The sequence below is a fragment of the Homalodisca vitripennis genome, unplaced genomic scaffold (genome assembly GCF_021130785.1).
Source record: "Homalodisca vitripennis isolate AUS2020 unplaced genomic scaffold, UT_GWSS_2.1 ScUCBcl_1152;HRSCAF=4423, whole genome shotgun sequence".
NCBI classification, from domain to species: Eukaryota; Metazoa; Arthropoda; class Insecta; order Hemiptera; family Cicadellidae; genus Homalodisca; species Homalodisca vitripennis.
The window spans coordinates 42,725-114,813 of NW_025777317.1; the positions used below are offsets into that span (position 1 = coordinate 42,725).

The following is a 72,089-nucleotide window of genomic DNA, read 5'->3' on the forward strand; positions in this document are numbered from 1 at the left end:
GATGACAGTCTCTCCTGAGACATTGAAGAACGCAAGTAGGTTTTTATTAATTTAAGCTTACTAAAGCTTCTTTCACAACTGGCAACAGATATGGGAATAGTTAGAAGGATTCGAAGTGCAATCCATAAGTTTGTGTATAGGTCCTTTCTGTCTGTCTTCTTAATCACTTTTAAAACTTGTAATGGGGTTGCCTTAGCAAGGCTTACTTCATTCACAATAGTTTTGACATGAAGGAGTTCCTGATAAAGTTCTTTTCCGCTTATGTCAGAGGTTTGCCCAAACGATAGGCGTTTCTGTAAATTTTCACAACATTCCTTCAAATCTTCTGCGTGAGGGAGTTGTTTAAGGTCGTATTTCAAGTTGTGGTTTGAAAACTGAATCAACCTTTCTTTTAGGGAATCCTGCATAATGTCCAATAGTGGGTAGAAAACGTTTCTTTTAAATTCTTCTGGGGTTGCTTTGTAGTCACTTTTACTATCATAATCAAAAAGCTTATTTTTTGTTCTTTGGCGTTTTTCTTTAAACAATGGTTCCACGTCAATTTCACTACAAATCTCTTTGGCTTTTGAAACTGAGTCATTTAAACCGTCTTTACGAAAATCATCTATGAACTGTAAAGTTTTCTGCAGCAGATTTGATGTTAAAGCAATATCACTGCTTTTGCCTTGTAAGGTTTTACTTATCAAGTTTACCTCAAACAAAACATCGTGCCAAACAATAAGGCAAACCAGCAATGAAAAGTCTTCCATGTGAATTTGGAGGGACTTAGCTTCAGATGAGATTGTAGGGTCATTGACAGTTTCACTCAGTTCTACAAGAGCGTCAAGGACGTCTTTGTACTGGTATCGAACGGCAGATACAGAACTTATTCGAGCCTCCCATCTTGTTTCACAAACCTTTTTCAAAGTTAAACCTTTAACATTCCCTTTTAACGTTCCCTTCTTAAGCTTGTCACTGGTTTCCTCCTTCAGTATTTCAGCAGTCTCCTCTACCTCAGTTAAAATTAGGTCTTGTTCACATTCATGGTCGAAGTCCTGGGTATTTGAAGTAGCGAGTAAAGATGAAGTAGGTTGTTGGGTAGTGCCCTCAGCTATTGTGAAGAATTTTGTCAACTTGGGTACTTTACTTAAAAGATCACTGTGAGCTAATTCACTCTCTTTTGTTAATTTTCGTCTCTGAGCACCTGATAGTTTTTTAGACATTTTAATAAAATAATCTGAAATAAAATGAAACTTCTTTAAAAAATTATGCTTGTTTACTTAAAATGAAATTAAAAAATAATGTTTAAATCTGTTGGTCTACATATTGCGTAGTTTTTATTCCTACGCTACGACATGCAAGCTAGAGTGCACATAGTACCTTGGTCGAAACAACATTTACATAATTATTACCAATACATATGACAACCAACATATTTAACTACCACATGTCTGTAGCTTTTGTATATGTAGGTACTAATCAGCGACCACTAATACAATACGAAGCTCACCTCTCACGTACACATTCGCTTAATTTCACAGCTCTAAGTCTCTACAAACACTAAACACACAAGAGTTGTTAGCAACCTAACCTATACGGTGTAGACGCAACGACAGTGACAGTTGGAGTTGCGAGTGCGGTGTTGCCAAATGGTCTGTTGTTTTTGCCGCGCGGTGTTGCCAAACTTAACTTACTAAAAATAAACAGTATTTTTAAGTATATGGTTCAAACCAAGTTCTTTTTAACAAATATTAAGGCACCGGAATGGGGGTTTGTATGTATATAGTAGAATATCGTTGAAATTTTGTTTTATAAATTTAATATTGACTATGAGTAAGGCACCTCCTAGCCGCGACGCGGCGCCCCCTTGGCCGCAGCGCCCGGGGCGATTGCCCCGTTCGCCCCCCCCCCTTCGGACGGCCCTGAGTTGTAGGGTTAAGAAATTTACAATTAAGTCTCAAAATCACTGATAAGAACCTTTCTTTAATACTTGGTATTTGTTTTATAATAAAAACTTTTGTATCACTAAACCACTTATTTTGTCACCAAAATATATTTGGCAACATTATTACATCGAATTAAAACAATGATGTTCAAGCCAGTGGTGATGGAAAATGTTTTATTTTCAATAACAAACGATTCCTAATGATTGAAAATCACGTGATAATCAGCTGGGAAAAAACAAAGCTATTACTGAAATTAGCAAAGCATTGTGAATTCATGCTATATGAATCATGGTGATAGTGTTGAAGTATGTAAATGCAAGTGGGATTAATATTATAATGCCAACTGCCAGTTCGATAGTTATATAGCGTGGTTACCAATGCCTAGTCAATTGTTACCTCATACTAAGTTGTTACCATAAAGCTACATCACAACACTGTGAGTCAACAACAAACGTTAACTTACCGACATTCGAAGAGAAGGGGCTTCAGGACATCTCTAACGTCATCTGCTTCCACATCTATCTCGATGTGGGGTGGAGGGGGAGTAGGGCCAGGGGCCCCATGGTTGTTCTCTGTACCGCTAACACACACAGAGCAGACGGGCAGGCAGAGGTTAATACAGACATACATCATTCACATGACACTTAGTTGGGTACCAGAAATGCTGCTGCTGTTTCTTATCTGAAAATTATCTCGTCACAGAGTCAAAAAAGATTTATAGTATAGTAACACTACAATACGGTAACAAAAATTTAATGTCTGCAAAAGATTCCACTAATATCTTTCTAAAGCAGCTATTTCTCATTAATTCATTTTTAATTATATACCTTGGTGATGAAAACAAATTCTAGATTATATAAATTTTTCAATAAAATGAACCACAGTATAGTCCGGATGGAAGCAACAGTTGTTTTTATAGATCTTATCTAAAGTTTTTCTATGTAAAAAGCTTGGTTTATAGGTCATGTATAAATATCTATTTTTTAAAAGATTTTGTATCACAATTTTTTGGGATAATGATAAGTGGTATGAAAGATGTAAAGAATACTAATTGAATTGTGTTGTAATTGGAGGTTGTTATTGTGTGTTATGTACCGGCCACCTAAAGCAGGTTATATGTGTGAATTTTATCAATTAGTAGGAAATTTGTTACCCTCTTATGATAATGTTATTTTGATAGGAGATTTCAATATTGATTTGAAGACTGATAGATCTTTTTCAGAAAGAGAACAAATGTTAAACTTTGTACAGAAGACAACCACCATCATCGCCTGACAATAATCATGTTGACATGAACATTCTGCAATTAAATCAATTTGGTATCCATTCAAGTAGTTATACAGGGTGTACATAAAGTCCTGTACGGGTATAATATTTTCTGAACGATAACAGATAAAGAAACAAGATTTGGTACATCAATACTACACCTAAAAATCTACTTTTTGAAGGAACTATCAGTTTTCTGTAATATCATGGGGACGTCCCGCAAGGAGTCAGAAGGAAATCTTAAATAGGAGCATAGGTCAATATGGACATCATTTTAAAGGGCTTATCTAGCAGAGTTTAATGCCGCAAACCGCACTCAAAAAGATTGATCCAGTACAAAATGGCGGCTGTTCAAAGATTTTACTTGGTTACATTTTATTAGTAGCCATAACCCCAGTAAAGCAAAACTGCAACCAAACGAATACTGCAGCTAACTACTACATTATGCTTGTCAGTTGTACAGAAGTGAATTATGACATTAGTTATCCTCAAGGGTTACAGATTTGGTCCTAATATATTGATAACGGGGGAAAACCTGATAACAGTAACAATTAGAAATCTCTTATCTTTGGGTCGCAGTTAGGACTTTCCTATTAGCCAGTCTATTCATAGTAGGCTATTCTAGTTTTCTTGTTTTAGTAGTGCTGTCCATCCATTTTATCAGTGCGCTTTAGTACAAAAGAGTTTGTCGTATTGCTTGTAGTTCTCAACTACACTATGTCGCTTGACGAACGTGAACGTATAACACTTCTTATGATGGTTGGGGAAATAACAGACGATCATACGAGGAAGCATGCCATTTATTTAATGACTACTTTCACGAGAGGCAGCCAATTTCTAGAACAACTGTAGGGAGAACTGTTCAACACTTTATGAAAACAGGAAGTGTTTCCGATCGTCATAGTTCGCTGAGATTTCTAATTGTTACTGTTATCAGGTTTTTCCCCGTTATCAATATATTAGGACCAAATTTGTAACCCTTGAGGATAACTAATGTCATAATTCACTTCTGTACAACTGACAAGCATAATGTAGTAGTTAGCTGCAGTATTCGTTTGGTTGCAGTTTTGCTTTACTGGGGTTATGGCTACTAATAAAATGTAATCAAGTAAAATCTTTGAACAGCCGCCATTTTTGTACTGGATCAATCTTTTTGAGTGCGGTTTGCGGCATTAAACTCTGCTAGATAAGCCCTTTAAAATGATGTCCATATTGACCTATGCTCCTATTTAAGATTTCCTTCTGACTCCTTGCGGGACGTCCCCATGATATTACAGAAAACTGATAGTTCCTTCAAAAAGTAGATTTTTAGGTGTAGTATTGATGTACCAAATCTTGTTTCTTTATCTGTTATCGTTCAGAAAATATTATACCCGTGCAGGACTTTATGTACACCCTGTATAAGATAAATGTATTTGGTCCATTCCAATAAATTTAATATTGTAGAATTGCACAAATCCAGGTTTGAAAGGAATGCATTCCTTGGAATAGTAAATGACAAAGAAAACTACTTTTTGGAGGATTTGAAAGAGGCTGTGAATAGGATAAGATGTCTGAGCTGTGCAAAGTTAAGAGTGATTGTTCCACTATTATAATATGCCTTCATGCTATGTTGTTTTACCAATGAGGTAGTACTGTTGGCCACTTTGGACATCAAGAATACTTTTAATTCGGCAAGATGGATTGACATGCTGGAGGCATTTGAGAAACATTTCAGTATCCCATAGTATCTGCTCAGGATGGTGTAAAACTACCTGACAGATCTGCAGCTGGTCTTTATGACATCAGATGACAAACGCAGGTGGGAAGCCACAAACAGGGCTGCTCAGGGTTCCATCTATGGAATTTTGCGTTTTGCAGATGCCTCCGGAGGCATTCCTGGTGGGATATACAAATGAGATTGCTGCAGTCATTATTGCTCATAGCACAGAAGAGCACAGTTAGTGCTGAACACGGTAATGCGATGCGTGAGCTCATAGGCACGAGAACATGGGTTAACACTAGCGACTGAAAAGAACAACTCCGTGTGAGTTAGTTCTGCTCATAGGGAAAAGAATTCCTACAGCCATCCAACTCCAAGTTGGAAAAGTTTAAATACGTACAAAGCCTGCAGTGAAGTAGCTTGGTGTGTACCTGAATACCAAAGGAATTATTTCAGGAGCATATCCAGTACTTATCAGAAAAAGTTACCAAGATATCAGTAGCGTTGACCAGACTTATGGCAAATATCGGGGGCCCGACTGCAGGGTGAAGGAAACTCTTGACGTTGATTACTGACTCCATCGTACTCTATGGATATGAGGTTTGGGCTGATACTCTTATCACTAAAATGTTGTATCTTTTATATATGTGCTTAGCACAAAATACATTGGTAGTAGTAAAAGAATGTTACTGATGGCAACTGCTTGATCATCAAATGACTAGTATATTTTTCAAGAGGTATCAACTAGTAACAATAACAATAACTAGAGAGTAATAACAATAATTCAGGAATCGATTTTGGTGAACAGATTCACACAAAGTAAATACATTACTGTATTAGTTTAGCTGTTCACTGAGCATTACAGATTTAAGTTGACAGCAAATTATGAGTTGGGTAATGGTGGAAAGGACAATGAAGTAATATTCAAATTGGATGAGTCTGTAAATGAAAGAAACATTCAAGAAGGAGGACGGACTAAACATTCTAAAGCATTTACAGCAGCGATGACATGGGTTGGAAAGCAAAGTGTGAACACACCCACCCATTTGCTACAGAAGAGATTTTCTTATTGATGGAGAAAATACTTGGGCACAATCAGCAAAATTCACTAGTGAGTGTGACTCTCACCCACTAAAAACCCCACTGACCAAGGTATCTCATCCTCTCGGGACTACTTTTCATATTACTTCAAGAGTGTGCCTACAATATAAGGATACAGAGGGCTTCAAAGTATATAGTTTTAACATTTGCTTCCGTAGGGACGCAGTAGAGATGTGTAATATCATACACTGCTCTGCTTGACAGCCAAAGTGTTAACACTATACTACAGGTAGAGTAGTACTTGGATATAACACATTTGCTACCATAGTAGCAATTATATTAAATTACATTTCAAAGTCTTTTTGAAATGTAATTTAATATAATTTCTTTTTCTTGAATTAGAAATTCCAGTTTTAATTAATTGACTATACTAATAATATTTTTTATCGTCTAGACTTTATAACGGCAATACATTCACAGTTGTTATATAGTTAATATTTTGATAAATAGATATGGTTATTTTCTCCAAACATTATTACTATTATTTTCAAACTATAGTTTTTAATATTCAACAAATTTTCTACAAAATGTGACTCCAGATGAATAATTATTGCTTTTAAATACAGTTTAGGGCTATATTAATAAGCAAAAAATAGTTTTTTATATTGAAGATGTCCACTAGCCTTGCTATGTGTTTATTTAGAATATCTGAAATTTGAAAAATATCAATTAATCTACATTGTTGGCGCTTTATTGTATTGGTAAAGAAATAGATTCTGGATATTTTTGTTTTGAATAAGCAATCATAACATTTCTTTTGATTGGCAAGTTGAACAGTTTATTATTATAATAAATTGCAGAATTTGCAAAGCAACAAAACTTGAGCGAGTGGAAAGATGTTAACATATGAGTTCATTGTGCAGTCTGTAAACAACATGCTAACAGCGTATTATGGTTGTGGGAAGATCACAATCTGTTAGACTTTTATGCATATTCAGCTGAAAAAAGTATTACTTTTGTTATATTTATAAACCTGTTCAACTAACTTGTAGTATAGTAATGCAATCAATTCTGAATTTTATCAACCGTCCAATCATTACAGTCAATAAAAGACAACACACAACAAATAAAAATGCTGGTAGATTTTATGTAATTTAAATGTTAATTTTAAATAAATTTCGTATATAAAAATAGTTCAATTGGATTACAAGTTTTTGAGATTTGAATTGTTGAAATGGGGCTTGCCCAAAAATTACCACAAAATCAATACTTTTTTAATTCTAACATAATAAAAAAACTGTAGTATTGTTTCAAAATTCTAATTTTTGCAAGTGCACAGGCAAAATTACCAAAAGGCTACATTTTCATTAAACTTTATTATAGCCCTTTTCATTATTTTTTTATTGTGCTACAGGCTTTTGTATCCATAATTTTTATTCCTACAGTAGATAATTTCTTGGGTGGATTAACATGAACAAAGTGCAATATGTTGTAAAAAAACATATACACAAACATATAAAAAACATATGTGTTATTTAATAGCTGTCTAAAATAAAAGTTATACGTGTTTTGATCACTATAACAAATACTTTTTATTATGACATTGATTATAATCTTAAAATTAATAACATTAATTTTTATATCCAAATTTCAAAATAAAGATCTTTAATGAAATTGTACTTCTTGCAGCAGTACTGCAAAAAATTATTCTTTGTTTAGAGTTCATTATGATTAAAATGATTTGAAAGGGTCTTTTCATAAGAAATATGTTGAATAAATCAATTGATTTAGACATCTTCCAATACTGTCTACCAATTTATTTAGTGAAACCACTTCAATTGTGTTTCCTACGTTTATTTTCACCATTTTCTTCCTAACCCATGAACACTTTTATTTATAGTGATGTGTCGAAGGCTAATCCCGAATCTTGAATCCACCTATCTTCAACAGTGTTCGACGTACTTTGAATTTTCAAAACCATAAATATGTAACACAAGTAAATATCAAACGTTTGTAAGTAATATTTCGGTTTCAGTTAGGATTTGGTATGATTATTTTTGCATTGTTCCATGTATGTGCAGGTGTCAGCAGCTAAATTTTCTTCACTTCACTATTTTTGTAGTTGTAAAAAATATGTTGTTTCTATTTTAATATTTTTATTATGACTAGGGATGGTTTACATTTTGTTCAAATATTTCAAGTTTAAAATATGTTCAATAAGTGACACAAATATATGCCTTACTTTTTACAAATTAAAGGCATACATTCTGGAAGCCCATATAATAATGTATCATATTATACTTCATCGAATTAAAGCAGAAATTTAAGGACGTGACTTTGTTCTTAAAGTATAGCTGTTTCTTTGAATCTCTGCAAATCCCTTTTCAACAGAGTGGTATTCTCTTATTACAATTTATACCATCAGATAGTCTCCAAAGGTTTAAGAGTGGCATAAATTGGATTAACAGTGAATTTATGTAATACTTGGATTAAAAAAGCTATTAGGATTCAAAATTTGAGAATCAAAGATTAATTTTTTAAGATTGAGAATCAGATTTGAGATCCAAAAATGTTGGATTCACCCATCACTACTTAAATATCAAATTGTACCTACTCCTCAAGCTACTACCATTATATTTCCTCTAACAGTTTTCTTTATTATTAGCAAGTCTGGCAACGATTATGGTTGGAACCTCCTACGGCTGGACTTCTGCCTCATTGGATCATCTTCTCTCAAGCAACAGCTCCATCCCTATGACTCTGGATGACAGCTCTAGGATGGTATCAATCATCAACTTTGGCCAACTGATCTCATGCTTCCCATCAGCATTAGCAGCAAATATGTACGGAAGAAAGCACTGTCTATTGCTCATGGCACCTATCAATTTCCTTTCTTGGATATCAATTACATTTACACATTCCATCTGGGTCCTGCCCGGAATTCGTATCGTCCAAGGTATTACCTTGGGAGCAGTTTGTACCATTCTGAAAATGTACATCAGCGAAATTGCTAACCACTAATACCGAGGGGCTCTTAGCAGCATTCCCGTGTTGATGTGGTATGTAGGAATCCTTATTGAATACATCTTTGGCTCCTTTTTGAGGTTCAACACTTTAATTTAATTTACATAACTGCTGGATTTTCACTTGTACTTTTTTCTCTTTTCTCTTGACAACAGAATCACCCTATTTTCTTATATTGAAAGGACGAACAGAAGAAGCAAAGAAATCTTTGAGTAAATTAAGGAATGGTTCTGTTGACAAGGAAATTGACGAGATACGGAAGGCCATTGAGACAGAATCATTGAAAAAATCATCATGGATGAAGTTTGTCTCTGATTTTACTGCAATAAAAACACTAATAATTGTCCAAGTTATTTGCATAGTCAAATTGATTTTAAGTTTCTGTTTCTTGATAACTGGTAAACAAAGGTCATAATATGTCTTTCCCTTCTAATTTGGATAATTCCAGTCTTGGACTGTCTGAACAGGACTCAATATTACAGGTGCTTATGATAATGTGTATATTCCTGAACTTTGCAAAAAAAATGGTTAATCTTAAAATTCCCAGTAAATTTATTACTGTATTTACCTCCACAGGTGGCTCACCAATAGGCACCGTACTGTGTCAAATAGGCAAATATCTATAACAAGAACCACAACAAGAGGTATTCCGCAAGGAAGTGTGTTATCACCATTATTATTTGCTATTTACATATCACAAATACATTTAACTTTGCCTTTGCAAATTAAATCCTTGCAATATGCAGATGATATTGTAGTATATCATTCTGACAAAAATCTTAATGTATTAAGTCATAAATTACAGGGAGCACGAAACCATCTCATAACAACATTTGATATTCTCCAGCTACAGCTAAATGAAACCAAATGCAATACAATTATCTTTTCAAGAAAAAGACAAGTAAACATGAATCCGTTGTCAATCAGTGGACAGGTACTCTCTCTCAAAGATAATATAAAGATTTTAGGGGTAATACTAGATAATAAGCTAACATTTAAGACACACATCAATAACCTGGAAGTAGATGTACTAAAGATCTCAATATTATCAAATCAATCACTTGTGGGAGTATGTAAAGGTTGTAACCCACATTTTGCCATACAAATTTACAAAAGCTTAATAAGATCTAAGCTGGATTACTGCTGTGCAATCTACGGTCATGTCTCAAAAAATGATTTGGGTAAATTGAATTTAATTCAAAATCAGGCGATAAGTTTAGCCTTGGGTTCCTTTTGTAGTACACAAGAGATAGCCGTACAAGCTGAAGCTGCAGTCCTGCCACTGGGTGTTAGGAGAAGTATTCTAACAAACAACCTAGTCTATAAGATATTGTTAGAAAATAATCACCCTGCTTTTAAAAATCTTAGCTATTTTAGTTTTGTTTGTGAAAATATTACATACTGGCAAAATAGGAAAATAGAGTAGCGTGGGGCAAAAGTGCGCACCTAAGCTTCAAGCAAAGCTTAGCTATAAAAGGCATTCTTAAAAAAAATGAAAATAATAGCTTCTTTTACATAGTTTTCGATCAAAATTAATAAAATTTACTTTTAAAATGTATTTTTTGCAATAAGCATCAAATTACAAAACATTGCGAAAACAAACTTTTGCCCCATAGGTGGGGCAAAAGTTCGCAGGTAGTGGGGTAGAAGCTCGCATTTTTTTTGTTGAAAATTTTTATTTTTTATCAATCTACAAATAAACCATTTGACAAAATGATACTTAGAATGGTAAAGTGTTACAATGGAAGTCAACAATAATCGCACACAAAACCTCCTACACCTTCATAGTTTAAGAAATCTTGATGCCACCATTCTTTACACAAAGAACACTGGAGCCAGTCTTCTTCTGGTGGGTCAGTATATTCTTCCTCACAGGCTGGACAAATAATTTTCTCTTTTGATGAGCCTGCTTGGTCCTTATTCTGTGATGATTCTGTAGGCCTATTTACTTTTTATTTGGTAGCGGAGTCAGAAGGAAACAGCTTTTTTGCTGGATTTTTCTTATCATCTATTTTTTTCAAGCGTTTCTCTTCCGCTTCTTTTCATTTTACTTTTCTTCAAGCTTCAACTTAAATGGTGAGCTCGTTAATATCTCGGACTTTTGTTTTTTGTTTTGTCTCTTTTGCTTATAGGCTCTCTTAGGGAGCGGCTTAATGTCTGCTGGAGAAACCCATGTTTTTCCTGTTGATTGAGCTGACGAAGATGGTGTGTTCGGCATTGGTTTTGTGGGTGCCTCACCTCCGTCTTGTGCTGGTGTCTGAATAATTTTTCCTGTTGATTGAGCTGACGAAGACGGTGTGTTCGGCATTGATGGTGTGGGTGTCTCACCTCCGTTTTGTGCTGGTGTCTGAAGGGTTGCATATTGTATTCTATAATTGGTTCAACTGGAAAACCTTGATCGGTTACTGAGCTTGGAAGGAAGTCCTCTTCACTGAATATGTATTTATTGATCGGATAAATCCCGCATTCTTTAAAGCCATTGTTTCATCTACCCATTGTAACAGCTTTTGAGTATGCTTCACCCAACAGTTCTGACATTTGAAACTCAATTTCAATTTTTCAATTTCAAAAAATCTTTATTCCACAACTTTGATAAACAGTTTTAATTTACACACATATGATATACATATAGAATATGACATACATATAGAATATGATACATATATAGAATATGATACACATATAGGACTTAATATACATTTCTTAAAATAATCAATAACTGAAATAGACATTAACATAGAGATAAAAATTTGGTTGACTAATTTATACAGTTTTTCTTAAATTATAAATACTTTTCTAGGTATCTACAAAGCTGTGAAATAGTAGACATACCCCCTAGGCAAGCCTGTTTGGGGTAGCCATCCCTATTATTAACAAAAAACGACTTGGAGGATGGCTGTGCTGCATTACTACAAAGCACATAACTTCAGATATACAAGTTTGTACACACAATTTCAAAACTAATAAAAATACTAAATTAAAAGACTTCGCAAAACAAGTAAGTGAATTATAAATATATTAAAATTAATAAATCCTTTTTATAATACATATAGTCCTTACAAACTAACAGCCTAGTAGTTCCTAGAGTACCCTATGCCAATTTATGACATGGACACTTCTCTTAAGAAACTACCCTGAGAAAGCTTTCACAATCTGATAAACTTAAAAGGAACGATTTTAAATTTTTAAGATATACGTTTAAGGAGACATTTTTATCAATATATTTAGAAATTAAATTGAATATCCTCGGTGCACTCCACGAAAAAAATTGTTGAACCATAGTTAGATTTGATTTAGGAACAAAAACTGAATTTTTTCTTAATATATAAGGTAAATTTTTTTCGTCAAAATTTTTTGAACTTCTGATAAAAAAAATTTTTAGAACTTTATAAATATACAAATTACGAAAGGGAAGAATTTTTAACTCCATAAGTAATGGCCAGGAATGATCAGTAAAACGGGAATTGGTTATCATTCTGAGGAAGGACTTTTGGAGGATTATGATAGGATATAATGTGCTGACGTAAGTGCCTCCCCAGCATGCCAGTCCAATCTTAATCGAGATCCAACTAAGCCATGATACATGTTAATCAGAACTTTTTTTGGACAAATGTTCCTTAACAAGTAAAAACTCCTAACAGTTCTCACCAGCTCTCTCTTTAATTTGTTCACATGGCTCTTTCAAGAAAGATTTGAGTCTATTATTAAACCTAAGTATTTCATTTGAGTCACCGATTCCAGCTTTAAGCAATTACAGTTGCTATTATTTTTACATTCTAAGTCATGATAACATAGTGGATTTTCAAAATTTAGTTTGCTTTTTGTATCAAAAACAATGTATTTTGTTTTTTCACTTAATATCATAAAATTCTTATCAAACCAAAAACGCAAATAATTTAAATCTTCCTGAATTAAGTTGCGAATTACTAGTAGATCTGGATTAGTGTACGATAACGCTGTGTCATCAGCAAACGCTGTCAATCGGCCATGCAACCTGCCCTTGCACAGTTCATTAATATATACTAAAAACAAGACTGGGCCAAGAACGGAACCTTGGGGCACACCATATCTAATAATGTCACACTCACTAAATTTGCCATCAATTTTCACATATTGCTCTCTATCTTGTAGGTAGCTTCCTAACCATTCATAAGCATGACCCCGTACTCCTGCCAACCATAATTTATTTAAAAGTATACCATGATCAACCGTATCAAATGCTTTTGTTATGTCAACAAATAAGGCAGCACATTTATTTTCACTGTTAACAGAGTTGTATACATATATTATCCATGAAATCAATTAAGGCATCTTCTGTACTTAGGCCTTGCCTAAACCCATACTGATTTTCACTTAAAAAGTTTGTAGACTTGAAAAAATCAATTAATCTTTTTTTAATTATTTTTTCTAATATTTTTGCGAACGTAGACAATAAAGAAATTGGCCTATAGCAGTTAGTTTGCATCCTGTCGCCGTGTTTAAATATTGGAATAACTGTTGCTATTTTAAGGCATTGGGGAAAAACTCCTTCTTGAATGCTTTTATTAAAAAGATAAGTTAAGATTGGTGTTATATAATTATGTACTTTTTTTAACAAATAACCGCTAATATTATCTAAACCAGAAGACTTATTGTTTGTCAGTCCTTTAATAAGCATGATAACTTCATCCTGATCTGTTGGTCTCAAAAATATTGTCCTAGGTGAACTTTCTACGGGAAAGGCGTGATTGTAATGAGAGTTGTTAATTACCTTTGTATAGTTGATAGTACTTCTCAACTTATCTGCAATACTAAGAAAAAACCTATTAAACTCTGTTGCAATTGTTGTTTATCAATAACATTTTCATCATTAACAACCAACTCACTAACTGAGGGTTTGCTTTTACTTTCGCCTATTAAGGCTGCGCTCTACCACTCTGGAACGCTGATGCAAGGGTTTTGAATCTGCCTCATTGTAGGCTCATTTTTTGAGCTATTACAAACATATTGATGTCATTTAAGTAACTAAATATTTGTATACGTGCATTAGTTTTTGAAATTTCAATTTCGATTCAACTTTAGCTGCACATCAGGTGGAAAGTTTTTTTAACACTTTCAGCCCCAAGCAAAAAGTAGACTAGTTTACTCCCAGCCCACGATATTTTTATTACTGTGAGCCCAGCCCCATGTGTATATATTTGATTCACACTATGTTTTGCACTGAGCCCCGTGTGGATCATATTGCTTCACACAAAACTACTGTTTTAATCAAGCTGTGAGCCTTTTTTATGCACACTTACATTAAAACTGGATAGCATACTGTGTTGTGTGGGACTGTGGGACCACAGGGCAGTGATGGGTCATAAATTGGTTGGCGGTTGGCAACACTGCATTGTTTACAAAAACAGCTGTTTTGCCCAGATCTTGGCTTGGAGTGTTTGTGTGACATGACAATTTACGTTTTGATCATGTACTGAAAACCGTTGAAGACAGGCCTAGGGGGAGATGTACATCTTGCTACGAACATTACCAATCCCGTGTGGGTCGGTTACAAGCTGCAAAGATAACTCCTCAAGTTAGAACAAAGTGTCCTGGTTGTCCAGAACAGAACATGTGTATGGACTGCTTTTTCAAAAAACATTGATGTGTAAAAAAATAAGATGTAGTAGCCTACCTGAATAGTAATATGCAGATTGTAAAATAAAAATATGTTCATAGTAAATCTATGTTGTTTTTTGCCCGATCGACGTTTGCCCAATCAAACAAATTTGTTAGCAGCTTATCTAATATTAGGCTATATCATACAATCCATCCTTTATGTTAGGGTACATTATGTAAATAGGTTAGGTAAATATGGAACTTTATGGGATTATTCATATCCTAACATAACTTTAGATGGAAGCCGTATAATGGACAAACCATTTTTATGTATTTCTATTGAGACATAACCTAACCTAATATATATTACCAAACAAACTTTATCTGGCCTAACCTACCAAAAACACTTACTGTCAAAGAAAGTTGATTTCATTTAGCTAGAAATAAAAGAATAGGCCAGATAATAGGATATTTATACTTTTCAGCTCCGTGAGCCAAAATGATGCACATGTTGAAATTTGAAAATGTGCATCATATTGACTCACAGTGGGCCATTGTGGTAAAAAAGAAAACCAAAACATACATTATGGCCCATATGCATCATAATGGTGCACAGTCTAAAAAATGCTCTAAGAATGTTATTATTCAGTTGTTTTGATTTTTTTTTATGCATGAAGGCAATCAGAGGAATGATTCCACACGTTAGTAAGCCTTGGGTTGGGGATAAACTTTTATACTTTTTGGCTGGGTTTTACAGTGTATCAAAATGATGCACGTGGGCATGAGCTCATGAGTGCAACGTGTATCATATTTATACATATGGGGCTGAAAGTGTTAAAAGTGTATTTTCAACGTTTCATAAAATAAAAACGTGAATTTTTATTAAAGAATAAAAAAAAACATTCGTAGATTTGAATATAGTAAGAGTAAAATTGCAAACGGTTTATTAAAAAGTTCTGAAGTTAAGGTACAATAAGGCAGACATAACAGGTCTGCAAGCGCTATTCAACACTCTGTGAGGTGGCGCGCGTGGCGGCTACAGCCGGAAACTGTAGGCAGCTCTCCCACCACTATCTGCTGGATATTTCCCCTCACCCGCTTTCGCTAGGTTATAACGTGTGGCCTTTCAGTTTTGGTGTTCCTTCAATTTGTTGATTTATAATATCTATTCATACATTAATAATCAAGTTCCTATCTTGCACAAATGAAAAATTGTAGTCAATATTTTGTTTTTAAATAATAATGTATTATGAACAAGTATGTATAAAGTATGAACTACAATATTTTTATTTATTCGTCATCCGATCAGTGTGAAAGGATAGGATCGCATAGGATCACAGGCGCCACTGAGCTCACGGGCGGCGGTGTCAAAGGACCGCGCCGCCCCAGGTCTTTCCAACGGCCATGGACGAAACACTACTTAAGCGCCACCGTTGCGCGCCCATGCTATGAATGATCGTGTCGTGTGGAAGCTCTCATATACATCTTCATATCACCGAAATAGTGTTGGCGAACTCTTTCCGTAACAATAAATTCGTAACGTGTAACAACTACCTCTACCTCCTGGGGAACAATAAATTATTGATTAATGTCAATATTTCCAAAATATGAGTGACATACCTCATTATGAGGTATTTTTTTTTTTAGTGCAATATTATAGTCTAACTGTAATAGGTTTTATTTTATATTGCTTCATTTGATTGTTAAACAAATCTCATTACATGAGCAGCTATTGCCCATTACAAAATAAAGGAATTAAAATTTTAACATTTTAAATTAAAATTCCACTTTTAACTTTTTACTACAAATGTATATTGCCAGAACTAGTTGACCCAAGATACCCTCGAGGGCTTCCTTTGAGAGACAGACTAGATGTTTTATAACTACAATTTTATGTTAGTATAATGCAATAGACGTGACAAGAGCAGCTGATATAGTAATTCATTTAATTCACATGTATACCTATATTATCCCTTACAGTCATGGAGACTAGTGGTACCTGTTAAAAAACAAACTACACAATTAAATATGACAGATAGGTCCGTATGTGTTATTAGTTTCAATGCAACATTAATATTTTTGCGTAATGACGGTAATAGAAATTGTATTTTTATAACTAAAATGAGTTGTTTCCAAAATTTTAAGAAAGATGTTAGAGACATTTAGTTCATTTTGCACCTAATCCAGTATACAGGGTGAGTGGCTCTTGGTGTGACAAAATTTTTTGGGTTATAATGCAATGTAAATGTGATACAATGGTGGTTATAAAAAAGTCTAACTCCAAAAATTAGGTCTGAAATGAATTATTTTCAGTTTTTCTAAAAAAACCCGTGTTTTTGTACGTAAATCTGATATTTCTCAGCAAAGTATGTGAGCAAACTACATCATTTTTAGATTCTCCGTTAAATTTTCAATTTGAAAAAGTTATCGGTTCAAACGGTAAGAAAAGAAAATTAAGCTTCAGGTCGATTCAAATGGCAAAGTTGCTAGGTTTAAGAAAAACTGAAATATCATTGAACCCCAACTTTTTACCACACCCTGTACACAAGAATGTGTCGTCATATTAAAAACTTTGCCATTTAATAGGCTTTAAAATGGTATGCCATATGACCATAGTTAAGTATTCTGTTATTTACTTTTATCAGTTTGAATATAAAAAACACGCAAGCAACAAAAAGATTAAAACAATTTATTAACCACTGTACTTAATTTTTATGTTTTATAAAATGCCTCATGAAACAAGGAATTGAAGATTACAAAAAAGTAAAGCAGTTTAAAATAATTTTGCGGATGCTAGTTACGGATTAATGGTCACATCCTTTATCAATGTTTTAATTCCTTATCTTATCACTTTCACCAGTATTGTACATTCATTCCTTATCTTGTTTTGTAAGACCAGTGTCCACATGAATTACTTCTACCTCCAATAAACTATTTTTCTGTTCAATTTAGTCAAGTGTAGGCTGCCATGGAGTTCACTACTGGAGAATACGTTGGTATGCAATTTATTTACGGGTTTTGTGAAGGAAATGCGCATTGAACTCCATACAGATTTACGTACAAAAACACGTGTTTTTTAGAAAAACTGAAAATAATTCATTTTAGACCTAATTTTGGAGTTAGACTTATTTATAACCACCATTGTATCACATTTACATTGCATTATAACCCAAATTATTTTGTCACACCAAGAGCCACTCACCCTGTATATACTCAGTGTAATATACTCAGGTAAATTTTTATCCTATACAATTTGCTAAGTAAAAACTGTAATTTCTCTCATGTTGGTCTTGTGATATTTTGCTTGATTGTAATTTTAATGTCTTGTTGTGACTTTGTTTTTTGTTGCTGAATTTTGTTATGTTACTATTGTTCAATTCTCTAAAGTTTATTGTTGTTACATTCTAATTTGGCAGACGCACAGACAATGACACGTACCTGTGTGTATTAAGTCGTAAATATATGAACTGAGCTCATAAAATATGTAATTTTTCAATATACAGTTGCTGGTAGCGTGGTTAGTTAGTCTTAAAAATATTATGTGATCTGGTAATTCTAAAAAAATGAAAGAATGATTATATTTACAAGAAAATGTGTGGGTTTACATTATGTATCAAAGAATTAATAAAATTATGTTAGTTTTGTTGATAACATTAAAATTATTTAAATTTTATATGGTTTTCATAACAATTCCTGCCTTGCCCAGTTTTTCCACGTATTCCAGATCGGTAGACACTCTGACCTGACAATATCACTGGAATGATTACGTTTCTGTTAGTTTTCAAATATTTCAGTAGACCGAATTTAAATTAACAAAAATAAAATATATTTTACTAAAACGTTTTATTGCATAATAATAAAAGTATGTTGTACCAACGAGTAACGGTAGGAAAAGTACCGGTTACAGTTTCATACTGATTTAGCCGATCTCCACACTACGTGGCGCGAATGCGTTTTTACGAGCCGTACGCCACCGAACGCATTTTCTTTCGGCAAATAACTGAGATGCTCCGTAGTCCCGATACTGCAATCTCTGGCCTGTGGTACATCGCAGTCTTAACAAATCTAAAACATGTACTGTAATAAAAGTGAAAGTGTCATGTAATGTTATTCACATGTAATATTTGAAGGAAGCCACTCCCAGTCTGATTTTTTCTATAATATTTTACGTAGCCTATCATGTTTTGCCTAAATTATACTACAATATTTTATATATGTTTGGCGATAGTTTTCATGTGTATCTTTGTGTCCATTTACTGGTCAGTATATAGGGGCAGACTAATGTTGAAAGGCCTACTAGCCCATCCCTGTTAAAAACGAAGCGTGTGTGAGTCGGACGTCGAGCACCTGACTCGGGTCCCCCGCTCAGCAAATGTCGGAGGCGCTCGGTAAGTTCCGATCCCTTCCACAGCAACTACTCATTGCCCTCCCTACAACCAATTTTGCCAGCGCTCCAAGCGGATTTTTGAAACATCGTACTGCGATTTCTGGCCTGTGGTAGAGCGCACACTTAAGTTATTTACTAATTTCCACTGAGCCTTAGGGTTTCCGTCACAATTTATAAACTGAATCATGTAATATTTCTCTTTCCTAGTTCTTAAATCAGCACTTAAGCTATTTCTGTACCGTCTGTAATATAATTTCATTCTTTCGTCATGAGGATTCGCTCTCAATAAGTTATATATTTTTCTTCTGTTTTTAATACGTTTACACAAGACTTCAGTTATCCAAGGCGTGAGTTTTTTATTTGTATTCGTGGTTTTGTAAGAGTGGGTGTTATTTTTAACTGCTGTATTAATCTTGTAAATGAGTAACTCGAAAGCTCCAGATAAAGATAATTCACTTATAACATCATCCCAGTCCATTCCACCTAGCTCAGTAAATAATGATTTATAATTTATTTTCTCTAATCCGTGATTGACTTTTGGTGCTTTAGTACATATCTGCAAAGTTACAGAAATTAAAGAATGGTCGGCAATGCCTAAATGCATTACCTGGGCTTCGTGTACAACTCCTATATTGATAGTTGTGTCAAAGCGAACAAAACAGTGATCTATGCAAGTTTGAGAAATACCAACAATACGAGTCGGTTCTTCACTGAGTTATAACACGACCTGGGTTGTTCACCATCCATTGGTCGCACATTTCAACAAAGAAGTCCTTTAAAGGTTTGAAAAAACATTTGTCCAGAGGTTGTAGCTTGTGGCTACTATGTGGGGGAATTGTTAATAAGTAAATTTCATGGTCCCTGCAAAAGTTTACAGCGTTAATGCTGATGTGAGATCCATGGTCATCCATTACCAAGAGCACCGCGTTGTCCTTAGAAGAATGAATGTGTGTTTGAAAGTGCTTTAGCCATTCTAGGAATATTTCTGAGTTGCTATAGCCTGAATCTGAACAAAACATGACAGCTTCTGTAGGAGCACCATTTAACAATTCTTGTTTCAGTCTTTTCCTGGCAAAAATGATAGCAGGTGGAATGAAATTACCACTCGCACTCATTGCACAAATTACTGTTAACAAATTACCCCTTTCTGCCGATGAAACTTTTCCGACAGCTTTTTTACCTTGACTGATACCACCCTTGGGGCTCTGTTTGGCACAGTAGAAATTCCCGACTCGTCCATGTTGAACATTCTTGAAGGGGGGAACTTATGTTTTATCATCAATTCTTCTAGATTTTGAAATAATAAGTCAACTTGAGGTTTGTTGAAGCCCATGATTCGTGCAAGACTTGTTTTTGTAGGTACACGAAGAGATAACTTGTTTTTTTTTTTTTTTAACTTAAGGCCCACTTTTCCAGCCATTTTAGTGTCTTTATCAAAGGGATTACTAACTTGATTAGTTTCTGCAAATTCAAAAGATAATTTTCGAAAATCCTTGAATATCAAACCATAAAAATGGGAGTCCAAATCGATGACGTGTTCTTTCAGTTGTGTTTTTTCTTCACTTGTGAATACTGAGACAAATCGCCCGAGCTTGGTAACTCCAGCTCCCTGAAACATCACACGAGACCTTAAAATCTGTTTATTACAAAAAAAAATAATTGAAAACAAAATCAAGTTAACAGCAAAATTCAGGACCTTTATTGCCCTAATAGTACCTAATTAAGTGATTCCTTTTTAAGCGTTAATTAGCAGTTTTTAAACATAGACTAAACGTGATATGGCTTTACCATTTTTAGTTTTTTTTTCAATGCTCCTTCTGTTATTCCCAAATCACGAGCTATACTACGTTTTGACTGTCCAGCCCTGAGCATTTGTTTGGCTGATTCTAGCATTTCTGGAGTGCGTGGTTTTCTTTCCGTTTTTCTCTTATAATTCCTAAAAAAAGAGAAACGAGTATTAGTGAAATAAATAAAAAATATTGCTAACAATAATATAATCAACCATGGTATTAGATCGACAACTGAAATGATTATTTTTAATAGGTACTTATTTTTATACACCAGTATTTGATAAAAGTTTTTCACTGACAAATTTACATGAACTATTGTACCTGTTTTTAAAGTAAAAACATCATTATATTTGTTTAAAATGAACTAAAAACATTAAATAATTGTTGTAAAATGCATGGGGTAAGAGTACGCACGCGGACTTTTGCCCCACTGTGCATTGCGAACTTTTACCCCAATTGTACATTTTACGTTCCCTGCATGGTGCTGCTGTCGGTGAGCAGACTGCAAACTATTCAAGCATATCTTTGAAAACTAGACGAAATGCCGTTGAAAACCATGCTTAACACAACTTCCTTATTTACTATGTGATATATGAAAACACGATTCTCACTATTTACATCAAAATAGGTTAAAAGTAAACTTACCTCATATTATCCTAGGTAAAAGGCAGAGAGCAACGAAACTTCACGTGACTGACACTACTATGCAGACGAATAAAATGGATGGTCAGTGATACCAACTGTTCATCTCTAAAACTAAAATACCCTCAATGCGAACTTTTGCCCCGTGCGCACTCTTGCCCCACGTTACTCTACCATTATTTGTTAAGGCATTCAATAATATAATTGAAGTGATGCCTAACCTGTTGGAAAAAAACAGGTTATAAAAGCCATTGGGATGTTGACCTACTGTGTTTATTAAGGACACCGGTATATGTACTACACATCTCACAAATTACCCATTTACAAAAAAGAATACAAATAATAGTATTCTAAGGCAACTATGGCTAAACAATCTGTCACAAACATACTCAGGTTATGTTTATGTTTACACTGACGGATCGAAGACAAACCAAGGGTGTGGCGCACCTTCTTGATTCCTCAGACTAACACAGCTGGCCATTTCTCTCTTAGTAAGTATTTCTCTACCCCGAATGTTCGTGTCGAAGTAAGATCAACATCGTTGGTGAAGCCTTACTGTTAATCTTGTGGTTGCCTTTTATCATACTCCCTTTGGTATTAAAATATAGTGTGTGTATGTAATTAATGTTGGTATGTAAATATTAGTTGTATTGTTTAACATTATTACTAACCATTTAATTTTAGTTCAAATAGTTGTAAGAAACGGTAATAAATTTAGCTTGGTAAGACCGGTCAGAACATGGCTGAACCTGACGAGCCGTCGGGTTTAGCCAACTACCAAACCAGCCGCACAGAGATAGATGAAATGGAAACGGAAAAGGCTATCAGCTCTATTTTGGAACATAATTACATTTCAATACCATTACCAAATGATTCAAAAGAATTAAACGAAAACTTACTGATGGCAATTTCAAAGAATCCACACCATTATCCCCAGATCGCAAAAAAAGTCACATGGTCAGGATGTATAAAGATACAAATAAGGGCCCATTTGAAGTAATAATTCAAAGCAAAAACAAAACAAAATTAATCCCTTTAACATCGGCAAAATTATTAAACAACATTATGATGGCATAAGTTATATTAACCGTGCAGGAAAAAATCTTTCTGTAATTTGCAATGATTTTTTATCAGCAAATAATTTGGTAGACTCCCCCCACCTTTCAAATTTCAATGTCTTTGTTCCCTCTATAAGAGTTAATTCTGTTGGAGTAGTTTACGTTGAAAAAGAAATATCGGAGGAAGAAATTATGGAGACAGTTTCTGGTAAAACATGCCCTATCATTAACGCCCAAAGAATCAAAAGGAGGGTGTCAGACACTCATTTTGTAAAAATTACTTTTGAATCAGATACACTACCTGAAACAATTTTTCTTAACTATGTCCGAATGAGGGTGGAGCCATATATGATACCGGTGAAACAATGTTTTCGATGTTTTGCATACGGTCATGTAGCTAACTCTCCATGTAACAAGGATAGGATATGTAGAGATTGTAGCGAGCCTTATCATACAGGAAATTGTGAACACCCAAAGAAATGTACTCATTGCGGTGGCCCTCATAGTAATAATTCTAAACAATGCCCTGAATAAATAAAGAGAGAATGAGCTTAATGAAGGAGGATTATCATTCTGCTAAACAAATTTTTCCTATAACATATAAAAAACATTATTCCACAAAAAGAAGGTCTTACGCAGAGGTTGATTTGTTTAATACTTCTATAAGTAGTGAGACTGAGTTCCCACATCTGTCTGGTACAGGCTCAGTATATGATAGGCCTAGTTTTAAAACTTTAGCATCTCAAAATAGATATTTACCGTTGCAAGACCAAGAACTGGTAGAAGACAGCTCATCACCTTTACAAAATTCTAGACCCTATAATGCAGGCAGGAATTATAGAGCAAATAATTTTAAAACACAATTTGCTAAGCGTCCAAGTAACATAAACAGTAAAGAAATTACAGAACACACGGGAGAACGCCAATTCAATCCTAAAGAAAGTAATATAAGTGAGGAAGACAAAATAAGACTTAAAAGCCTAGTAAATGCAAAAATTGAGGAAATCAGGAAAGAAATACAAAATAGTACAGTTTCAAACAAGAAACAAATTGATGAAATTTTAATTGCATATGTGAACAGTGATGAATACTCTACTTAATAAACCAATTACAACTAATACAAAGCAAACGTCCTCATCTAGAAGAATTAGTAATAAAAGTACAATTAATTATTCTAGAGATAAAAAAGGGACTAAATAGGTATGACCTTTAAACAATGTCAGAATATAGCCTAGTAGATAATTACAATAACATGGTAGGCTTATTCTTTACAAACATAACAAACAATTAATGTGGGTTATTAGAATATTGTAATAACTGCATGTATAGCATAAGTAACATGAATATTTTTCAATGGAATTCTAGATCATTAAAGCCAAAATGGTCTGAATTAATCCCCAACTTTAGCATAAATGATATACATATTGGTATAATACAAGAAACATGGTTAACAAAGAATGATATATTGCAAAATAAAAATTACAATATAATTCGATTAGATAGAGAGGACGGGTACGGGGGTATAGCTTTTATTGTAAATAAATATATAACATATAACGGTACTTTGGGATTATACCAACCACACCAGTATGAAGAACACAAAAATATAAATTTATAGAAACAAACATGATAGAACGAAAAAAAAACAACTCTTTAATTACAAAATTACAAACTTACAAGCATTTCCAGGTATTGTGATCGGTATTGTTGTCGCTGTTATTTTATCTTTCTCGAGAATCCCGATTACTGCAGACCACGCGGCATCACATGATCATTTAAGTTTTTTGCACAGTACATAATTGCCTTTCCATTACAATTCAATTTATATTTCTGATCAGCTCCTTTAGAATTTGATATTTTACTGATAGGTACTATCTCGAGGGATGTTTTTCTTTCATTGACATCAGCGCGGCGCACTCGCATTTTGGGTGGCAGAGTGTGATCAAGAATAAAAACAAGTTTTTATTGTTTTTGTTTTTTCAAGAAAGAGTTTAGTTTTTGTTTGGTAATGTTTGTTTTTGTTGAATTTTTGTGTTTGGAGAAATGCAGGGGTAAAACACGGAAGTACAACAAAGCGACGCACCAGCTGAACGGGCGGCGAGACTCTGCAATCACGTTATCTACTAGACCGCTCGACTTTGATCTCTGTCTGAGGATGGGGAGGGGTTTGCGATAAGACAATTCCTGTTTTATATCGAAGAAATATTGTTCTACACTAATCTAGTAATCAGTAGAAGCAAAATGTCAAATAACGATTCATGTCTGGGTGTGGTCGGTATAATCCCAAAGTACCCATATAACATTTCTAAAGAATTAAACACTAATACAATACAATTAATAGGTATAGAGATCAACAATCTTGATATCCCTTTGACGATTTATAATATATACTGCACAAATAACCAAATTAACCAGCAATTTTGGAGCGAGCAACTATTCAGTCAGGACAATGGCAATATAATTATATGTGGAGATATGAATGCGCATCATATACTATGGAATTGTTATAAGACCGACAGCAGAGGTAACGATATAGTTAAACATTATACTAATTCCAATTTTATACTAATCTATAATATAAAAATGAATCGCAAAATGTGTTGGTAAGCGCATAACTCAACAACGCCTGAACCACTTTGGTTAATTCCTTTTGTAAAATGCTCATTGAAATCCATGGAAGGTTTTTATGAAGCAAAATATAAGAAAAATTACCTGGAATATTTTGAAATTCAGAAAAAATGTAGTTTATATGTTTCATAATAAAAAAAAACGGGCATTAAACAGCTGTTGACATATTCAGCTATAGTTCAACAAATTGTCTGAAACATCTGTTTACATATAAATTTGATCAATGTTAAGTAAACAGTGCTTGATCAGTAGTGTAATGCAGATAGTATATAAAAAATTAAAATATAAATTATACTACACATTCTTCAGTGACGAATTTAAATCATCTAATGCATTTTAAATATTATTTAAACACTTTTATGTAACCAACTTTAATGATCAAAGTCATGAATGTTTTCTCATTAGTTACTTTAAACTGGTGGGCTTCCTTGACATTGTGATATTGCATTTTAAAAGTGGCTTATGGAAAAATAGAGAAATGAATACTAACATGCCTCAACGATTCATTCTTTCCTGACTACAGTTCAAAAAAACAAGACTTATATGACACAAAACTTTAATAATGATTATTTTGGAATGTTGCATAACCTTAATAAGGATTTCCCCCTTATAACGAAAGTACATAGGAAGTAGGTAGTACTTTCCCTATGCCGTAATAGGCTTCTTGGTCCTACTTATGTGAAATGAAAAATGACTTTATTAGAGGCGAAGTTAGGACTATAAAGTCCTCTCTACCACTTAACCTCATAAAAATAAAAAATTAAACTAACATACATATGTATACATTTATAACTAAAATTTACATATTAAATGAATCTTAAAATAAAAACAATCATCAATAATTAATGTAACTTTATACAAATTTAAAATAATATTGCAAGACACACACGCATTCATTCAACTTGCATGGAATTGCCCTAAGGCACTCCAAAGCCGCCAACCGCTATACCCCCTGAGCCCCTAGCATCAAGGCCCTGACCTCCGCCCCAAAGCGAGCGCGTTTATCGATGGCTCTGATGTTCACAGGTAAAGCATTCCACAATCGACAGGCAGAAACTGTAAACGATTTACTAAAGGTAGTTGTTCGATGAATTGGGATAGAAAATAAGGATGTACCCCTCCTTGTACTTCGTTCACTTATTTCAGACATAAATCGAAAGTTGTTTGAAAGATAACTGGGACAATTTGTGTTTAAAAGAGCGTGCAACAGAATATTATATGTGTGTATATTTTCTTCATCAGGACAAGGCAAACTCAACTATGTCAACACGATTTTGACCAAAATAGATTTCCGAGAACTAGATAATCAAACGTATTTAGTATTTTGATCGAGGCAATATGGCAAGCTAAACTGTGACATCGTAGGTAAGTGAATTTAAACGGTCTTAAGTAGGCACTTTTTAACCGAAGTAGGCATCTCGGTCCTATGCAAGTATATATATTTTTTCTTCGTCAGAACAACAAGACAAACTCTACTGTGGTACTGGAAATATCTTAGACTTGAAATATATGACAAGGACTGGAAATATATACGCTTTTTGACCGAAGTAAGTTTACGAGACCTGCGTGATCCGAGATTTGTGTTTTTTTCATCGGGATGACAAGACAGATTCAGCTGTGACGTTATGTATATAATTAATTAGAACCAGAAGTGCTCCTACACGTGCAAAACATGATATAATAATTAAGTTAAAATCTAATACTATTTACCATGAACTTAAATAATATTTACCTGTTGTATGCCTACTTACGTTTTAAAACTTGTATAGGACTCCCATCATATTACATCATAATTGCTTTTACTAAGTAATATAAGGACTTCGGTTATAAAGATTGCGCGCAAAGCCGCGTGTAACAGCTAGTGAACAATAAATGTTTTACTACAGTCCCAAATCTATACCATCAACAATCAGTAATCGACTTAACATTTGTAACCCCAAACATTTTTAATAGAATGGTAAAATGGGAAGTAGGTACAGACCCAATAGGAAGTGGTCATTTTCCAATACAAATGACAATGGAAATAACATTAAAGAAGGACAATTGTAATGGTTATATTAACACAGACAACAGGAATTTTAAAAAGGCAAACTGGTTTCTTTACACTGTGATAGTAAATAATCATATTGATGAAATTAAAATATTACCAATTAATAAACAAATCAATAAATTATGTGAAGTTATAACTAGTGCAGCTGATCAAGCCATTCCAAAGGTTAAATTATGTAAAAGTAATAAGTTCCAATCCAAATCATGGTGGACAAATGAGTGTTCATTAGCAGTCGCCCAAAGAAGAATTGCATTAAAAATTTTCAAATTACACATGACACCTTTAAATTATCATAAGTACCAAAAAGCCCAATTAAACACAAGAGAAATAATATATAAAGCAAAAAAACAAGGATGGATAGAAGTGTGTAATAAAATAAATAATAAAAAATCAACTCAATATGCCTGGAAAATTGTAAATAGTATTAAAAATTCTAAGGAAAAGGCAAATGATGGAGATATGGATAATAATATAGAATTGTGTAACAGGTTTTTTGAACACCTGGTCTCAGATTATGTCCCTCAGCTTAATGAAATATTTCCCCCCATGGTAATAAATACAAATCATATACTGGAACAAGACTTTAAAATTAATGAATTAACACGAGTAATACAACTTAAGAACAAGGATACAGCCCCAGGTATTGATGGTATATCATACAGTATGATTAAGAATCTCCCTAATAACGCATTAAATATATTATTATCCATTTACAATAACATTTGGAACAATAAAATAGAAATGCCTATAGAATGGAAACATTGTAAAATTGTAGCAATACTTAAACCCAATAAAAATAGACATGAAGAACAATCGTATAGAGCAATCTCCTTGATACCCTGTATGGTTAAGTTAATGAATCTTATGATTAAAAATAGACTAGAGTGCTTAACTAATAGCTTACATATTGTACCAGATACTCAGTATGGATTTAAGAAAAATGTTGGTTGTGGCGATTATATGCTAAGCTTACTATCAGATATTTATACAGGCCTAACAAACAATGAAAATATTATTATAACCTCCTTAGATATATCCAGTGCATATGATAAGGTTCATATACCTACTCTATTAAATAAAATGTTTAAATGGGGTATTCCGTCCAAATTTATATTGCACTGCCACAAATGGCTAAGCGAGAGGAAATTAACCCTCCAACTGGCAGTCATTTTTTCCTGTAGTGGCAGCATGTTTTCGAGCCTCGTGCAAGGGTTTTTTTAAAAAATTTATTAAAAATATAAATTAAAAGTAATATATATAGAAGTATATATTTTTGTGTTCAGAATTAAACATATAATAATATTAGTATTTAAAATTTGGCCTTAAAAAAATGTTGACTAAAAATTTTTTTCCATGAAATTCAAAATTTTACATTTTTTTTTTTTAATTTGGGGAGGACCATACCTAGCAAACCAAGTTATAGTAAGAAAACTATAAAAGTGAGATATCCATTTTATGTCAAATTTATTCTAGTTTCAGAAACACATAAGGATTTTACACATTTATGAAACTATAATAACACTATATAACAAAAAGCAGCGATGCGCATAAATTGTGAAAATAGGGTGTATACGTAAGAGTTTGCTAATAAAAGTTTTACTAATACAGTTTTACTTCAATACATGTTATATTGCATATTTTATTACTCAGAATGAAGTAAACTATACAGCAGTAGTAAAATAAATTCCATAACTTTTTTTTTTGAAGAGTCGAAAAAAGTTTCATTTTGTCATTACTCAAAACTTTTGCGAAAAATTTTCGAAAAATGTATTTATTCTAAAATATATTTATTTTCACTACTGCAATATTTAACAATTCACCACACACTAAACACAACACTAAAACACAAATAAACCTACTAAAACTTACTAATAAACACGACTCGTCACATCAAAAACTCAGACGGCATCGACAACATGGCGGTCACATCTTTTACGTTCCAAACTACGAACTTGGTACATTGCAACTACAATACAAAGAGGAATAAAACTATAGTATTCCTTAGGCTTTTTTTTCCCGAATCCAATGGTGCATGAATCGAATCGATACGTTGCCGGAATATACTTCAATGAGTGATTATGGAAGGGAATGTTTGTTCATCAAAATTTTGATGAACAACAATCATAATTGGGTTGTGTTCATCAAAATTTTGATGAACAACAATTGGAGGGTTAACATTAAAGTTTACTAACCATAGTCACTGCAGATATACATACAGAGGCATCCCCCAAGGAAACCCTTATTGTATATACCCTGTATTTTTTGTATATTGTATATACCCTGTTTCAATACACAATACCCTGTATTGTGTATTGAAACCCTTATTATTCAGTATATACATAGCTGAAATAAATAAAGATTTACAAAAAAACACATTTTCACTTTAATATGCCGATCATATTACTATATATACAATGAATAAAAACCAAAGCCAGGCACAGGATAAGATGCAAGAAGCAATGTGTAATGTTAATTTTTATGTCAAAGCTATGGGATTGGATATGAATGCTGAAAAATGTAAAACAATGATAATATCTAGACGGAGGAAAACACGAAGATTAAAACCGCTTGGGCAATAAAATAATTCCATTAGCCGAAGAAATTAAATTACTGGGGATTACTTTCGATAAGAAACTTACCTTTAAACAACACATTGAAAAGTTAGCTTGTAAAGGAATAAGGGATCTTAATATCTTGAAATATTTAGCTTGTGGAAGAAAAGGCACACATCCTGAAATTTTATTAACATCTACCATAGCCTAATAAAATCAAAATTTGATTATTGCTGTTTTGTATTTGGTCACGTAGCAAAAAGTACAATACATAAGCTTGATGTTATCCAAAATCAAGCACTTAGGATAATAACTGGAGCATTTAAAACTACACCAATAATCGCACTTGAGATGGAATGTAATACAATTCCATTATGGGGGTAGGGTCCAATAAGCGGACCCGGTTTTTTATATCGAAGAATATAATCATCGATACCTAATATTCGCATATCGAATCATAGACTATCAATCGATATAAAAGTAATAACAATCATATGTTTTAAATTAAAATGTGAATTTAATGATGTAACAAATAAAATGAACATAACCAAAATCAGGGAAACTCATAACTTTAACTAAATGAAACAGAACGAAAACGTTTTTACTAAAGTTGTGTCCACCATTACCTTCTCTTTTGCATCTGAAGACGACCATGTTAGCTCCTCTGACAGTTACATTTGTTACCTTTCCACAAATATCACATAATGGATTCTTAGGTCCTAACCCAACATTCTGAAGCCATAAAAACATGTTTTATCGTCTTTTAAAGCAATTTCGTGAAGCTTCCTAAGATTGACAGCCATTTTTAATACACAATGTTACTTATGTGAAATTTAAAATATTACCTTAATTGTATTATTGGAAAGTGTTTACAGCTGTTCATATAGATCATGTATTAACAATGTTAATTGTTAAAAATAATTAATCAGTATCGATTGATTATATCGATGGTTACATGATTAAGTAATATCATTTTCCAATTTCGATATAAAAAACCGGGTCCGCTTATTGGACCCTACCCACTATAAATTAATGTATTTTAAATTTTAAATTACTAAGGTTTGCCATTAATTGTATAGGATATTCTAAGTCGTTTACATTGCCACTATTCACTACATTTTCTCTCTCCAGGTCATATTTTTGTTTAACATTTTGCAATGCAACTATAAAAATATGCTTGTGCTTTTTACTCCAATATGCATTATTCTCGGTCAGTACATTAAACATCACTTGGAAACTTTAGAAGTAAACAAATCCAATCAAAGCAATGAAAGCTTAAGACAATGTTATTATTATGAAGTAAACATAACCTACAAACACTTTACAATTATTTATACAGACGGTTCAAAGACTTCTGAATTCTGATGGAGCAGGCGCTGCTGTCTTGATACCGTCACACAAATTAATACTTAAATATAGTTTAAATAAAATCTTATCAAGTTTTACAACCGAATAGGTGGGAATATTAAAAGCAGTACAATACATTTCAAACTTAAATAGTGACTATTACCTTATTTGCACTGATTCACAGGCAGCGATTAAAGCAATACAAACCATGACTGAGATGTCATATGGAAATGAATTAATATTAGGGATATTAAAAGTTGCTGTGGAAAGTAAAAAGCACATTGTATTTAAGTGGGTACCAGGACATTGCGGTATAGAGGAGAACGAAAAGGTGGACAAATTAGCCAAAGATACGATACTTAATGGTGAAATAATTCAGGACTTATGGATACCAAAACATGATTTTTACTCAGAACAAAGAAGATGTAACAAACAAAAATGTTTAGAGATAATGTGGGAAACAGATAAAGCTAGCTGGTATAAAAATGTTCATGTAGGATATCCTAGTAAACCGTTGTTTAAAAATATAAAATTTAGTAGAAGCGAAATAGTAAATATATGCAGAGCTAGGTTTGGACACGCAAATATAAATGCGCACCTCTTTTCCATTAAAAAATATTTTACTCCACTTTGTTTGAAATGCTCTGAAGGAAAACAAGAAACATTAGACCACACAATAAGGGAATGCCCACAATATTTACACAATAGGGAAATTTGTTACAGACAATTCAAAAACATTTACAAAAATAAACCTTTAGCGGAAATACTTTCAGAAAATAATTTTTATTATTACCAAGAAATAAATAAATTTTTAAGTTCGATAAATAAACAATTATAAAACCCCTCAAAACAGCTAGAATACATCAATGTTATCCTGGATATTGGTGCTAAAATCCGAGGTCCAGCCCAATTTCGGAATAGGATGTCTACTTGATGGACCCCTTGCAGTGAAGAATTACCAGAACCATACCCTCCTTATATCCTATGATTTTAATGTCCATTCTTTTTTAACCGTACACTGATAGGCTCTTTAGGGAAATAAAATTACAATAATCGTCAAAAAGGAATAGTCACATTAATATTTAATGTTAAAAAACAAATTTTATGGTATTGTAATAATTATTACTTCCACTCTTTCTCAATGTATGTATATATGTGTATGAATAACTGTATATTTGTCGAAGAGTCAATAGTTGTCAATAACTGTGGTAACCATGTGTGGCGTAATTTCGGGGTACAAGAACCCCGTAACTTTTATCATTAAAAAAGGCAACCACAATGACAAATAGAACCTCGCGGCTGCATGTTTTATTATAACTAGCCGGTCTATAAGACAAACAAGAATAAAAAAAAGTATTTCTCTAGTTATAGTGCAGACCTTATAGCCATATACAAAGCAGTTACGTATGTAAATAATACTAATTTAAACAATGTACTCATATAAACGGATTCCCAAGCGGCTGAGAAGGTAATATACAATTTTGACACCGGTAAAAAAAGCACACCGGTTAATAGTAATATAGTCTATGAAATCTTAGCTTCAAATAAGAATATTGCATTTACTTGGATTCCAGGACATATTTCACTTGAACACAATGAAACAGTCGACAAAATGACGAGAGATGCCATACTTTCTGGTGTAAGTACAGCTGATATAAACATTCCTCTAGAAGATTTAAAATAGCCAAAAAAAGAATGGGTCTCAAAGAGTTTCAGGATGTTTTTCAATTAACCCCCAAAGCTCAGTGGTATAAGCAAATCGTAGATAAGGTATCAACAATTCCTTGGTTTCAGAATTTTAATTCAAACCAAAAGAAATTATGACGATCACACGGATGAGAGTGGGACTTGCAAAGGTAAACAGCAAGCTATTCATGATCAAACGATTTTTCACACCCCTGTGTCTTAATTGCACATTAGGTGTGAATAAAAGTATAAATCACATCTTTTTACAGTGCCAGAATTATGAATATGCTAGATGTCAGTGTTGTAAAGAATTTACAGGTAAGTTCAGGAACAGAGATTATGATATAAGAGACATTTTGAAGACAACAGATTTAACAATGTATAAAGAACTTCTTATTTTTCTCTTTACGATTAAGAAAGACTTATAAACAAAAACAAACTATTTCTTCCATTATATCAACATTAATGTTACCTTTCTTGGAAGTGTTAACAAAATAAATCCGTGGCCCATACCTTTTCGGGTTAGGAAGTTGGCCTGACGGGCCATGAAGACAGTAAACCCTACCTTGATCCTATTCACATCCTGCCATTATTTTACAATCCCAATCCTCTTTGAACTAACAGTACACAATCATATTTGTTTCACCCGATTCCACTAACAAAATAGGGAAAATTTTATAGAATATTGAACAACGAGGTTGCATGTTATACGAAGCCTGCTCTAAGAAGCTAAACTTGAAGAAGAAAAAAAAGATGTTTAGGCTGTTTCAGTTTCAGTGACAGGCACGGTAAATAATGGAAGAGAGAATGATAGAACTGAGAAGTGAAGTCAACGATTCAAGAATGGAAAAGAGTCAAAGTAATAGCCCTTCTTAAACCAACTAAAGATAAGCTACAAGAAACTTCATAAGGGCCTATATCTTTAATTAGTTGTCTTATTAAAATAATGAATACAATGATAAAAAATAGGCTAGAATGGATCTCTGAAAAATTAAGAGTGATCCCTCCAAACCCAATATGGATTTAGGAGTGGAAAACGAGGCTGTAATGATTACCTTGTAAATTTTATGTCTGATATTTTAACAGCTTTAACATATAATGAGACAACCATGGTAGCCTCACTTGATATCACTGGAGCATATGAAAAATGTATACATTCCTGAGCTATGCAATAAAAATGATTAGACTTAATTTTCCTAGTAAATTTATAAGGTACCTTCATAGCTGGCTAACTGACAGACAGGTAAATGTATCAAGTAATTATATATCTTTATCCAGGACTACAACAAGGGGCCTTCCGCAAGGTAGTGTGCTATCACCATTGTTATTCGCTATATATATTTCTCAAATTAATGTAAGTCTACCCAATGAAATAAAGTCCTTGCAGTATGCTGATGACATAGTCATATACTTTTCACACAAAAAAAAGGAGAATTGGTAAGTAAAAACTTACAGTGTGCACTTAACAAACTGATTACTGCATTTGATAGCCTACAATTATATTTTAATGAATCAAAATGCAACACTATATGTTTTTTCAAGGAAAAGACAAGACAATATTGAACAAGTTACAATTAATGGTCACCTGGTTCCAATTAGAGATAACGTTTAGGATCTTAGGGGTTATACTGGATCATAAATTAACCTTTTTAAACAACATATTATGGACCTAGTAAATAGAGGCTCTAAAGATCTTAATATTATTAAGTCTATTATTTGTGGAACAAAGGGCTGCAACCCTAATTTCGCCATACAAGTATATAAAAGCCTAATAAGATCAAAAATTAGATTATTGTAGTGCATTGTTTGGTCATGTATCCAAAAAGTAATTTGGGTAAACTAGATTTAATTCAAATCAGGCACTCAGACTTGCCTTAGGCTCCTTTTGCTCCACACCAGTTATAGCCCTACAAGCTGAAGCCGCTGTGATGCCATTGGGAATCAGAAGGAAGTATTCTTACAGATAACTTAGTATATAAGATACTCTTAGAAAACAGTCATCCAGCCATTTAGAAATATGTGTTACTTAAATATGTTAAGTCAAAATAATGATTATTGGCAAAAGAAAAAAGTTACCCTTATTTATAAAGTCATTTAATAATGTAACTGAAATGATGCCTAACATCAATGGAAACTGAAGGATTTAAAAATGACTGGGATTTTGAATTACCTTTATTTATGGAAGAAAATAGTGTAAAAGGCGATACTAGATTAACAAATTTAGAAGTAAGTAAGTAAAGAGAATACGAGTAAAGAAACTCTAAAAACAATTGTGGTTAGAAAAAATGTCACTATCATATTTAGGTTATGTTTATGTTTATACTGATGGATCCAAAACTGACGATGGTTGTGGCGCTTGCCTTCCTGATTCCTCGGACCAATACCACTGCGTTGTATTCTCTTAGCAAATATATGTTATAGTTATAGTTCCGGAATTAATTAGCTATATATAAAAGCAGTGCAATTTATCAATAAAACCCAATATGATAACGTAGTTATATGTACAGATTCTCAAGCTGCTGTTACAGCAATATCTAATTATAGCAAAGATAAGAGTAAAAACCAATTAATTATAAGCATAGTATATGAGTTGAAAGCCTTGAATAAAAAATATATAATAGTATTCGTATGGATTCCAGGACATGTCTCACTGGACTTTAATGAAAGAGTAGATAATTTAGCCAGGGATGCAATAACGACAGGTGTAAAAATTCCAGAAATTAATGTCCCTTTGGAGGACTTTAAAGTAGCAAGGAAAAGAAAGGGGATGGAACACTATCAGGTAATCTTTGAATTAACTCCAAAAAGCTCACTGGTATAAAATATTGTAAAAAAGGTAAGTTATGTCCCTTGGTTTAAAAATAGTAAACTATTAAGAAAGGAAAATCGTCACAATATCTCGTTTTGAGACTGGGCCATGCCAGAGTTAACAGTAAGTTGTTTGCAATAAAAAAATACTTTACTCCATTATGCTTAAACTGTTCTTTAGGTGTAGAAGAAACAATAAACCATGTAGTAACTACAATGTCCACATTATGAATATGCTAGAAAAGAATGTTTTAAACTAATATCAGGTAAGTTCAAACATGTAAAAACTATGACCATAAAAGGATGTTCTTAAAACCAATGATTTGAATATATATAAGGAACTAGGAAACATTTTTTGTTTAAAATTAAAAAAGACATTTAAACATAAAAAACCATCATCTCTTCCATTCTGTTCACATAATTGTTACCCTACCTGGGAGTCTTAACAAAATAAAAAAAAAAACCGAGGTCCAAATCTTTTTCGGGTTAGGAAGCTGGCATGATGGACCCCTGGCCATGAAGATTCCAAAAGAGCCCTGTCCTTTAAATTCACTCCCTTAATTATCACATTCCTCTTTTAAAAACTAACAAATACACAACATTAATGTAAATCCCACTCCATTAACATTGAATAATTAATAAATATTATGGAACTACGAGGCTGCATGTTTTTTACGAAGCCTGCTCTTTTGAGCAAACCAGAAGAAAAAAAAAGTCAGCGATTGACACAATTCACATACAAGACTGACATATAGAATAAAAATGTACATAACTACAAATCAACAACTGTGTAAAATTGAATCAATTTACAGGTTCTAGGCAACTTGTGAGTACCACTCTATCGCATTAGCTACCTTGATATTATTGAGCCATTCTAACCATAGAAATGACCATTTGTTCACTATATATTGGAGGCCCCGTTTTAGATGGTTTGTTAGGCTGTCTTGGGATTAAATTTGTTTAATGTACATACATTAAAAAGGATGTTCAACTTAAAACACAAAACATTAAAAATATTAGTAGCCTAGTTCTACTGCTTTTGCTTGATATAAAGATCTAGCTTTATCCAGTTTATATTAGGCTAGTTGTTAATGAAAAGAAAATGCTCTGGAAGAAAATTAAAGAAACAGTATAATAAGTGGCCACCAACACAATGGGATGATAGCCTAATTATCAAATGATATGGAATCATCGATATTCATGACCATCTAGAAGACAGAAAACAAAATGTCGGACCAAATAAGGTAATAGATTTATGCTAGATATTTTTTTTTACAATATGGTTTGGCTAGTTTTTAATCTTAAAAATTAATATATAAATATTAATATAATTTGCAAATTAAGTTAATACTTATTTTTTTACAAAACATGATTTTAATTTTGAATTTATTTTTATACATGTTTTTACTTTGAATAAATTTTGAACGATGATGTCAAATTAAATTAACTTTTAGGCTTTAAAAATGTTAATATAGAGAAGCTATATGTTTGTATGTAGTCCAAAAAGAAATGAATTTGTTTTTTAAATTGTATTTAAAGTACTCTTGAGCTGCATAGTACTAACTATTACAATTAGGGTAGACATGTTTCTTAGCATTTAAAAGATGCTCGAATGGATCACCACCAATAATCATCATTTCTCGTCTATACATACATTCTGTAAGATGATTGGCAATGCACTCACTTCTGAAACTGGTTTTTTTTATAAAATTATTTTGAGCCAATATTCATATATTCGTCACCTTTGTTCTTGTCATCACTAGCCTTCTTCTACATAAATGAAATAACGGCTTGAAATGGCGTTACTAGCAACAGCAGTTAATGACGCTCTAGTCTAATTTAAGAAAGCTGGCAATGATTAATTATGAATATCTAAAGGTCACATGTCGTATCCAATAGTATCGATATTTAAAATCGATAATCATCCAATTGTGTTGGCCACTTATTATACTGTTGCTAGGTAAATGTTTACTTTACCCACTTTTGTGGAAACTAACAAATGGTCTACATTCGTTAGTCGATTGTTATTATCAAACAATTAGATATATTATCCTATTTTGATATTATACAATTGTAGGCAACAAGAAATATAATACATAAAAACATACATTACAAATTTTTAATAAAATAAATGTAACAATTACATTATGAAAGTAACAATACCAGCTTTTGCCTAGACCTACACATTAGAGAAATGTTACAGTATTTATAGCTTTCCCAGATATTAGTGAGTAACCGTTTTTGTGAAGTAGAGGAAAGGATTCTCCCCAAACAGGCACACTTCCCTCCAGTACAGTCACGAAGATGGTCTGCTAGACAGTCTGTCGGTAGTCCACTCTTCAAACTTCTCTTTACTGCTCACCAAGAACGGTCACTTTCAATTGCATATCTCACACAATTTCCTCATATTCATCATCATTTACAAATTTCCAAAAGTTACTTCTTGTATATTGTTTATATTAAACATTACTATAATTAGGATGTTGAAAGCTTTTGTTAAGTTAAATTAATTGTAATATCAAATTATTCATTTCATCAAAACATCCGATGAAAACAACTCTGAATTATGAGTGTTATTAAAGTCCCTGAGAAGTATATTCAAACTGCTTATTTCGCATACTTTCAGTCAATCATTAGATATGGCCTGGTCCTATAGAGAAATTGTAGTAAAATAGACAAAATTTTATTGTTGCAAAAAAAGCTGTTAGAGCAAGGCTGTTGTACAAGACCATTGTTAACCTCTGTTTGTGAAGATGGGAATTCAAACTGTAATAAACCTTTATATATTTTATCTTCCTTTATATATAATGAGAAACCCACAGTTAGGAAGACTTGCCAGTGATGTACATAGCTACAACACCCGTAATAAAAATAAAACAATAATTCACTCTCACAGATTGGGCAAGTTAAATGGTCACTTTTACCTGAGCATCTCATTCTTAAATACCCTGTAAAAACATTTACACACAAATTTTACCATTGTTTCTGAACATCTCACTTTCAATCAGTTGAGAAATTTCCCACTGCAAATGATTTGTTTCTAATTTGTATAATTTGATATATTGATTGTTAAATTTTATATTTGTTGTTAAATCTTATATTTACTGTTGAATTTTATACCTATTACTGATTTATATATTTTTTAGGGAATTTTTTAAAATTGTATACATTTTGTTACGATTTTGTTACTTTTTACAAATGCCTTGTCCTGACTAGTTTTAATGCAGCCTGCTTAAAAAACAAAGTACTAGAAAAACTGTCTCAAACCACTGAACTAATATAATGTTGCTGTAAATGCTACTGTTGGAACTTTATTTTTATTTTATTTAGTTTTTAGAATAGTACATTGTTACCTAAATTCAAGCTCAGATTCAAGATTCAAGGTTTTTATTGTCGTTAGGCAATCCATAGGAATGCAATTGACAAAGTCATAGCTAACTATTTACAATGATCACAGCCTTAAAAAATGATAAACCTTAAAAAATACATATTAGGCACATATTTTTCATGTAAGTCAATTGAATAAATATGAGTCAATAAATAAACTAAACTATGTACATAAATGATTTACTAAAGTTAATGTAAGGTTTAAAAGTTGAATCTACACACAATTAAAAATATCATAAATAAATTAATAAATAATTTAAAATCTTAGGCTACTAATATCACAATTCAAAAAAATCATTCACTGAATAAAAAACATTTTGTTTAAACCACCTTTCTGTTATTTGTTTAAAACTTTGCAGGGGTACAGTCCCATGCCTTTTCAGGTAATTTGTTAAAAAAATTTAAGTTTAATTTTAATGTGACTTCTATTGGTTTTCTCTAATTTTATTTGAGGCAATTCTAAGAAATAATTTGATCTAGTTGGATATCTATGTACTTCCTGCCGTACTTTAAACAACTCAAGACTCTCTTTAACACTAGTTAAACAGCAATATATATATATATATATATATATATATATATATATATATATATATATATAAATTATAAAGGGTCATTACTTCTAGTTCTTCAAAAATTTCTACACACGACGCCCTAGGTTCAAAATTTTTATTATCCTAAGGCTTTTTTTTTTGCCATACAAAAACTTTTTCGGAGTTACAAGAGTTACCCCATAGGGTTATGCTATAACGCAAATGAGATTGAAAAAATGTATCGTAGGCCATAATTAGCATATTTCTTGATACACGGTTATTTAACCTTCTCAAAAGATAGGTTACCCTTGCCAGTTTTTTACACAGTTCTTCAATGTGATAATCCCAGCTTAACCTAGATACATTCCCAAAAGCTTTACAGGCTTAATGTCTTTATATATTGGGTGATTCAAAGAGAAAATGATTTTTTCAGTTTTGCTGTTGTTTACCATAAGTTTATTTATGGTAAACCTCAAACCAATCTAATGCCCTTTTAACTGCCTGGTTTTCTAACGTAACAAGTTCATCAAGATTTTGATCAAAATTTAAGAGAGTGGTATCGTCAGCGTAGAATATTGTTGTACACAGTGTATTAAAAGCTAAGTCATTGATGGCAATAACGAAGAGTAAAGGTCCTAACACTGAACCTTGCGGGACACCCACTTTTATTTCTCTAAAATTAGATTTGTCTTGCCCTTGTACAACCATCTGCTCTCTATAACTAAGGAATGATTTAAAAAGATTTAGTTCATTATTCTTAATACCATAACAAAACAATTTTTTTCACTATTAATTCATGAGAAATACAGTCAAAGACCTTTGATAAATCTATCAGTGTTGCAGACGTCAGAAACTTACTTTCAAAATTTAAAGAAATTTTTCCACTACTCTTTCTACAGCTTTTACAGTACTACGTCCAGAGATGAATCCAAATTGTTGATTGCAGAACAAATTATTTTGTACAAAGAAAAGATTTAGTTGCATTTTTTACACCCTTCTAAAATTTTACTAAATATTGGTATCAAGGAAATTGGGCGATAACTTGATGGATTAAGTATATCTCCTTTTTTTATAAATGGGTGTAACTTTACTTATCTTAAAAGCTTTTGGAGATTTACCTTGTTCCAGAATCATATTAAAAATAAAGGTGAGAGGTCTTAAAATTATGTCTATGATGTCCTTTACCACTTTGTTAGATATCCCGTAATAGTCCTCACTCCTTGATGAGCTCAAGTTTGATACTAATTTTAAAATGTCACTATCTACAATTTTTTTTCCAACTAAAGATCTCTATTGCCCTATTAGAATTCAAGACGTAATAAATATTTGTAAGTTCTATTGCATTGTTTTCCAATACACCAGTGTTTAAACCACTACCTATATCTAGATTACTTACTAAATTAACAAAATAGTCATTAAATGTATCACATTGTATGCCTGCTGCCTGATCATACTTATTGTTATTGCCAGAGTTAGTTTCTGCTTTTATTACATTCCAGGCTGCTTTACATTTATTTGTGGCATTTTGTATATAGTTTTCATTTGACTTTATTTTTTCTTGCCTAATTTTGGACCTGTACTCTTTTAAAGCTCCTAAATATTCCTTCTTATGGTAATTTTCATTAAGTGTACCCTTGCTACTTTTGAACCTATCATAAAGGCCAACCACAAACTCTCTAAATTTTCTTAACTCTGATGTAAACCATTTATGGTGTGGGATTTTCAAAGCGTTAGTTTTAATCTGCTTCACTTTACAAAACTCATTGAGAGAGTTTGTCACATTAGTAATAAAGTAATCACAGGCTTGATCAACCTCTGAAAAATTGCCAAATGTATGTGACCAGTCTACAGCTTTTAAATTTTCCCTAAGATTTAAAGTGGCATTATATGAAAGGTTTCTAACATATTTTACTTCCTTATTACCATTTAATTTTGGGTTAAAAAAAAATAAAACTTTGCCAAAATCCCTGCGTGATCCGATAAAGTGGGGTTCTACAACTATACAGTCAACATGTTTTCTAGATACATTTGTGGCAATATTGCCTATACATGCTTTACCTCTAGTTGCTTCTTGATTCAGACAGTACAGGTTACAAGATCTTAAAACATTTAAAAAAGAATTTGTTTTATATGATTTCTTTACAATATTTATGTTAAAATCTGCTGTTAAAACAAATTTTTGAATTTTTATATTTTTTTGTACAGAAAGGTTAAAAGTGTGTCCAAAGACTTAAGAAAATTGTCCATATTAGAATCTGGTGGTCTGTAAGCTGTAACTATGGCAAGGTTTTCCCTAGACAGAATCACTGCTGTCGCTTCGAAGGTTCTTTCGATACAAAAACTATCCACATCAATAGTCTTGAAATCAACATCCTGCTTGACAAATATAACACTTCCTCCTCCTAGTGACATTTTCCTACAACTAATATTTCCTATCTTAAAACCATATGGAACATACATGGAGGCTTCCTCAGTATAAAGCCAGTGCTCACTTAGTGTTACAATATGACAATTCAAACTACTTAAAAATAAATCCAACAAATCTAACTTATTTCTAATGGATCGAATGTTTAAATGAAAAATATTTAAGGATTTATTGTCGCTGTAGTCTGACCTGGATGCTTGCCCAGCTGCAAGGGTTGGCAGTTTTCCGACGCAGCTTGAAGAGGAAAGATCTTCTTCTACTTGCTGTCTTGACTGCTGAGTTGCTGGAATGTCTCTGCCTCACTTGTTGTGATTTTGTTGAATTTTTTCAGCTATCAGCTTTGCTATCCACTGTTTCCCTCGGGTGTTGAGATGTTGGCCGTGACGAGTATGGAAGTGTCTCTCTGCTTTACTCACATCAACCACTGTAGCGTGTGAGTATTTCTGGCCTAACTCCTTCAAGCGCAGATTAGTCCTTGATACAGCTCGATTCACACAAGACCAGTTTACCAAGTCGTATCGCGTCGGCAGATCAACCAGAACGACATTGGTGTTTTTTTGTGTTGTCCAATGTGTCAGATATGTTTGACAGAGCCTCTTCAGCCTCATTTCCAGCAATGTCATTTAACCCACACATGAGTACCAAAATGTCTTTTTTGTTTAAATTTTCCCCTTCAATATCCTTTTTTTTCAAAATTTGCTTTGATCTCTCTCCGGAATTTATAAAACCCACCGCTTCATATTCAGTTAGGGAGTGTATGTTGTTCAGATGCCAGGCTAAATTTCAAGCATGACTATCAGCGCAGAGGAGAATCTTATTTTTGCCAGGTCTCTCATCATCAGAAGTGTTTTCTTTTAGTTCACCTTCTTTTTCATCCTTTTCTTGAGATAAAAGAACTTCAAAACGTTTTTGAGTTACTTTATTAAAATTTGAATTTTGTCATTTATATAGCTCTTTTTCATATAATTTTGTACATTTCTTAGTGTTTGCAACTGATGGAGGAGCAACATTTTTGGTTTTTTTTAGAACTCCATGCTCTTTTTCCAACCCTGGTGTACCTTTTTTCTGGAGTTGAATGAACCAGTGGAAGACTAACATGTAAATTGTTCTCTATCTCGTGTTGGTAAACTTTGCCAGTGAGGCTCCTTAATTATAAGATTTTGTTCCTCTATTTTTCTCTCTAAATTTATTATAGTTTCCTCTTTTTGCAAAACTAAGGATTCTAACTGTACACTATGGTTTTTGAGTTTTTGTATTTCTTCCTGTGCTTGCCTCAAATCTTCATTCAAGGTGTTTATGATTTCCATTTGATTCTCGAGTTCCTGAGTAACATCTATTTCTATTAAACTTGTTTCCAAGTCAAGCTCTTCAGCTATATCAGAAGATAAGCATGACTCACAGTACCATTTTTCTTCGGTTTTGTAGATTTTGTTGTACTCATCATTACTTAAGGAAGTACATTTAAAATGAAACCATTTAGAGCATGCTCTCCTACATAATATGGACTTAGCTCTCTTTATGTCCCTTGTACACTTCCCACAAAAAAATTGTTTTTTATTTGTAATACTAGCTGTTTCCCACGGCTTCGCACGCTTTTCGTAAGCTTTGCCCGTGTATGTGCACTTCTGGTTCAAATGAATTATATTTCCAACGACGATGTAGAGTTTGTATTGTTGCCACGATCAAGAAAATCTGTCAAAAGTGTATGTTTATAGCCATTGTCTACGTACATGTATTTTATTATAAAGTGGTCAAACACTAAAGCTTTAAATTCAAGCAGAAATGTATTTTGAAGACAAATATACATCAAAGCTAAGCGCCTTCAAATAGTTTTTCGCTATTTAATATACTTAACTGTCTCGTAATCGCAGTTTATAGTTTACAGGCGCTTTAGAAGCTTGTAACTTTTGCAGTGCCGCCTGGTGGCGAGATACATCTATAGGCATAGCATATAAATCTTCTCCGTCGAAAAATAAATATACATACAAATTTTCATAATGATCGGTCAAATAGTTTACGATTCTATAAAGGACATACATAGCCTACAAACAGCGAAACAGCCACCTCTCTAAAAGTATGCCTATATTACTTCCAGGAACGTGTAGAATCACTGTACAAAATTTCACGATGTTTCGTGCATTGGTTCCAGAGTTTATAACGGAACATACAAACAAACATATATATATATATATATATATATATATATATATATATATATATATATATACAGGGTGTACATAAAGTCCTGCACTGGTATAATATTTTCTAAACAATAACAGATAAATGAACAAGATTTAGTACATCAATACTACACCTAATAATCTACTTTTTGAAGGAACTATCAGTTTTCTGTAATATCATGGGGACGTCCCGCAAGGAGTCAGAAGGAAATCTTAAATAGGAGCATAGGTCAATATGCACATCATTTTAAAGGGCTTATCTAGCAGAGTTTAATGCCGCAAACCGCACTCAAAAAGATTGATCCAGTACAAAATGGCGGCTGTTCAAAGGTTTTACTTGGTTACATTTCATTAGTAGCCATAACCCCGGTAAAGCAAAACTGCAACCAAACGAATACTGCAGATAAATACTACATTATGATTGTCAGTCGTACAGAAGTGAATTATGACGTAGGTTATCCTCAAGGGGTACAAATTTGGTCCTAATATATTGATAACAGGGAAAACCTGATAACAGTAACAATTAGAAAGCTCTTATCTTTGGGTCGCAGTTTGGACTTTCCAATTAGCCAGTCTATTCATAGTAGGCTATTCTAGTTTTCTTGTTTTAGTAGTGCTGTCCAACCTTTCTATCAGTGCGCTTTAGTACAAAAGAGTTTGTCGTATTGCTTGTAGTTCTTCAACTACACTATGTCGCTTGATGAACGTGAACGTATAACACTTCTTATGATGGTTGGTTGGGGGAAACAACAGACGATCACACGAGGAAGCATGCCATTTATTTCATGACTACTTTCACGAGAGCCAATTTCTAGAACAACTGTAGGGAGAACTGTTCAACGCTTTATGGAAACAGGAAGTGTTTCCGATCGTCATAGGACAGGAAGGCCCGCTACTGCGACAACTGAAGGCAACTCTTTAGATGTATTGCACTCATTTATTGGGAACCCGCAAGAGTCCCTACGTTCAGCAACACAAACTCATGACATCTCTGTTACGTCTGTTAAAAAGATTCTGAAAGGGTCTAATTTTAAGCCTTATAAAGTTCATGTGGTGCACGAACTCAACGAAGATGATTTCGATCGACGTATAGAATTTTGTGAAACTATGATGGCCAAAATAGATCGCAACGGAATTGATGCAAACAATATTGTGTTTTCAGACGAGTGTTCATTTATGCTGAATGGAAGTGTAAACAGGCACAATTGCTATTACTGGAGTAGCGAAAATCCTCACTGGATGCGGGAGGCACATACGCAGTATCCACTAAAGGTGAATGTCTGGCTTGGTGTGGTAGGTACCCAGTTGGTAGGTCCTTTCTTTATTGAAGGAAATTTAAGTGCAATATCATACCAACGTTTGCTAGAAAATGAAATTACACCAGCACTTCGAAACATGTTTAGAGAACATTACCAGAGTAACTGGTTTCAACAGGACGGAGCACCCCCACACTACGGCATTGACGTAAGAGCCTATTTAAACACTGTTACCAATATATTAGGACCAAATTTGTAACCCTTGAGGATAACCTACGTCATAATTCACATCTGTACAACTGACAATCATAATTTAGTATTTATCTGCAGTATTCGTTTGGTTGCAGTTTTGCTTTACCGGGGTTATGGCTACTAATGAAATGTAACCAAGTAAAACCTTTGAACAGCTGCCATTTTGTACTGGATCAATCTTTTTGAGTGCGGTTTACGGCATTAAACTCTGCTAGATAAGCCCTTTAAAATGATGTGCATATTGACCTATGCTCCTATTTAAGATTTCCATCTGACTCCTTGCGGGACGTCCCCATGATATTACAGAAAACTGATAGTTCCTTCAAAAAGTAGATTTTTAGGTGTAGTGTTGATGTACCAAATCTTGTTCATTTATCTGTTATTGTTTAGAAAATATTATACCAGTGCAGGACTTTATGTACACTCTGTATATATATATGTATATATATATATATATATATATATATATATATATATATATATATATATATATATAGATTTGAAACACAGTTAAAAAAATAAATAAGTAAATAATAATAAATAAATAATAGCAAATTCAATAACTGTATGAAATTATTAAAGCTAGTGGTAGAATAAATAGTTCCCTTCCAAGGATGTGAGTTTGTTTGTAAACAAAGTTGGGTGTAGTTGACAGTTGGCAGTGATACCTGTTCAGGCCGTCTCAGCTCAGCTCAGTTTACAGTCCAGAGGTCAGGATGTCTTATCTCTGATAATTCTGTATCTGTATTCAATTAACATTCTTGTATTTCCATGAAAAAACTTTGATTAAATTGTCCTTATCTTATTTAATTCACAGATTTTATTAAAACTACTCGCATACACTTGAAGCTGGTTGTAAACACTACACTTTGATGTAAAACATTTCCTCGGCAGTTCTAAAAAACCACTAAGTTCATACAAAATATTGAAGAGCACACTTGTACCTGTTGCACACTGTGTACCATTCACAGGTACCATCAGATAAATTGAAAAGGGCTTTACATAAGGGCTCTGGTAATTTAACTTTTTTATCTATAATAATTATGTACATACCGACCTATATCAGTAAGCCAATAACAAATAGTACATATGTACAGAGGGCTACATTGCTTCATTTTATATTTAAATTTTTTTTGTTATATCATATTATTTTGTAACCCTTATAATCATCTAAAATGTTATTAAAAACTTTGAAATGTGTTTTAACATTAAAAATAATTTTAATATGATATATAACAAATTATAAATTCAGTAAATTACATTATCTGTTTCATTTTTTGGTCATGTCTTCTTTCAGACACCAGCTTTTCTTAAATATGCAATTAAAAAGATTTACACTGTTATATATTGTTATATTAAAGAAATTGAGGTTGATACAATAATTTTCTAGATAATCATTGCGGAACCAACGCAAACCATAACTTCGTAATTTTGTATGTACAATACATATAATCGATTTATAAAACATTTAGTGCAGTCATTGAAGCATTATTGCTCCGAATTTTTTTACTGTGAACCGAATTGCATACAATTTTGGAATTAGGTTCATCTTACCCTTAACTTCAAAAGTGAAAATGATTTGTACTCCACAACCCTGGGGGTGGTTGACACCCCTTACCGGGGGTGATTTTTTGTTTTTCAAAATAACCTCGAATATCGATAGAAGGGTTTTAAGCAAAAAATCATCTATAAAGATTTTCGAAAAATCCAATACTTCTTAAGTTATTGGCAATTGAAAATTCGCAATTTTTCACGTTTTTCATCAGTTTTTTGCAAATATCTCCAAAAATATACGTTTTATCGAAAATTTTATAAAAAACAAAATTGTAGCATGTGAAAAAATGAACAATGTGGTTTTTCATAAAGTGTTCTAAGTGCAATATTAAGCAGATATTAAAGATCAAAGCAGTTTTGTATTTTATCTGAAATTTAATCGATGTGGTCAATGCCATCTAGTGGCGAGCAGATGCATTTTAGGCATTCTAATAAAAAAGGGTTTTGTAGTGCTTGAAATAAGCTTTAAAATGAGCACTATTAAAAGTCTTTTGCACGTAAAATAAGTGAGCTGTATTGCAAATAAGAGGAGCATGTAATGTTTTTTTCTTTTAAATCAATGGGTTTCATAAGTGCCATTTCCACTTAAGTTAAAATTAATCGTATTCCGCCTAGAATTAGCTTTATTATGAAGAGTTTGATAGATTGTATCAGTTTGGCTGCTTCAGTACACATCTTTTTAAAAAAAGTCACGACTAAAAACAAGTTCAAATAAAAAAACAACTTTTTCATAATATCTCAAAAATAACGACAGATACGTAGAAAAGTGTAAGGATGAAAAATTTAGGTATTTTTCTGACAAAAAAATTTGGTTTTTTTGCTTTTTCTGTCAAACAAAAATTGACGGAGATATGATTGTTTAAAGAGCGTGTGGCACCGCAATCACAGCCTCTCTTAAGCCCTTCAACCCTTCACTGTTTGAGAAAAAGGTTTCTTACTATATATTGCAATGGATATGCAAGGATGTTGTAGCTCTCTTAATTACCTTTACAATGGTTTTTTATAAATTGAGATAGCATGAAAATTGAAGGAGTTATGGTCCAAAAACTTATCATATTTTTTTCTACTTTTTATCTGTACCATCGACATTGTATTGTATCGACTCTCCCCCGTTTTCTGCTTGATAAGATCCTCGCACAGGCCAGTAGGCCATGAGGACGGGCAGAATAACTATGGAAGGTGACTGTTCTGTACATGTGTCTACTGACGAAATGATTCTACAGATCTCAAACTAACCGCACTTCCATAGGAGATAACTTTCTGATGTATTCTTCATATATTGGCCGGCAGTGGGATAAATGCGGAGCCATACTTTCGTAGGATTGTAACCAAAGCTGCCACCAAATATGAGAACCTCAATAAGCGTGAATTATGCATTCATTTCGGACTCGTGAAAAACATGTTGATTATGAATGTATTTCTATAATGTCTTATATTTTTATTATAAAAATATCAAATATCGGATGAATCGATTCCGATATTTGATCCCACGGCTATCTTCACTCAATTCTGATACCAACCGAAGTGCTTAATATTTAAGTATAATTCGTATGTTCTATATTTATTTTGGCGCATTATCGTCGAGAATCTGCTGCATCTATTCGTGGGCAACAACTGATCAGCAGTACACAAATTACCTATTGCTAAAACGTGTTTTGTAGTTCTTTGTGTATGAAATATATTTAGAAACATATAGTAAATTTACCAACGTATCATTTACTACTGTGCTTTTCAATAACCATGAGAACTATCACAATATCGATACTTAAGCATTAATGTTTAGGCACTTTAATGTTTAAAATATTCATGTTTTATGTTAACATTTACGTTCTTCTTTACCTTGTAAAATTATTTTAATCAATATAAGTACCTTTTTGTTTATATTCATATCATAGTATGAAAATATATCATATAAATATTCATATCATTTCATATTCATTTCAGTTTGTCATGAAAGGTAAGGATAAGTCATTCGAATTTAATGAAAAACCATGTTTTTGATGAGATGAAGGTATAATTTTGGCCATGGATAAGTGCTATCTACCCCCACTCTGTGCGTCATCTTCATGTGACCAGTGAGCTCTACGCGATTTGTGCTCAGGTTCTTGTATTTGAGCACAACAGTGTCAGATTGGAAGTAGTCTTAACCATTACATGTGATGCTTGACATCAACTCATTGTTATTGACTATCCCAACTTGTATTAATGATATTTGATTACAATGAGAAATACATACCTGTGCCTCTCTTGTAGCAATAAGAAATTAGTATTCTAGTTTATTATTAATAAATAAAAATGTTCATTACACTTTGGAAATCTTACAATGTTAAGTAAATAATGTTTTAATTATACATGTGTACAGGGAAATTTACTCTACTCCACTAAATTATGAAATAAAACTTCTAGTATAAGTTTGTCCTTTGTTTCAGATTCAATGTCATAGCTGTTGGAAGCAGTTATAACTGAGGACACAATTAATTTATTTATCATGTGTGCATCATGCAAATCAAAATGTTACAAGTGTTTAATTTTTCATTAAACACAAGTGATGTACATCAGAGTTTCCTAATGCAATTTGCTTCCACGATAGACTTTTCTGTGATCAGAATATTGGCTCATTTATTTGCTATTAGATAATACTTGGTATTTGCATTAAATATCTATTAGTGAATGGTGTTTGTTTATAACTCATTTAGACAAAATAGAGTTATGTATGCTATAAAAAGTTGTGTATCAAGTAAAATTTTAAATGATAAATATTATTAACATTGGTTTTCATTTAGTTTATATTCCATGCAAAAGTGATTTATTATGATTAGCCTAATTATTTATTATAGATTCATAGTATTGGCAAAAATGTACACTTTTACACATTTTGGCTAGGCTACAAGTAAAGAAGGAAAGAAAACTGTTCTCTGTGCAGCTATACTTGTACATGAGTGCCACTGGAGGAATAAAATGGCAACCCAAAGTGAAAACCCATATAAGTGTTCACTTTGTAGCTATTCTTGTACTAGAAATAGTAACTTGAAGAAACACATATTAACTCACACAGGCGAAAAGCCTTGTAAGTGCCCCCTCTGTAACTATGCCTGTACTACAAATGGTCACTTGAAGAAACACATGTTAACTCACACAGGCGAAAAGCCTTGTAAGTGCCCCCTCTGTAACTACGCCTGTACTTCAAATAGTAATTTGAAGACTCATATATTAACTCACACAGGTGAGAAACCGTATAAGTGCTCCGTGTGTAGTTATGCTAGTTCTAGAAGTCATACCCTGAAGAGCCATATGTTAACTCACACAGGAGAAAAGGCATATAAGTGTTTCCAGTGCGACTGTTCTTTTACTACAAGTTGTAACTTGAAAAAACATTTATTAATTCATACAGGTGATAAGCCTTATAAATGTATTTATTGTAGCTACGATTGTATAACAAGCGATATGTTGAAGAGGCATACATTAACACACACAGGAGAAAAACCGTATAAGTGTCCCCTGTGCAGCTACGCTTCTGCACAAAATTATGACATGAAGAAACATATATTTAAACACACAGGTGAAAAACCTTTTACTTGTTCCCTGTGCAACTATGCTTGTACTGAAAGTGGCTCATTGAAGAGACATTTGTTAAAACACACAGGTGAAAAACCTTTTACGTGTTCCCTGTGCAACTATGCTTGTACTGAAAGTGGCACATTGAAGAGACATTTGTTAAAACACACAAATGAAAAAACTATGTAAGTGATTGTTGTGAATATATCCATGTATTACAAATTGTACATTAATTAACATGCACAGATGAGAAATCTTAAAAGAATTTTGTGAGTGGAGGTATGTTTTTACTACAATTGAAGAACATAGCTGAAAAACTTTAGTGTTTTCTCTTTTGCACTCAAAAGGGGACCTTGTAGAAACATAATAACTAATTCTCAAGAAAAAAAACTTATTTTTCATTGTTTAGCTATCTTTGTACTGGAAATCACCATTTGAAAATAAATCCTAACCCATATGGGCTGAAAAAATGTTTCCTTTTTATCTATATTTGTACTGAAATTTAAAAATTAAAGGTATCAATATGCAGGAGATAAACTTTTGTCCTGTAAGTTAAATTAAAAGGCAAATTAATTATCTTTTACTCAAAATGGTACGATAATTTATGTTACTCAATAAACTAAAATACTATCTACCTCATATGATACATATAATTATTTTGACATTACTTTTTATTGTGTTTTGTGTTCACACTTGAAAGAGGTGTGTGTGGGTGGGTGCGTGCGCGCGCGCGCGTGTGTGTGGTTGTATTTGTTTTATGAAAAAAGCCCCTGTAAACGTGTAGGAACTAATTTAGGGGAAAAGACAATAGTTTAATGACAACAGTTTACCAATCCAAGTTCAATCTATTGTCCAAGTAAACTAGTACGATGCCTCCTGGTATCGTAGTCCAAGTATTCTACATTAGAAGCAGGTGGCCCAAAGCATACCATCTTAATATTTTTCATGGTGACTACTAGATTCTGTGGTAGGTGTAATTTATGATTGTTGTAATTGTTTAGTATGTTAAGTACTACATAATTGGGTTGAAACAAAATGGGTTTAGAGCATATAACATAGCTCTAATTAGTGCTCTTGATGTTTGTCAACACTAGATTTGTCATACTCTTGTACAAATTAGAAGAAGTGAAGATTAGCAGATCTGAATTGAGGAAAGCGCCAATGGTTAATAATAGGATCAAATTTAAGAAAAAACATTTTAAATTGCAGGATTACGATAAAGTGTTTTTATATTACCTAGTTAGCTTTAACTTACAAAAGAAAGGAAAAAAGGGTATTTATGAATAACGTCCAATGTAGCCTCAGATGATGCAACTGCAATACCCAACGTATCATAACATTAGTAAAAAACATTACTCAAGGAAATAATTTATAGAGGCACATAAGTTGCATCTACATTGGTCTATAATAAATTGATTAGATAAAACGTGTGGTAAAAGTGGACTGGACTTTTACCCATTCTACTAGTATGTTTTTTACTCACGTTCCTAACCTCACTTTTAACAGGCAGTTTTGGTGTGAACTCTTGGCCTTAATTTTTTATAAGGAAATTGATTGGGATGACATTATCTCATGTCCAAGCACATGTATTGTACACATGTTGTTTGGTCTTCGTCTCATGTTTTTCTAAAGAACTCTCTTAAACCTTTATAAGGCAGAGAAACGTGGGGCACATATAAAGTAGAAAAATTGAGATTCCTGTTGTATTAGACCGCAATGAACATAAAAAGTACTTTTATCCCAAAAAAATCTTCTTACCCATGTTTTGGAGGGTGGCAATATGACTGCCACCAATGCCTTATAATACTTATTACAAATATATGGAAAAAAGATTGGACACATTTCATACACCCTGTATATAGTTATAATAACATATATTTATTGACAATTTTTTTATTTACTCGTATAAAGAATAAGTATTGAAACAGTAACGTGAGTTGTTTGCGGCTTACGAAAATAACCTACTTATGAAATGTTTTGAAACATGGAGTTACACACAATGATACATTGCACATAAAGCACTTTATATTTGACCTTTTGTTATTTTGTCTTCGAACTACACGACCAGCATCTTTTGTATGTCTCCAGTTCTTCGGGGAAATGACTGCCTACATTCAGTAAACGCACTTTGTCCGGCACTCCAAATTCTTTCGTGTGGCTAGATTTGGATGATCGGCTTAGGAAGCTACTTGTACTTGGGCGTCTCCTGGTTGTAAAATGTTTGATCAGTCCTTGGCCAAGCAGCCTTCTGAACTGCATTTGGCTTTTGGGCGCTTTTTTGTGGACAGCACTGTAAAGTATGAAAGCATTCACCATACAACTCTCAACCAAACAGTAAAAAAAGTCGCAACCACCATCTCTTAGATTTTCTTGAAATCTGGTACATAGATCTTTTTTGGTCGAATCGATCGACCCCCCCCCCATTTGGTGTATTCTACAATACGTTTTGGACAGTCAACTGGTATTTTAGAACCATCCTTTAGAGTTCGTTGTGCCTGGGTTATTTCGTTTGGCATGAATGCAGTGGAGCACACAGACACTTGTTTGGTGTCCTGTCATTTGACATAACTTATGTGGTTTTTTACTGACCACACTGAAGAGGATTTTGACATTTGTTTCTTTTCTCTTGCAACTGTTGGGAGGCCTTTGCGGTCTGTTATTACCGTTCCAGTGCAAAATATTTCATCAGCATACAGCTTTTCCATCAATGGGACAAAAGTAAAACAGTTATCAAAAACTACATGACATTTTGTACCTCTAAGTTTCTGACAAAAGTCTCTGAACAACAGAACTAGCTAAACCCTCCTCAGCAACACTTTCTTTTTTACCGGAATATACTTCAAAGTGATATAAATATCCAGCTTGTCAGTCAGCCGTTGCCCAAATCTTATACCCCCTTTTCACAGGTTTGAGAGGCATATATTGTTTCAAGCTAGACCGCCCTTTGAAGAAAACCTTGCACTAATCAATACTTTGAGATCTGGTTTGGTGTGTCTATTTATGAATGTTTTTGTTCAAGGTGTCTATCACAGGTCTTATTTTATGCTGTACCGTTAGTTGATTAATTAACTTTCATATAATGTAAATTTCGCAACCTAGTCAGCCAGTATAAGTTAATATTATTGTTATCCAATGTTCCGGAACTAAATTATTGGGCGGAGTAACTACCTAATTGGCAAGCGTATGAATATTTTCTTCTAACCCTTTGTAGCAGCCCAACTACGTGACCGATCAGACCTCGCGCGCTTTGTACGTAAGTAAAATTTATCTTTTCGTATTATTAAATTAGCCCTTTGATGCCAAACATATAAAAATGAATGTAACGTAAAGTTGTAAATAGTAAAGTAACTTACCCTTGAAGATCTTTTATTTGCTTGATTGAGATAGATAAAAGTTGTGGCGTCGTCCTCATGGCGAACACGTTCTTATAAATAGTAATTTGTATCATTAAATGGCTAATACCGTCGTGAATTTGTTTTAGGCGAGTTCACGTAGCTGATGTATCTCACGTGTTGTTTGAGTAGATGGCTACCACTTTCTCAACTTCAACTCCTCTTCTAGAAATAACCGTTCTTAGACTACAGCTTCAATGTCTCGTGCCAAGACGCCGACACCCGGGTTGTGAGTCTACATATTGCGAAGGGAAGTGAAATCTTATTGTTTTATAAAGTAAAACTTCGTAGGCATAATTCCATAGAACATTGGATATTTTAGGCCCACCTATAAGACACACGTTTTTAGTTCTTATATATATAATGGCAGCAACGTGGCATTACATACATTTCCTTTAACATCTAAAAGTGGTGCTTGTAAGTTTAGTAAATTAAATTGGACTTATAAGTAAACTTTGCAATTCGAGTATTTATTACTTCGACCTCAGAAGTCACCACCCTCATGTGTTATCGCCATACAGTACAATGTAACCTATCATATTCAGGGCTGTTGGGTTGTGGAGCTGATTCATTATCATTCAGGTGAATAGCTTTCAAAATTTGTTTGAATCTTTTTACTGTCATAACGTTTGATATAGGCTCTACAAAATACAATGGTTCAGATGACCAGTAAAGGTCAATTGTTGGTAAATCATGAAGACCCATGAAAATAAGAACACCAAGGAACGCTTTCAGTTCTTGTTCTGTGATATTTATCCAATATTTCATTTTCTTTTGGTTAGCATATAAGTTAGTTTGTTCTACTATGAGCTTATACATATTGTCATCAAAGTATCTGCTAAAATGTTTAATTGGTTGGCTTACAAGTGAAAATTGGTGAGTAGGGATCACAGTTTCGCTAAAAAATTGTTCTACTTCAGACTTTTGTGGAAAGACATTTTTATCTGTCCAATCTTCAGCTTTATCTAATAAGCCATCTCTTTCGTTTAATCTTTTTTTATTACTGATGGCTTATTAGTGGACAGAGTTGTTCCTCTTTTTTTAGCTTCAGTGCAAGAGGATAACAATGTTTCTAATTTTCTTTTTTGGCCTGGAACAAAATCTTGTTCTAAGTCAGAATCAGTGGCGTAGCGAAGGGGGGTCCCCGAAATTTCAAGACATATTAAAAAATAAAATATGGAGCAGGAGAAAAAAGGAGAGTTATTTTTATGGAGGAGAGTTTAAGTATGTAGACTCTTGTCTACAAACATTAAATTGATTGTTTTAATTGATTAAAGTGACCGTTGTTAAAAATATAATTGTCCTTTCGTTTAAATCATAAAGTATCAAACGATACTTTTGGGCTCGGCCTTTCGGAGAGTGTAGTGTAATCACGGTATTTCTATAGGGGGGCGGTCACGTGACGTCGCAAAGTAACCTGAGCCGTAACACGGCGAACAGTTTAAATAAGCGACCACTTCGTTCAAATTCGTCTTGGGGACGTAAAATAACTGCTTAGAATTAAGTTACGACGTTCATTTTAGTGTCATTAAACTATAGACGTGTATATAATTATCGAAAAAATATAAAAAATAACTTTCAGTCGGAAAATACACTTGAAAAACTCTACTGATTAGAACTTCAACTAATTTGGACTTCAGTGATTGAGGTAAACGTGGCATTTTCGATTGAGTTAGGACGACGATTTTTGTTATCATTAATCTGTACACTGTACCTTATAGTCCAGTCATTTTATGTTTTTTTAAACCTCAATCTGCGGAAAAATTCCTAGTGAGCTGAATTTTGGTATACCCCTTCATTATGGCGTTTTAATGAAGATGTGAAAAATCTACTTGGATATCGTGCCGGCTAAAAAAGTTATAAGGGTCAAAAGGTTACGAAGGTCAGTTTTTCGCGAATATCTCGCGACCTATGGCTCGGAGGTCAATAAAGATTATTATAAAAATTATTTCTCATACGATTATCTACAAAAAATGTCTCTTGCATTTTTCTGTAAAGTCAACCGTTTTCGGACTAGAGTGTTGAGAAAGCGAGTAGAATGCACTCACATAGGGTATTTTATACCGTATACATATAAGGCGTCAACTCTATTGCTTTTTATCAATGTATTTAAGTTTTCTTAACACTTCTAACTTACACTCGTCGGGAGTTTTGTGACGAATATAGTTATATTATGCAGGGTTTGGAACTTATTAAATCTACTATATATAATATAAATGACCTCTACTGGCAGATGTTACGTTCTTTATTGTTTTGAGATCCGTCCCTTTATACCTGCTACTGCCTCTCGGACTGAGTTTAGCTCAGTGGACAAATATTTCTTGAGTGTTTTAGACGTTATTTTCGTAGTTTTGTGCTCTTGAACAGTTTTCGTAATGAGTGATAAATGTTTCATATGTAATGAATCGTTATCTAGTGACGTAGTAGAAGTTAGACGTGGTCTACAAACATTAAAAAATGCTACTGTCACTAGAAGTGATGGTAAAATTGAATATTTGAATACTGTAACATTTGTAAATGTTCACAGTAATTGTCGTAAAAATTATACGAACAATTTGACGTCTTCAAACGACGTCAAGAAGAGCCGAGTACATCAACATCTCCGGCAAAAATCAATTCTTTTGATTTAAAAAAATAATGTTTGTTTTGTGGAGAAGAAGCAAGTGAAGAAATTGAAAGAAAAAGAGAAAAAAATACAGACGCGCTATAAGAGAAGTGAGTACTCTTACATTTAAAGACACGGATATTAAAAGCTGCAGAGGCGCGTGGTGATAAATATGGAAGAAATGTAAAAGAGCGAGTAAATTTTGAGTATGACCTTGTCTCTGTCGAAGCTAAGTACCATGATAAGTGTTTCTCAACTTTTTTATTAATTAGTAGAAAGAGTGATTTAGGCCGTCCATCGGATGAGAATATCAGAATTGCTATGGACGATGTTTTCCATTACATTGAATACCATGGCGATTGTCAATTCACATTGGCTGAGTTGAAAGATGTAATTCAAGGTTACGTTCCAGTTGACAAGACAATTATAAACAATTTGATTGCTCAATACGGAAGTAATATTGTAATTACCACGAAAATCAAACATTTGACATCCATTTTTTAATAAACCAGGGAAAACAATGTTGAAACAAAAATATACTCGACTGAGAGCCTCAATATGTAACCACACTGCAAGAAACATATTCTTTTTCTACATGCCATAACCGGATGTGACACAACTTCAACACTTTTTGAGAAAGGAAAAATTAAAGTCATGAAGATGTTTGAAAAAAAGACCCGATTTACTCAAGTCTGCAGGAATATTCCGACAAGAAAATTGCGCTCGAGATCCCGTTGTCAATGCTGGAGTATACTTTCTACTAGCAATTTACGGTGCTCCAAAATCAGAAAATTCAATTGATAATTAATCACAGATACTGCAGCTTTGCTAAACTAACAAGACAAAGCACAGATGTGAAATTTCAATTATTACCACTCACTTCTTTAGCAGCTCAACAGCATATTTATCGAGTCTATTATCAAATTTAAACTTGGCTAGGAAAAGAAATTGATCCAGAACTGTGAGGTTGGGAGTTGAAAAATAATATATTACAGCCAATAACAAATGTATTGCCACCAGCACCCGATTATCTACTAAACACAATCTGTTAATTGTACAAAAGGTTGTGGCGGCAAATTTGGATGTAAAAAAGTGGATTGAGATGTTCTAAAGCTTGTAAACATTGTCGTGGTTAGTCATGCTTAAACGCAGAGTCCAAAGAAAATGATGATGTTGATTTAAATACAGCAATAAGTCTACTCGAGTTTTTGTCAGCAACTTTTGATGAAGTTAAAAATTGAGGATATCGTCGACGAATGAATATAAAAGAAAATTATATAAAAACAACATTTTCCCCTATTTTTCAATGTAAAAATAAATAAATAATTATTAAGCATAAAATAAAAAAGCTATTATTACAGATCATGGGTTATGCCTATCGGGGAAACCATGTAAAAAACGCGCCATGCATTCTTCCTCAAAGATGGTGCGAATAAGAGTGCATCTTCATAATGTAGTCGCTTTCTCAGCGCTCTAGCCCGAAAACGGTTGACTTTACAGAAAAATTCATGAAATATTTTTTTGTAGATAATCGTATGAGGAATAATTTTTATAATAACCTATATTGACCTCCAAGCCATAGGTCGCGAGATATTTGCAAAAACCCGATTTTCGTGAAATTTTAACCCTTAGAACTTTTTTAGCCGGCACGATATCAATGTCGATTTTTCACATCTTCATTAAAACGCCGTAATGAAGGTGTATACCAAAATTCAGCTCAATAGGATTTTTTCCGCAGATAAAACCTTAAAAAACACAAAACAATAAAATCACTTCCGGTCAGAAAATACCGAGGTAAAGCTCTACTGATAAGAAGTTCCGACTACTTTAGATTTCACTGACTGAGGTATTATTTTATTTTCTCTAGTATATTCCGATCGGAAGTGATTATTATTTTTTTTTTTTTTCTCGATAATTATATATTTATTTGTCGGCGTTGAATTAACACCTAAAATCAATGTCCTAACAAAATTATAAGTACCACTTTTACCTCAACCACTCAACCAGTGAAATCCAAAATCGTCAAAATTTGAATCTGTAGAGATCTTTTCTTTGGTAATTACCGACCGGAAGTGATTTTTTTCTCGATAATTATATAGGTAGTCGAGTAAAGTTTAGTGATAACAAAAGTCGTCGTCCTAACTCAATCAAAAATACCACGTTTACCTCAATAACCGAAGTCCGAAGTAGTTGAAGTTCTAAACATTAGAGTTTTTCAGGTGTATTTTCTTTCCGACAGAAAGTGATTTTTTTGATTTTTTTCCCCGATAATTATATACTCGTCTACAGTTTAATGATACAAAAAAATCGTCATTATAACTCATTCATAAATACTTCAATCAGTGAAATCTAAAGTAGCCGAACTTCTAATCCGTAGTTTTTTCCGGTGCATTTTTCGACAGTTAGTTTGATCTGTACCCGAGCAACGCTCAAAAATTGCTCTCCTTTTCTAAAGGGTTTTCGGCCGTCAGTGACCCAATGTCCCCGAAGGGGTATTTAATTTTCTCCACAGAATATAGTTGTGTCAATTATACGTTTGAGTGAAGAGCTCTGTTTTGTTCTTTTTCTTTCTTATCCAGTGAATCCAACATCACTTTGGTGCCTTCTACTCGGCCAGAATCGAACTTCGTAAAGTTTCTGTAGCTATACAAGAAAATTTGTGGTACTAGAGTTGCTGTGAGAGTTTAATTTGCCTATTACATCTTTCCACTTTGTATAAGGCGTAGTTACTAAAGCCCATATTTTTGGTATTTACCTTTTACCAGTGAACTCATTGGCAAATAACATAAAACGTCCCCCGGTTTCGGACCCCCCCCCCCAACGAAATTTCTTGCTACGCTACTGGTCAGAATTATCTGAAAATAATGAGTCTATCAGTGGCGGTTCATCAGGGTTTTTGGCAAATAAAAATTTGCCATAATAAAGATTTATTATGATCAATATCGTCTTCATTTAGGACTATGTCATTTTCAGGAACAGGAACCGAAACCGTATTTGATGTTGGTGGTCGTTCCAGATCGGGCAGGTTGTTGTCTTCATCAATCGGAGGGTTTTGTTTAGTACTTGTAAATAGTAATTTAGAAGCGTTATAATATTCCTCTGATTCTGAACCTTCTTCCTCATCTTCTGAAGATGATGGGATATCCATTAGTTGTTCTATGGATTTGTCATGCAGCCCACTTGCCATCTGAAAATGAAAGTGTGTATAAGTAAAAAGTAAATTATCTACACGGGCAGTGGCAAGTGGGCTGCCACCTACTTAGTAACCCAAACAGGTAGTGGCAAACGTATTGCCACCAGTTGAAAAATTAGCCTATACAATAATTATTCAACAAATCCCTAGCTTTTTTATGTTTAAAACAAACTAGTAACATAATTAAATGGTATACATAAAAAATAGTTACCTTATTTCGCTGAATTCAGATCCTAAACACAAACATAACCTACAAAACACAACATCCACGAAAAACATGTGAAACTTGTCTGTACTGGTGAGCAGAAGGCTCCACTACAGCTTCTAAAAATCACTCATATATGGCAGCACATGTCAGAGCCTCTCTCAGTTGTGCAGAAAGCTCCCAGTCCATCAGCTGTTATCTTTTTTCTGGTGGCCATATAGCTGTCATTGCCTTAAAAAGGGCGAAGCCTGTTTTTTTTTATTCTGTGCCTTATTTGTTCCAACCTCGGGGTAGGAATTTATCCTTCATACTGCTATGGACTTGATATTGTAATTTAAAATTTAGATTACCTGACTTTGATTTTTAGGTAGGACTCACTCTGTTGGGTGAACAGAGGGTATTTTATGTTAGAACCGTAGGATAATTTTGATCACACATTTTTGACCATTCTTTTATTTCGGTTCAATCTTCTAAACCCATATATTTGTGTATGTAGTTAAAAACCGTACAATCTGATTTATTAGCCCATAGTGATTCAAGATGTTCACTGGTGACAACTCGCTGGACACAATCTCTTGGGCTTTTAGTTACAACCAACGGCTCTTGAGATTATTATTATCATGCAAGGCAATATTAAAATTACACTCTTAATAACAAATGTAAAAAAAATTAATTGATTTAGCTTTATCCTACATTATTTAGGAAAGAAAGACATTAGTTTTTACAGCTACAAATGCCTTAAATAGCGTTATATCTTTGACCCCATCAATTTAATATCTAGATTATTATTACCATGTTAAATTTATCTCTTTTACGTACAGATTTAATAGAAGTATAATTTAATTACACACCAAATGTGGTACCCTGACAATGCGTTAGGACTTTCTCGATATGTGAAGCAGTGACAGCCCATTTATCAAATACCTACAAATATTGATCAAATCGTTTTTTTATAATCTAGGGCAATATCCACAAAAACTCCGAAGAAATATCAATCTCTTCCATCATTTCGGAAGGTTCTATTTTTATAAGGACTAAGAGACTTCCACGGGCTTAGGATTGATAAGATGTGTGGTAAAAGGGAAACCCTTAACTTACGTGCCTCATAATTTTTGTATCGTACTTTCTAAATTTTCATAATTGTTCATTTTCCTATGTTCGCTTTCAGAACGTTTCTTTCCTTTAATATCTTTTTTTATTCTATATTTCTTTAAACGTGGAGGTTACAAAACAACAAATTTGTCAATTTCAGGATATTTGTCTTCATGATATTCTTCAATGTTGTAAAAACTTATTGCATTTACTTAAAGAGATTCAATAAAATCTTCGGAACTCGTCCTCCATTTTCAAAATATAGTTCATATAGTCTTCTGATAGTTTCATGAACAAGCCTCTTAACAAGCTAGTTTTCAAACACGAATAGAGTTCTTATTTTTGTGCCAGGTTTATCTCCTGTTATTCGCATTGAACTATTGGAAAAAGTTACACATCGAAAAAGTTGTGATTAATGATGTTGCGTGCACCTAAGTTAATGCTCAATGAACAGTAATTCCTCCTACCTGTAATAAATCATATCTGCTGTCTTGGTGAAAAGAAATGGTGGACATGCCTTGGAAGGACCATTCTGAAATCCCGTTCTTTCGGTTGTTACTTTAATACAACCAATGTTTATTTTAGTTAATTCTGTCCCTAGTAATTAGACTATAAATATGTACATTATAGGCTCTTCCACCAATTAAATTTAAGTCATAAAATCTTATTATTGTAATGGATGAATAACTTTATTATTACACTCTGATATGCTTTGTGGTTTAAATTAATTCTAAATAGTTTAATAATTATTAATTAGTTTTAACTTTTATTACAAAACTAATTCATGAGTGTTGAGTTATTTGTTATTTTGTGAGTAGGCTAATATTACTAGCGAACCAACTAACTGTCAAGATAATAATTTTGTTTTCACATACATTCTACTACGTGTTAACGTTATTACAAAGCGACGTGACATATATACTATTAATAACTTCAATCCTTGAACCAAACAGTGGCATCAGCTGTGTAGGACTCGTGATCGTATTCACGAGTACAGTGGGTTGATTACTGATGGAAGGGAAAACCTTATAGTAGACGGGTACCTCATTCAAACGTAGTAAATAATTGTTGACTGTTATATTTTTGTATTATTTTAGTATATAAACAGCTCATTACACTCTCGAGATGTCCCGTAGATACGTCAAGATGTAGACAGATACGCATACAGGAAAATTTGTACAGCCGTAGACAGACGAAAGAGAAATTTGCCAGCCTACTGACCGATATTCTTCAATGGCACTCGGTCAAATCCCATGGACAGACTTGCACAATTATTAAACTAATTGCCTATGTAGAAATGAAGTTTCTTGAAAAATCTTTACGTCCATAGTTCAACTTTTTCTTGAGATATCCAACAGATAACAGACTTTCAAGCGTTTAGCTAAATTGATCGAAATATCACACTGTTATAGGCTTTGCTAACGGTCAGCCAAATTCAATGGAGACATGTGCGCCAATATCAAAATAGCATCTACAAACCATTCACGGGTTGTCTCCTGTTTACCACCTTTTTCAGTTCGTTTGTATCACCAAAAACCTCAAGTGGATAGATACGTTGAATCGGTCGATCGAGTATTCCGCTTGCAGTTTTCAGTCGCACGACTCTTGAGATTCCGTCTCTGACAAGAAAAATATTTTCGATTACTCAGAGTGATCAATTTTGTCTTTTCATGTTGTCTGCGCCTATGAGAACTACTTCTCCCACTTTCGGACTTCTTGAGTTTCTTCCAGCCGACAGTTTTAGTTGGCCTAAATGTTACACATGAAGTTTTTTTCTTAGATCTTCACGAACTAGCCTTAGATATTTAAGTATTCTTTAAAACAACAGGAGACAGTCAAATCCACTCTGCAATCTCTAATGTCTTAGATAAACATTGCTGCCGTTATAAATTGTCTTCTGTCGAGTAGGTTAATAGTCTGTTTTTTATTAGTGATTCTCGTTAATACAAAATTGATAATAGCTCTTCCCTGTTAATAACAGCTCTTCCTAGCATCTTCTTCAAAAAATGTTTTACAATTTGTACCATTTGTTCCCAAAAACCATCCCAACATGGAGCAAGAGGCGGGTTGAACTTTCATTCTAGTGATATCCATCAGAGTGATTTTGGTCAAATCTAAGTGGTTCATAGCATTATTATATCCTGTGAATCCTTGAACACTGTACATTATGGTGGACTTGCAATAAAACGGCGTAAAGCCAATATAAAATATTCGATTTTTAAAGGCTGTACGAGTTCAAAATAAGTAGCCCTGTAGACTGCGCATGGAAAAAAATACAAAACCATGATTTACTCCTATTACGCAGAAACAAAGGCCCTGCAAAGTCAACGCCGGTTACTTACAAAACCCGCAGCATCATTTCCCCCGTCGTCAGGTAATGGTGGACTACATGCTTAAATATGTTTACTTGTAGAACGTCTACATACAACACAAGCGTTAAAACCCCTTTTAATAGTCTGTTTTACTTTCAATGTATCCAAAAGTTCTCTCGAATAATGTTCAAAAGACTTTGCGTTCCATTGTGTTCATTTTTAGTATGTAGTGACAAAATCAGTCTTTCCACAATTTTACTCTTCTAATTTTTCCCAGTTACTCTTCTAATTTTCATTAAATCAGATGATATAGTTTTTTAATTATGAAAACTCCTCGTGCCAGGTATTGTACGTGTCATACCAACCCTGTCCTCTAGTTTATTTCTTAACAAGTCAACACCAGTTTTATCCAAAAAGTGAAAGTAATAATGTAAATGTTTGCCTTACAGAAACTGTAAATACCAGAAGCAGTGTTTGTTCATCATCAGGTAGTTGAAGACTAGCTTTTCTTAATGTAAGCTTCACAGTTCCTCACAATCCATCATAAACATATTTTCCATGGCTTGTAGCAAAAAACAAATGCTCAGCATCAATCTGTGAAATAATGCACTTCTGTACTTGTGAGTAGTGTTGATTCAACCATACCATGATATCTTTCTGAACAGCACACACAAATCCTACATCATGCTCCATGTCATTACTTACAAAGCAGTGGTTCAATATTTTCAATTAATTTTCCTCATTAATTATATATATACAGGGTGACCATTAAGTCTTAGGACGACCTTATAACTTTTAAACGACAAGAGATATCATAACCAAATTTTGTAGACTGTTACTGGAAATTGTAAGCTACTTTTCTGTGTACATGGTGGTCGTATTTCACCTTTGGGGGACGGCCCGTCGGGTTATAAGAAAATCTTTAATGACAGCCTATGTTGAGTTATACATCATTTTAAAGGTCTAGTTTGAACTGAAAACAATGCCGCAAACCGGACTTCAAAAGGTTGACCCAGTCGAAGAAAATCGCTGTTCAAAGTTTAAAAATGTTTAATACCATTATACATAAGAAATAACTAATTCTGTAGCTGTTAGAAGTTAAGGGGAATACTTAGTGAACTCATTTAAAAGTTAGATGTTCAAAATGTTTCCTTTCGGTCGTCTGACAATGTGCTACGTTTAATCAGAAAAACCTGCTGCATTAAGAAGTACAATGAAAGTGAAAGCAGTGCCTCTAGGTCAAGGTTTCCCATCCACTGGACTTCCCCATAATGGCTGTTATCTGTCTATCAGTTCTCTATAAGTTTCACTTAAGCTACATTACTTTTTGCAGCCCATATCCTGTTACTGCAAGTTATAAGTTTTAAGAGATGTCGCTTAGTGAGCGTGAAAGAATTACACTTTTAATTGATACGCGACTGGGGTTATAATGTAAGACCGTTTGCAGAAGTAACACATTTATTCAATGCTACTTTTCCTGATAGACCTCTTATTTCTAAATCCACACCACAGTACACAGGTCCTCGCTTTGTAGACACTGGTAGTGTTAAGGATCGAGCCAGATTTGGATGACCAAGTACTGTGACAGACGAAGACAGTCTTTCATTGAAAATCTAACTAAGCGAAGATGTTTTGATCGCCGGATGGAATTCAGTGAAATTATGATGAATAAAATTGACCAAAACCCAATACTTTTAGACGGTATTATATTGAGTCGACTTTTATGTTGCATGGCCATGTTAACAGGCATAACTGCCGGTATTGGGATTATGTTAACCCACACTGGATGAGTTAGTGTCACACAGAAAATCCCCAAAAATTAAACGTATGGTCAGGTATCGTACGTAATTCAATTATAGGACCATTTTTCATCGATGGAAATTTAAATGCCAACAAGTATCATGATACGCTCCAAAATGAGATAGTTCCCTGCTTTACAAGCTACTCTGGGCGCTGACTTCCAAACATGATTTTTCCATCAAGACGGAGCACCGCCATACTATGGTGTTCAGGTAAGGCAAATATTTAGATTCCCACACCGGTGGATTGAAGACGTGGTGCGATTGAGTGGCCGGCTCGTTCCCCTGACCTAACTCCGCTTGAACTACTTCCTATTGGGCTACATCAAGGACAAAGTGTATCGAACTTAGCCTACAGATCTGAACGAACTCAGACATAGGATATCACAATGAAGCTCAACCTATTCTACGAGAATACTTACAAAATGCAGTAGCCGGCATTTATAACCGGTTAGCACATTGTCAGACGGCCGAAAGGAAACATTTTGAACATCTACTTTTAAATGAGTTCACTAAGTATTCCCTTAACTTCTAACAGCTACAGTATTAGTTATTTCTTATGTAAAAATGGTATTAAACATTTTTTAAACTTTGAACAGCGATTTCTTCCGACTGGATCAACCTTTTGAAGTCCGGTTTTGCGGCATTGTTTTCAGTTCAACTAGACCTTTAAAATGATGTATAACTCAACATAGGCTGTTATTAAAGATTTTCTTATAACCCCCGACGGGCCGTCCCCCAAAGGTGAAATACGACCACCAATGTACACAGAAAAGTAGCTTACAATTTCCAGTAACGGTCTACAAAATTTGGTTATGATATCTCCTGTCGTTTAAAAAGTTTATAAGGTCGTCCTAAGACTTAATGGTCACCCTGTATATACAAACTGGATGCAGAGTGCAGCCGCCCAATGGTAAATCTGAATTTCATTTTGTAATACAAAAGTGTAATTTTCTGCAAAATCCAGAAGCACAATTGCTTAATCAGACGTAAGATTTTCTTTCATGGTTTTAAGAGATTATGCTTGAAACTTAGACATGAATGAGTTGTGGAATTAATCCCTATAATTTTGTAACCAACAGAATAATGCCTTTTCATCATTTACTAATTGCTTTACTAGAACTGAACAGTCGGTGTTGATCCACTGGCTGTACTCAATTTATCTCCATCATCTAAGAAATCCACCTTTTGCTCTAAAATATCAAACCATATTTAATCAGTTGAACACTTGTCACAGTGATGTAGCATACAATTAGGCTTTTCTGAGTCACAAAAAAGGAATGTGATAAGGGCTTTGTATATTTCTCAATTTTAATAGAATCCAAAAGAAGTTTTAAATTTTGGGTGCTATACACTGCACTGAAAGAGTTCCTTTGTCTAAGTATACAAATTGTCTAAGTATACAAAATTTAGAAAAACCTATCTTAATGTTAGGATAATCCCATTTAAAACAACAGTACAGTTTCCTTTTGGTTGCAAAGGATGTCTTTTTATGCCAACTTTGTCTTTTGCTCCTGATAACAAGCAACTGAATGATCATTTTAATAAAAAGTAGTAATAGTCTTTACAATGGCATCACAGAGTCTTTTGACTTTCTTTGGTTCTGGAATGGATAAAGTGTCCTTTTCATTTTCAGTTTTCTAGTTGACGAACTATAAAATTGCCTGTTTGGTGACATTAAATTCGAACGACTTCTTTTCTTTAGGCAAGCTAGCATTAACACTTTAATTTTAGTATATTAGTGACTTTTTCTTTCATTAACGTTTACAATGCATCAAAAATCTTGGGCCTTCTTAATCATTTCTGTATCCATGTTAACATTAACCTCAGCAATTGTACAACTTTTCAACACTGTAATCTAATGCACAATATAGTATGTTTTTTTCTTTCAAAACATGATTTACTTTTTCCAATTTTAATTTGCCATATGAGACACCTTACTGTGACAAGGAAAAGCATTAAGCTTTAATGGAGAGTATCCCAAATAATCTAAAGTTTTATTTGCATCTTCAATAATTTGCTTTTTTATTTGTACTGTAGTAAATTCCACATATGGATCTTCTTTTTGTCACTTCCACTGTCGTAATTATCTTCAGATTTTTCCCGACATAAGTTATGAAATTTTTGGACATAATTTTTGTCCTGGTTTTATGTTAATTCTACCAATTAATTATTTTGCCAAAGTCAGACTTACTCGTCTCAAAGACTTGACATATGATGTTTTGCACCTTTTATAAGGGTCACAGCAAGTTCTATGATAACTTTCAAAAATCTTTAAATAATAGTAGCTGTGATGTCTCTTGCTGTATTCCCAAAAGTACATTGATTCAAAATTCCAATGGTGACACAAGAACACAGTGCAGTTTCAAAAGAGACATTATGTAAATAAACTTATGTCCTTAAACAGTACTTAAAACGCAAAGTTCCTACATACATTTTAAAATAGATAATAATATGGTCACATAAACACATATGTATGTGCATCCAGGGCAAGTTCCTTCCAGGTATTGTTTGTTTAATAATTTTGTTTTGATAAAATGCACAAAATTAACAGAATAAGTTTTTTAGGTGGTTAATTACAGACATACCCACATTTAATCTCAAAAACATATTTAATATAAAACTGTGGAAATAAAATATCTGTGGCATTTTAAATATAAATTATAAACTATGGACATGTCAGTTCATAGGTACTGTGTTCCATTATATAATATATAATAATATATACAAAAATGTTTAAACCTCTTAGTGGGACACTCTGTACAACACGCATTAAGGTTTCTTGATACCTGTTTTCCTTTCTTTTGTTTTTTTTAAACATGGCAGGTAACCTGTTTTTTTTTGCTGTATAAAAGCAAAAAAGCTAATATTAAAATTCATTTGCAGCCAGCAAAGCAGACATGTACAGCTAGTTTTACACTTTCATTAAAAATGACATTATTTAAGAATGAACCAAAAAAGCCAAGTCCTAGAACAATAAAACTTTACAGATAATTCTTAGGCCACACAGTGCAGAGAGAAGAGTAAGAGTAACCGATTTCACTCAGTATACATCACCAATGAATGTGTTAACTACTGTATTATAGCTAGATAGTGATTGTACAGTAGATTAACACATTGACTGCGGTAGGTACCTTACGATGGAGAGGGAGAATTAATGGTAAGTGGTCTTTCTGAGTATACATTAGCAGTGAAGGTTTTAACTACATGTATTATAGCTAGATAGTGATTGTACAGTAGATTAACACATTGACTGCGGTAGGTACCTTACGGTGGAAAGGGAGAATTAATGGTAGGTGGTCTTTCTCAGTATACATTAGCAGTGAAGGTTTTAACTACATGTATTACAGCTAGATAGTGATTGTACAGTAGATTAACACATTGACTGCGGTAGGTACCTTGTAGCGGTCCCAGTTTGCTCAGTCTAGGGGGGTGGGAAGGGGAGGTGTGGTTTTCACAAGTTAACGGCGTAGTAGAGTTAACTGTTAACGGTACTATCCGAGGGCACCACCTTGTTTCCAGTAGTAGTGTGGTAGGAGAACGGAGTCAGAACAAGGAAAAGACCCGTTACTGGATGATGTTGTAAAATTAATGACCTTGTAACCAACCAAAGTAAGAGTGAGTTAAATACAAGGTAAATCTAAGAAAAGGAAATACATGTAAGAAAGCTAAACTCATGCAATGTTATCATTAAGTTTAGAAAAATTCTAAGAACCTGTTGTTTGGCTTAAATCTAATCACTTAATACTCATTTTGCCAGACATGATAAATTACACAGGCTGATAAAGAAAACCCAAACGAGTTGAAAAGAGCCTTTTTTTATTGTACAAGAAACATTTATCAAATGAAATATTTACTAAAATTACGTAATTTTACATTTCATATAATGGAAAAAGGTTTGATTACCATTTCTGTATTTGGATCTCAACAGTCTGAGGGTACAGGTAACCCTTAGATTTAACAACACAATATACCCTAAACACCAGTAAATATACACTAAACAACATTACCTTGGCCGGCCACTAGTACTTCTGGTATTTTACCCATAGATATCAATCAAACAATACTTACATAAACTAGACATATATTTACACAAAGCACATTAAACATCAGTATTTACCTAATACAACAATATATTTATAAGTAATTATTCAACTACGCGATGCGCTGAAGTTCTTGTAGGTTACTGCAGTGATGTAGAGCACAGGCAATGTCCTTTGAATAGTGAAAATATTTCATAAATTTCACCAAGTCCGAGGTAAAGTCAATTTCACTGGAGGCAAGTTAGTTAGCCTAGGCCTATAAATTACTGGTACCAGTTTAATCCTCATTATTTTGAGGTAATCCGTCAATTGGTCTGTATAACAATAAAAGTTCTACTTATCAGTACGTAGATCACAACCATACGCCTCCGTAAGGGCTCACGGTCAGGGGGGAAGGCACAGTAGCAGGTACGGCACGGGTTCTGGGTGGGTAGTGGTACACAGACCTATGTGGAGGCACACAAACCGCTCCCGAACAAATCCCTGAGCACAATTCAGACAATAGAATCTACAAAAATATTTGACACTAAAAGATGTATAATAGTTGTTTCAGAATAGCACGTAAAATTTTATGTTAACAATAATAACAATGAAACCTAAACATTCCGTGAAATAATCTTATCATGAAGTATTTTGAGAGATATATAATCGGTTTGTAATGTAAATTTAACCAACTATTAACTATTAATCAATTACTCAATCTACAGTAGTCAATAGAATGAAATATACGAGTAGTTAATTAAATTCCAACAATAAATTATTAACTAAAATAAGCTTTAAAAAGAATTCACTTGAAAACATCTTTTCATATTTGTTTCCTATTCTACAAATGCCTTTTCTTACTTACATTTTGACAAAGCACGTAGCATAAATGACCAACATTTATTATCCTGAATTTACAAACAACAACAAAAATAAAACAGACTAACAGATAATGTTTAACTTATAGGCCACACAACACTATTTATTACCTAAAGTACATTTTGTTGTTATTTCAAATGCATTATTTAAAATAAAAGTTCTAACCATTGTAACAACATAATATGTTTGGATCTAAGAAAATATGAACCATTAAAACACTATGATAATATTTAAAATCTGAAAGGATTTATATTTATGAGTACAACTTACAAATTAATAAAGGCTCAAGTAATTTCTGCTTCTTAATTTCACTAATCTCGTATATTTACTCTGGTTGGTTGAGAAAAGAAAAATTAATTCCAAGTATCTGGATTCAAAAGTATTTATAATTTCTTGGTAGCACACATTATTTGACTGAAAAGAATATTAAAATACCTCACCTTGGCAACAATCCAGTAATGGGCCAGGAAGGGAGCAATGTAGTTAAAGACATTATAGATAACCTCGTGGAGGCTCAATTTCCAACTGAACAATCTTCAAACTATCGCCATGAGAGAGAGAGAGAGGTTAAGCCTCGTGAAGCCTGTCAGTAAGTAACAAAGTCCAACAGGAAGTAGTAGTCAATATTGTTGTTTGGCCAGCTGGAGCTGAAGCTTGTTTAATAGCCAGCTGATATGGATTTTCCAGGTTGATCAGACCTGTCTGCCAAAGTTTAATTATGGTTGTGGGAAGATCACAATCTGTTAGACTTTTATGCATATTCAGCTGAAAAAAGTATTACTTTTGTTATATTTATAAACCTGTTCAACTAACTATTTAATAGCTGTCTAAAATAAAAGTTATACGTGTTTTGATCACTATAACAAATACTTTTTATTATGACATTGATTATGATCTTAAAATTAATAACATTAATTTTTATATCCAAATTTCAAAATAAAGATCTTTAATGAAATTGTACTTCTTGCAGCAGTACTGCAAAAAATTATTCTTTGTTTAGAGTTCATTATGATTAAAATGATTTGAAAGGGTCTTGTCATAAGAAATATGTTGAATAAATCAATTAATTTAGACATCTTACAATACTGTCTACCACTTTATTTAGTGAAACCACTTCAATTGTGTTTCCTACGTTTATTTTCACCATTTTCTTCCTAACCCATGAACATTTTTATTTATAGTGATGTGTCGAAGGCTAATCCCGAATCTTGAATCCACCTATCTTCAACAGTGTTTGACGTACTTTGAATTTTCAAAACCATAAATATGTAACACAAGTAAATATCAAACGTTTGTAAGTAATATTTTGGTTTCAGTTAGGATTTGGTATGATTATTTTTGCATTGTTGCATGTATGTGCAGGTGTCAGCAGCTAATTTTTCTTCACTTCACAATTTTTGTAGTTGTAAAAAATATGTTGTTTCTATTTTAATATTTTTATTATGACTAGGGATGGTTTACATTTTGTTCAAATATTTCAAGTATAAAATATGTTCAATAAGTGACACAAATATATGCCTTACTTTTTACAGATTAAAGGCATACATTCTGGAAGCCCATGTAATAATGTATCATATTACCATATTATACTTCATCGAATTAAAGCAGAAATTAAAGGACGTTACTTTGTTCTTAAAGTATAGCTGTTTCTTTGAATCTCTGCAAATCCCTTTTCAACAGAGTGGTATTCTCTTATTACAATTTATACCATCAGATAGTCTCCAAAGGTTTAAGAGTGGCATAAATTGGATTAACAGTTAATTTATGTAATACTTGGATTAAAAAAGCTATTAGGATTCAAAATTTGAGAATCAAAGATTGATTTTTTAAGATTGAGAATCAGATTTGATATCCAAAATGTTGGATTCACCCATCACTACTTAAATATCAAATTGTACCTACTCCTCAAGCTACTACCATTATATTTCCTCTAACAGCTTTCTTTATTATTAGCAAGGCTGG

At 33.3% G+C, this 72,089-nt stretch overlaps 2 protein-coding genes across 5 annotated transcripts; one reads left to right on the top strand and one right to left on the bottom strand.

The window, feature by feature from the left end:
- Positions 1-18,717: 18,717 nt before the first annotated feature.
- Positions 18,718-21,046, bottom strand: LOC124371268. The gene is made up of 2 exons (XM_046829609.1): positions 20,711-21,046; positions 18,718-20,531 (listed from the first exon to the last, which is right to left on the bottom strand). Exons 1-2 carry the CDS (start codon positions 20,813-20,815, stop codon positions 20,052-20,054), a joined length of 585 nt encoding a protein of 194 aa, XP_046685565.1. The 5' UTR covers positions 20,816-21,046; the 3' UTR covers positions 18,718-20,051.
- Positions 21,047-36,197: 15,151 nt separating this feature from the next.
- On the top strand, positions 36,198-51,259 carry LOC124371267 (zinc finger protein 99-like). Of its 4 annotated transcripts, XM_046829608.1 has the most exons (4): positions 36,269-36,309; positions 42,160-42,261; positions 49,500-50,677; positions 50,762-51,259. In XM_046829608.1, exons 3-4 carry the CDS (start codon positions 50,029-50,031, stop codon positions 50,812-50,814), a joined length of 702 nt encoding a protein of 233 aa, XP_046685564.1. In that variant the 5' UTR covers positions 36,269-36,309; positions 42,160-42,261; positions 49,500-50,028; the 3' UTR covers positions 50,815-51,259. The 4 variants fall into 4 exon arrangements, with proteins under 4 accessions (XP_046685562.1, XP_046685564.1, XP_046685560.1 ...); XM_046829604.1 differs by having other exon boundaries at positions 49,500-51,259; XM_046829606.1 differs by lacking the exon at positions 42,160-42,261 and having other exon boundaries at positions 36,198-36,309; positions 49,500-51,259.
- Positions 51,260-72,089: the final 20,830 nt, after the last annotated feature.

Excerpts from the sequence above, each read along its gene's own strand:
- LOC124371268 (XM_046829609.1), bottom strand. The coding sequence starts at position 20,815 with ATGCTAGAATCAGCCAAACAAATGCTCAGGGCTGGACAGTCAAAACGT. Across the intron at positions 20,532-20,710 it reads TGAAAAAAAAACTAAAAATG|GGAGCTGGAGTTACCAAGCT; the intron begins GTAAAGCCATAT and ends GTGATGTTTCAG.
- LOC124371267 (XM_046829606.1), top strand. The coding sequence starts at position 50,029 with ATGGCAACCCAAAGTGAAAACCCATATAAGTGTTCACTTTGTAGCTAT.